At 40.5% G+C, this 72089-nt stretch overlaps 2 protein-coding genes, 2 long non-coding RNA genes and 1 pseudogene across 4 annotated transcripts; 1 reads left to right on the top strand and 4 right to left on the bottom strand.

Annotated features, from left to right (window-relative positions):
- Positions 1 to 14708: 14708 nt before the first annotated feature.
- LOC147487821 (uncharacterized) lies at positions 14709 to 15300 on the bottom strand. Its single transcript, XM_086574149.1, has 2 exons — positions 14807 to 15300; positions 14709 to 14712 (listed from the first exon to the last, which is right to left on the bottom strand). The coding sequence occupies exons 1-2, from the start codon at positions 15298 to 15300 to the stop codon at positions 14709 to 14711; spliced, it is 498 nt and encodes a 165-aa protein (XP_086430275.1).
- A 28835-nt stretch (positions 15301 to 44135) lies between these two features.
- NF-YC10 (nuclear factor Y, subunit C10) lies at positions 44136 to 49312 on the bottom strand. Its single transcript, XM_086572517.1, has 4 exons — positions 48828 to 49312; positions 48144 to 48228; positions 44667 to 44708; positions 44136 to 44570 (listed from the first exon to the last, which is right to left on the bottom strand). Exons 1-4 carry the CDS (start codon positions 49170 to 49172, stop codon positions 44509 to 44511), a joined length of 534 nt encoding a protein of 177 aa, XP_086428643.1. The 5' UTR covers positions 49173 to 49312; the 3' UTR covers positions 44136 to 44508.
- Positions 49313 to 50000: 688 nt separating this feature from the next.
- On the bottom strand, positions 50001 to 52056 carry LOC147487819 (uncharacterized). The gene is made up of 2 exons (XR_015202348.1): positions 51979 to 52056; positions 50001 to 50375 (listed from the first exon to the last, which is right to left on the bottom strand). It is a non-coding gene; the product is annotated as an uncharacterized LOC147487819 (long non-coding RNA).
- An 863-nt stretch (positions 52057 to 52919) lies between these two features.
- LOC147487818 (uncharacterized) lies at positions 52920 to 54133 on the bottom strand. Its single transcript, XR_015202443.1, has 3 exons — positions 53785 to 54133; positions 53096 to 53265; positions 52920 to 52997 (listed from the first exon to the last, which is right to left on the bottom strand). It is a non-coding gene; the product is annotated as an uncharacterized LOC147487818 (long non-coding RNA).
- Positions 54134 to 54557: 424 nt separating this feature from the next.
- LOC147487817 (bifunctional aspartate aminotransferase and glutamate/aspartate-prephenate aminotransferase pseudogene) lies at positions 54558 to 56328 on the top strand (annotated as a pseudogene).
- Positions 56329 to 72089: the final 15761 nt, after the last annotated feature.

The raw sequence follows: 72089 nt of genomic DNA, 5'->3' as shown, positions 1-72089 counted from the left end.
CGATGTGTTTGATCGACCGCTTCCTTTGTTGTCATTGAGATTGTAAGGTAAAGTGTGCCCACCGTATTAATCGGAGTAGCTTAAACTTGAGTGGAAAAATCAGAGTGTTGTTTCTTGACTATTATTGTGAGAACCTACTTAAGGACACTATTCCGAGTTCTCAGAAACAAACCTGCTAAACATTTTATAGTACTACTCATTGTGTATATGTTTATTGTAGATGATAGATTATTATGCATATATTAACTTAGGTTTCTGACTTGGTTATTCTTATTCAATTACTAGAGAGATGTATAGATAGTTGAGCATGAATAAGGAAACAATAGTTTTATTTTCTTAGTCGTTGTAGTATAGATGAAGTTTGTGAGTACCTTCACTGAAAAACTCTCACGAGGCTATAACTCGTCCACTAGGGAATTCCTAGTGGTTTAAGGCCTTGTTGCATATGGTCAATGCAATCGCACTCAGCGAAACGAGAGTAGTTAGAACTCCATTTTTGGTCACTTATTCTAATTTCTCATCTTTGCTTGAGGACAAGCAAAATGCTGTTTGGGGGTGGTTTGATAAGAGCCCAAAACTGTAGTTTTAACCCCTTAATAATCATACTGTTAGACCAATTATGTGAATAATAAGTAAGAGTTAATACTGATTACGTGTTTTTATGCATTTCAGGCTTCAAAGTCCATTATGTGCAGAAATGTGCCACTTTAGCGAGATAAAGGAGCAAAAGTCAGCAGAACTTCCGAATGCCATATCTTTGGACTCGGACCTTGGAATTGGGCCTACCTTATGTCAAAACGACCGGCTCGGAAAGAGCTTTCCAATGGTCCAAGCCTTGACCCAATCAGAGGAGCAGAAGTGGAAGAAAAGTCTGTTGAAGCCGAATCTAGCTGAAGAGGCCTTTTTGGACTGAAAGAATTGGGTTTTAGGCCTGATTCTCTGGCCCAAAACATGGCTCCAAGCCCATGCACGATTTTTGGATCTGGATGTATAAAAACAAAAGCTTAGCTCATTGTTAATGGTAGATTATTTAGTAGAGAATTAGGGTAGATAGCTTATATAGAAAGTAGCCATTAGAATAGCTTCTAGATCTAGATTTAATTGTTTTAATTAAGTTTAGTTCCATTTAAATTATTGTATTAGATTAAACCTTTGAATCTTGCTCTTCAATTTGATTGGATCAATAAAGTAGTATTCTTTATCAATTTCGATTTTGTCATTTCCAATTCTAGATCTAATTTCAATTCCTGTCTTTATTTCGTTTTAGTCATTAAATTAGATTTCATTATTGTTTAAATTAAGTAAATTTCAATGCTTTATATTATGTTTAGTTTTAATCTAAATGGAAATGATTGTGTAATGATTCAAGGCTAAACCTCCATTTGAGGGGGGTTGAGAAGCCTTGATGAAAGCTTGATTCCGTTTATCGTAGAGTCGTCATAATTTCTATTCTACGCCAGAAATAATTAGTTCACCATGAGAATGGGTTTAATTGTTCACATGCTAGTTATAAATTGGTAGAAATGCCATGTGTAATTAGGGATTAGGAATAACCAATTGTTCTGCGTGAGCGATTCAATTCGGATTACTTACGATTCCTCAGTAGTGGATTAAGTTGAGTTAAGGTGGAATCAATTCCCCCTCTAACTCCTTATCATAGAATCACGTAGTAATTTCATAGTCGTTTATTTAATTGACTAGTTGTATTTTGTGGGTCAGTTGCATCGTAGTCTACGTACCTATTTCGTAAAGCTCTCATAGACTTAGGACTGATTTCTTAGACTTAGAAAACAATCCATGCTAGGGAACTAGGAGTGGAACGAACTTCCTACTCCACTTAGTGCAATTCGCATCGAGAGTAGAAGCTTTGATAAAAGAGATAAAAGATCAGTTTTAGTTTACTTACGTTTTGAATTCATCGTTCATTTCATAGGTAAACTATTCATTTTACAGTTATCACCTAGTTTTGAAGAACTTGTCTAATTTATGAGTTTATGACTTTCAAGATTGTCTGATTCAATGTTTTGGCAAACACCAATGGTGTGGATGATTCAAATACTTTTGTAATGATTGATGTTAGTTAATGAAATATATTTTGTTATGATTTGTCAATTGATATGAGGTTGTTATTGTTATCTTCATAAATTGCATTGGGCATGATTTTATAAATTGAAAGTATTCAAAATATATATAATATAATACGTAAAATGTAGAAGTAGAGCATTTTGAGGTACAATAAAAACAGCCTATTTGCCGCGTTCTAGGTGTTGGTAATTGTTTAAGCTTTTTGTGATGGACTATATTGCTGCTAAAGGCTTTGGTTTTTGCAACGCCACAAAGTGCAATTACAGGTGACCCTTTTGCAACGCCATTAAGTGCCGCTACAAGGAGATTTTTTGCAATGCCATGCGTGGCAAATAGTTCAAAATTAGTTTAGTTTCAAAAATAGAAATAGCAACGAGGAAAAGTATTAACAACGACCTATGGCGTCGCAAAAGACTAGAAGCTTTTGCAACGCAATATATTGTGTCGCAATTTAGCTTTTGTGACCCACTTTTTTGCAGCGCCTTTACAACTCCCAGCTTGGCGTAGCAATTGGTCTTTTGCAACGATTTTTAGGACTTTTAGGGATGGTATATACCGCTGCAGATGAGCTTGTCTGTTGTAGTTGGGCCCATCTTCATCTCGTGGCTAGTGGTTTAGGAAATTTGTTGTTTTTATTGTTTTTAGTAGATTGGATGTTAAGTTGTTAAATTCAGTAGTTAAATTTGAATTATGTAGTTAATTGTTATTTGAATTTCTATTTTAATTTCAATTGGGTTTTGTCTAAGCATGCAATGATTTTTGCCTAAATCCCACCTTCCCAAATTGTTTGGGGGTGGTATTATTATTTTTCACATTATTTTTATCTTGTCCACCATTTTAGAAGTTAAATCTTGCAAATCGTGGAAATATGAGTTGTTGGGAATGTTGCCGATATGGGTGTGGCTAAGATTAGATATTGTCATAAAATGGATTTTCAATGAAAAGAATTAGAAAGATACTATTTTGAATTTAACCAAAAAGCTATTGGTTTATATTCGGAATATGCACCTAACTTGTTTCCATTTTGGTTTTATAATATTTTGTTTCCAGCAATTGCCTTAAAAAAATTTGGCAACTTGTTGATTCGTTTTAGAAACTAAAACCTTATATATACTTGATTCATTCTACACTCACAACCCACACAACTCACTTGCATCTCTCACCTTGACCTCTAAATTTTTCCTTTTGTTCTTCACTTTATCCTGCTCAGAGTACACAGAGCGCTCCCTGAGCCCAACACACACCATTCCAAAGCGCACCCTGCGCTGAAGACTCTGGAACTCGACCAAGACAAGAGCGCACCCCGCGCCCTGACCTCCGCAGCCACTTTAATTTTTTATATTTTGTAGTTTTTCCAGTGTTGTTTGCAGCACTTCTAGAGTGTATTTGTGATGATGACACCGCCTCGTATCATACTGGAGCAGTCTTTTGAAGATTTGTTCCAAAGCGACACCTATGGAGCTTGGTTTCGTGAGGTGATCATGCACGTAGGCTAGGAACCGCTAATGGTAAGACTTGATGAACGTTATTCTCCGGCACTTACATATTATTTTTATGATAATTGTAAGTTCTTTGATAAATCGGATGGAGAACAAGTGTTCTCGATCACCATTGAGGATGAACCAATGGAAATTGCCAGGTTCTTGCAAGCCTTTGTTCTTGGACTTGCTATGCCCGCTGAAATACAAGACTCACAGGCCTATTTGGTCAATAATATGCACCTCTATAACTATGAGGATTTTCAAGAGCATTACAGGGTAGGAATCTTTAGGATAGAGGACCAAGGGGAATATAACGTCGCCCTTGGTAGCATGTCCATGAACGTGGGCACTGTTATATTTTGGATCATGCTAAACATTAGAGGGGAATGGCGTTATTCTTCTGTGAATGACGAAACTTGTGATATTTTCCTTGCTTTAGCTAGGGGAAGTATACTCTATGATATTCCCCAAATTCTAATGTCTAGTTTAGCATGAGCCCATAGCATGAGGCGTAAGTACCTTCTTATGCCTATTTTAGTTGTCGTATTATGCTATGTTTCTTCCCTGTTTTTTGTGCCCACTTCACGGATTGGGTTGGGGTCGACATTGTGAGACCCACTAATTGTATTATTCGATCTTTCCGTGCAATGACTTGGCAAGGGTGGAGGATACAACCACATCAGGTTGCACCTTACACCCCATCCGACCAAGTGGCGCTTAACAGGTTAGCGATCATAGATGATAAATGGGGTGAAGCCTGGCAAATCATCATGGCATGGCAGGATGCGAAGGAACCTCATTTTTTTATAGAAGAGGTTGACAACGCCTAAATGCTGGAGGTAATGTAAGTTTTTAGTTTCAGTTAGTGTTTGCTTATGTCCTAAACAATTTACTTATTGTAACCCCATAACGGGTGGAACTCATATAGAGTTGCGTCTGTTTTTATTATCTATATTAGTATGTTTTAACCTTGTTCTGCAGATGTTAAAAAAATTTACGCGTTTCCATGGTATTTTTCTACCCTTTTTATTTCAATACTTTGAGAACCAAGCATGCTTCTTGTTTGGAGGGCATAGAAACACGTGTAATTTAAGGCATCTGTTAGAATATAGATAGTATAATATGCACTTGTTTAAAAAAAACAAAAAACAAAAAACAAAAAAATTTTAAAATTCAAAAATATAAATAAAAAGTTTATGTTATACACTTAGGAATATTGGTATTGTTTTCTTTCTATGCTCTTAATAATCTAGAAGTTTCACATTAGCTTTTGCTTTAAAATAGTTTTTAGAAACTTAGGTTAATATGTTGGTAATAATCTTTGCAACTTTCTATATAAATATATTGCATGAGTATCTATAATTGTTTGACAGTAAGTTTATGAAATCTAAGCTAGAGTACTTATTCTACAAATCCTGTGGGAATATAGCCTAAAGCCTTATATGAGTGAAATATTTGAGAAATGACATAAGGGAGAAGTAAATTCTGAATAGAGAAATCACACGTCCACTCGCTTGATCACTATACCATATCCTAAGCGATAATTTAGGCCCTCTTTGGATCGATATAGCAAGAAATTCAAACCTTATGAATTATTTTCTGCTAGTCGCCTCTCTGAGCCTTTCATTAGCCTTCCATAACCTACAAATCATTTATCCTTTTAGAAAACAAAATAAAAATACAAATGAGCCTACCTATTCTTTAAATAAGTCTGAGAATAGAGATAAAGAATAGAAAAGAAAAAAAAAAAAAAAAAAACTTTGAAATCAATAATTTGTTAGTTATTGCTTCAAATATGAAAAGGAAGTTCCATCCAAATAAAAATAAATAAATAAATAAAAGAAAATAAAGAGTTAGAACTCCAAAAACATAATCAAAGGAGTCAAAAGCCAAAGAAAAATAAAAAAAAATGGCGAAGGATGGAAACAAAGTGTAGAAGTAAAGTAAGAACAAGGTTTTCTTTAGTTACATAATATGAAGACTCTATTATCCCAGACTAATTCTTTTTGAATATCCATTTCCTTCATTCTTAAACCATCACCTAATCCCCGCAACACCTAATAAAGGCCTCTAGCTCAATTAGTAATAGGTTAGTGTGATAGTAAGTGGCAGATGTGTTTGATCGACTTCGGCTTCCTTGTGTGTCATTGAGATTGTAAGGTAAAGTGTGCCTACTTGCATTAATTGGAGTAAATAAACTCTTGAGAGGAAAAATCAGAGTGTTTTTGTCTTGACTTTTATGTGAGGACCTACTTAAGGACGTTATTCCAAAGTTTCAGAAACGGATCTGTTAGTGCATTTCATAGTATTGCTCATTGTATATATGTTTATTCATAGATTATTGATTATTATGCATATATTAGCCTAGGTTTCGACTTGATTATTCTATTCATTGCTAGTGAGATGGATAGATATTGAGAATAAATAAGGAAACAATAGTTTTATTTCTTAGTCATTATAGTATAGATGTTCTATGATTAAAGGCCAAGATTCAAGGAGAAAAAACCTTTTTAAAGCCCGGTCAAAGCTGAAAAGTCAAAGTCAACGCGGACATAAATAGTGCACAAAAGTCAGCTGAACTTCCGAAGGCCGTATCTTTGGACTCAGACCTCAGAATTGGGCCTACCTTACGTTAAAATGACCGGCTCGGAACGAGCTTTCTAATAGTCTAAGCCTGGGTCAACTAGAGGAGTAGAAGTGGACAAAAAGGCTGTTGAAGTCATTTCTAGCTGAAAAGCCCTTCGTGGACTGAAGTACTGAGATTTTGGGCTCGATTTTTCGGCCCAAAACATGGCTCCTCAGCCCATGCACGAATTTGTGGATCTAGTCTCCTCCATAGGAGAGACAAAGACTTAGCTCTTAAGCAATTTAGTTTTTACTTAGCAAGAATCCAATAACTTAGTTTTGATCTAGTTATTTTTCATAGAATTAGTTTTAGAACAAAGAAATGAGTTTTATTTAGAATCAGATTTAGTTTATAATAAAGAACTAGTTTTTTATTTCAACTTAGTTTTATGATTCAATTCTTATTTAGCTTTAGTTGTCTTAAATTCATAATTAGTTTGTCTTAATTTGATAATTAGTTATTCATAATCTTAGTTCTAAATTAGTTTTAAATTCAGTTTTAATCCATTTTGAATCTTAGACTATTGTTAAATTAGATCAATAAAGTTAATTACTTATTTAATAATGACTTGTTTTGATTGTTCTTGTTTTAGAAATGATAGTATAATGATTCAAGGCTAAAACCTCCATTAAAGGGGTTTGAAGAAGCCTTGATGAAACTTTATTGTTGTTAGCTTAGAATTTTTTGTAATAATCTATTTGTATGAACACCACTTACAACCTCTAATGTTCTATGTCCTAATACTCTCCTCTCTCCTCTTTTTCTTCTCTCTCTCCCTTTTTTTCCTTTTTTTTTCCCCCTTTCTCTTTTCTCCACTGTTCCTCTTTATACTACCCCCGTTCCTTCCTGGCCAATGATCCCCCTTTATCCTTTGGTCCATCTTGGCACACCTATATTTTTAGGTTTCCGCGGCCCCGCTCTCATTCCCCCCGTTCCTCTCTTGTTAAGCTGCCTCCCCTTTGACTCTGACCGCATTATTCTGTCACATGCTGTCGTACGGCTCTTTCACTTTTGCAGAACTGCAGCCCTGATACGGTGCTTCGCTCCCTCCGGTTCTTATGTTACCTCGGGCCGGCAGACATGTCATCTTCATAGGCCAACATGGGGTCGACACAAATGCCCCCTCTCGGTCCACGGATCTAATCAGATTCGTGGGCCGAGACTACCTCACTGTCAGACTATCACGTTGTCTTGTCACCCATCAAACACTCGAATCTTTCTGACCTCCACGCTGCCTGCTGCCCTGACCACCAGATCCTGGCGACGTGTCCCTAGGCACGTGTCCTGCGGCGCATGCCTATCTAGCCCTGCCTCCTCGTTTCTCACAATGCCACGCGTTTGTTCCTTAGTGGCCCTCCTTTTCACATGCGCCTCCCTCCTTTTACCATTTTGCCCCTGACTACTCGAATCCCGCCCAAAGCCTTTATTTTGCACTCCTTCCTCTTCTTGATTCCTCACTTCTCACTCTTCAAACTGTCCCTTCAACTCTTGTCTTCTCCAGTTTTCTCGCATTTTCTTGCGTCTCCAAATTATTCCTCACACTTGCCATTTCATCTCCGGTGAGGCTTCCTTCGCATATCTCATTCGCTACACGCGCGGAACGTCTCCTCGACTCAGGTTTGCACTCCTCCTTCTCTATTTCTTTTTCTTGGTAGTGTAAGTAGGTGGGTCGTCATTTTCTTTCTCTCTTTATTTTTCTTTGTTCTGGTTCTTGCCCACTTCGCGACCATCCCTTTCTTTCTGCTGCTCCACCATCTATCTTGCCTGCCGCACAGTTTATCTGGTTCACCCTACGCTGGTGTCATATCTGGCTCCGACCCTGGCGGATCCTCCGCCGCCGGATCTACTATATCTGTGTCCCCGACCTCCCGATCATCTGACTCTGTGGCGGAATTGGGATTTTCCGGTCCCTCCACGGATCACCCAGAATCTATTTCCACAGAGTCAACCATTGGGGCTGTTGTTCCATTAACCTCAGGTAGACCTTCTGCACTACCTCCTCCTCCATCCCACTGCCGCAGACCTAATCTGGCCGCGGTAAGGGCGGCCTATGACATCCCCGAGGATGTAGTCCTGGAACATGTGCCTGGGTCACCCATTTCCCTCATCTAGTGCCGCTGCGGCCAGGGTTCCTGGTAGCAACCGTGGGGCAAATAGCGGCTGGTCTCCGCTTCCCTTTATCCTTGCTAGATGTTGTAGTCTGCAACCATTTCAACATTCCGCCGTGTCAAGGCATTAGCAACTTCTGGCGAATCATGTACGCTGCCAACTACTACAATACCACGAACACCCCTCGCATTTCCCTTCAAGACGTCATTTCCCACTATTTTATCAAGAAGAGCACCAAGCTCAGGAGCGTGGGGTACCAATCCTTCTGCGTGCGTCCGCAGAAGAAGTCTTTTGTTATCCGCGTCACCTCCTCCGACAAGGTCTAGTATCACTATCCCCTCTATGTGTCTGGGAACTACCTCTCCGCCGCTCTTCCCCCTGAACTGTGTTTGAGGCACTCCCATTTTATCCGCCGCGGTGAGTCGAGTCGAATGCTTTGTTGGTTTCCTTTACTATCATCCCCTTGACATATCTCTATCTTCTCTTTCCAGGTTGGAACCCAGATTCCCACTCCCAGATCTACACTTGTGTCACCTCGGAGATTTTCACCAGACTCTGCAGCCTAGGGGACAGCCAGTGCGACGTCCTCGGCATCGACCCCGACAAAGGGAGTCCACTTCTCCGAGATCCATCCCTGAAAGACATTGGTAAATACCGTGGCCCTCTATACCTTTTGCCCCCGCCAAAAGAGAGGAAACCCAAACCGTCTCCCCCCAAGAAACGAAAGGCGAAATCCACCGCTCATCGGTCCTTTGGGTACACCACCAAGATCTCTCACAATCAAGCACTAGCCCGCAAGGCCGCAACCTCTCAGACCCGTAAGCCCTCCAGTGGTTCTTCCACAGTTCCCTCTGCTACTGCCCCCCGATCCTACTCTTCCATAGCTGACTGGGACAACGATTTTGCTCCCTCTATAGGCACTTCTGACAACATGGACGTCACCAAACTCAAGCTGTGGGACAGCGATTCCGATGGCGATGCGCCCGCCAATGCAGCCGTCGAGGGCCCTCCTGCTAAGAAGGCCAAGACTACAGCTCCTACTGCCCCCGCACCGTCCTCTAGGCCTTCATTACCGTGGCCATCCTTCCACCGCTCTGGTAAAAAAGCGATCCAGATTGGGCCTTTGCCTGACGTGCCCGCGGAGCTCTGGCATCCTCAATTCAAAGCCAGGGACCACGATGTCACCACACGTGACTCCGCTATGGATAACCCAGCAGTGGCTGCGTCCCTCTTCTTCAGCTCCCATCTCCCTAGGGACTAAGTGTATGGGAATTCTGGCTCCTTCGCTTCTCACCGAGCAGTGATCTATACAGGCTGGGAACTGGTACGCATCTCATCTATCTCTTTCCTTTCTTTCCTATTCCTTGATCTCTAACCTGACTTGTATCTTCAGCTGAGCCTGGATGTGGGCTATGTGATTCGTGGCCTAACCAATACCCTGGAGGCATTTGACTCTGTGAAAGCCGAGATTCACGGGCCTAATGGGTGGAAAGCAAAATGTGCCCAACTTGAGAAGGAGCGGGATGAGGCTCGTCTCGCTGCCCTCAAACACCACAAGGAGTTCCAGCACTCTGAGGAAGTCTAGAAGGATTACGTGGCAGGCGTCGCGTCTCAGCTGGAAAATCAGAGGAAGGCCGACAGGGCCGCCGCCTAAGCTGACTTGGAGCAGTCGCTGAGAGGAGTTGTTGAGCACTTCAAGGTCCTTGCTGCCAAAAAGATTGCTCGGGAACGGAAGCAGTAGCTGGAAGCTCTTACTGCCGCCGGGCATCTTCTCCCGGACCCACCTCCTGCTTTGATTTCAACTGATCCCGCTCCCGTATCCCCTGCTCCTGAGACGGAGGCCGCCGCCCCTCCTGGGGTGTCTTCTTCCCCTATCGATGTGGATGGATCTGGCGGCGGGGCGGAGAAGAAGGGCGGTTCTGCCATCGATGATCGGCCGCGAGCGCATGATGAAGTCGCCTAAGTTTCTTTTTGTTTGTTGGCCAAGCCATTTGCATTATCTGTATATGATATTTTGATACTTCAATTTTTTGGTTTCACCCCCTGGGTTTGGATTTCAGGGTACTCCTAACAGACCGCAGTGGGTCCCTGTTTCGGTGTTGCTTATGCCTTGTGCAAACTCTCAGTAATTTAAGTGTTCATCTTCCATATTGTGTTGCCACCCCTCCTCTCTTTTTTTTTCTTTTTTTTTTCTTTGTTTCTTTTCTTTTTGTTACTGCCTTGTTACACCGCGGCATTTATCTCCGCCCCCTTTGCTTGGGTGTCGTAGGAGGTCATTGAGTATGCAGGCCGTGGAGATGTTAGGGGTAGCTGAGCATGCCCGAGCCACTCAGCTTGCCCCCAAGTTGATTAAGGAGATGTTGAGGGCCGCCGAGTAAGCCCGGGCCACTCAGCGGGCTTTCAAGTTGGCCGTGGAGATGTTGGGGGTATTTGAGCACGCCCGGGCCACTCAGCTTGCCCCCAAGTTGATTAAGGAGATGTTGAGGGCCGCCGAGTAAGCCCGGGCCACTCAGCGGGCCCTCAAGTTGATCGTGGAGATGTTGGGGGTAGCTGAGCACGCCCGGGCCACTCAGCTTGCCCCCAAGTTGATTAAGGAGATGTTGAGGGCCGCCGAGTAAGCCTGGGCCACTCAACGGGCCCTCAAGTTGACCTTGGAGATGTTGGGGGTAGCTGAGCACGCCCGGGCCACTCAGCTTGCCCCCAAGTTGATTAAGGAGAGGTTGAGGGCCGCTGAATAGGCCCAGGCCACTCAGTGGGCCCTCAAGTTGGCCATGGAGATGTTGGGGGTAGCTAAGCACACTCGGGCCACTCAGCTTGCCCCCAAGTTGATTAAGGAGATGTTGAGGGCCGCCGAGTAAGCCCGGGCCACTCAGCGGGCCCTCAAGTTGACCGTGGAGATGTTGGGGGTAGTTGAGCATGCCCGAGCCACTCAGCTTGCCCCCAAGTTGATTAAGGAGATGTTGAGAGCCGCCGAGTAAGCCCGAGCCACTCAGCGTGCCCCCAAGTCCACTACACATTCCATCATTGATGTAAAACCCCTTATCCGCTGCTCCTGGCCTAACACACGTGAACGAATGCACATTCATCAGATGGGAAAAATTGATTATCGCTTTCATTACTACAATAGCAAATTCAAAATAGCATTACAAAGCTTGAATGAAGCAAATACAATTTTCTTTAATTGAAAGTACTCATAGTACAAGTTACTCATGAAATATTTTCAGCATCCGGATGTTCCATGGCCGCTTGATGCTCTCCCTTTGGGTTGTCTGTAGCCTGTAGGTTCCGAACGTCCCTGCCTCCACCATGGTGTAGGGTCCCTCCCACTTGGGTCCCAACTTTCCGTCTGTCTCCTTCTTGGTGGCCGGGGTCACTCTCCGAAGCACCCGATCCCCCACACGGAATGTCCGCGACTTTATCCGCTTTTTATACTATCTCTGCAACCTGCGGTGATACTCTTCCAAACGGATGCGCGCAGTGTCTCTCCTCTCCTCTGCGAGATTCAGTTCCTCGGCCAGAAGTCTTTTGTTAACTCCTGACTCTATAGCCTTGGTTCTGGTCGTCGGGGCCACCATCTATATTGGGATCACCGCCTCCACCCCGTAGGCCATTGAGAAGGGAGATTCCCCTGTAGAAGTCCGCGGTGTAGTGCGATACGCCCACAGTACATGATTCAACTCCTCTGCCCAACACCCCTTGCGCTCTTCAAGCTTTTTCTTTAAATTGTCCATGATCACCTTGTTGGAAGACTCTGCCTGACCATTCCCATCAGGATTGTACGGGGCTAAAAAACCTTGTTTCACTCGATAGGCCTCGAGGAAGGCCTTCACTTTTCCCCCTGTGAACTGAGTCCCGTTGTCCGCGATAATAGTGTGCGGCAGCCCAAACCGGCATATTATATTTTCCCACAAAAACTTTCTCACCTGTTCCTCCTTGACCTGCTGCAAAGCCACGCCCTCAACCCATTTTGTAAAATACTCAGTCGCGGCTAGTATAAACCTCCGCTTGCCACTCCCAACACCTCTTGCACCTGCTGCGGTCCCAGGCACTCAGGAGTGGTCCGCTGACGTTCATTCAATACAACTCCCCTCCTGTCAGAATGTACCTTCTTGACCTTTGTTCCATTCTCCTTTTCTCATCCTTGTCCCCGGTATCTATCCCCGACAAGTAACGCTTGATAGGTTCCATCCACCCTTGCTCTTGCTCGGTGGTCAGGCACACGTCTTCGTCTTCCGCGGTGCTTGGTATGCTTAGCACCCGGATTTCGATAGACCTCCCCTCTATCTCAGGAAGCACTGCGGCCACGTAAGCAAAAGCGTCAGCATGCCTATTCTCTCCCCTACCTAGATGGGCTAAGCTAATTTTCTCAAACTTTTCTGCCCTTCTCTACACCACCTCTAGATATTTGGCCATCCGAGGGCACCGTGCCGCAAATCCCCCATTGACTTGACATACTACCAAATTCAAATCTGAATATACTGTGAGCTCCCGCACACCCAAATCCCTGCCCAAATCCATCCCCGCTATTACTGCCTCGTACTCAGACTCGTTGTTCGACGCCGCGAATCCCAGTTTCATTGACAACTCCAAGCGAGTGTTCTCGGGCGTGACCAGCACCACCCAATTTCATTCCCAGTATCCATGGCTGATCCATCTGCAAATACCCTCCAACCATTTCGCATGTCCCACGGATCCAAGGGATCGTGATTTTGGTCTGTCTCTTGTTCCATCACCATCTCTTCCCCCCAGGTGGGGTCTTCGGCTGGGAATTCAGCCAGGAATTCTGCCATTGCCTGAGCCTTTTCTGCAATTCTGGATTGGTATTCGATCTCATAAGAGTTGAGCAGCACGGCCCACTTCAACATTCTTCCTAATTTCTCGGCCTTCAACGCCTGCTTGAGTGGCAAATTAGTCACCACCACCACCGAATGAGCGTCGAAGTATGTTTTCAACTTTAGTGCTGAGAAGACCAATGCCAGGGCATACTTTTCGATCCTACTGTACCTAGTTTCGGCATCTAGCATGGTTTTGCTTTGGAAGTACACCGGCCTTTCTACCTTCCCCACTATCCTTATCAGCACTGAACTAATTGCACACTCTGAAACCCTCAAATACAAGTACAGCTTTTCTCCCTGCCCTGGCCGCGACAAGATCGGAGCCTTGCCCAAATATCCTTTCAATTCTTGGAACGCCCTTTCACATGCCTCGGTCCACTGGAAGTCGCTCGTCCTCCTTAACAATAGATACAAGGGCCGACACTTGTCCAAAGACTTGGATATGAACCTATTGAGAGCCGTGACCCTACCAGCTAGCCTCTGAACTTCCTTCACATTCTGCGGTGATGGCATCTCTATCAACGCCCTAATCTGATCCGGGTTCGCTTCTATGCTGCGGTATGTGACTATATACCCCAGGAATTTCCCGAGCGTCACCCCAAACGTGCATTTCTCTGGGTTCAACATCAGCTTGTGTCTTCGCAATATGGCGAACGTCTCTTTCAACCCCTCCAAATGTTCCTCTTCGGTCATACTTTTCTCTACCATGTCATCTATATAAATTTCCATCTTCTTCCTGATTTTATCCTCGAACATCTTCTCTCCCACTCTCTGAAACATGGCCCCCGCATTCTTCAGACCAAAACGCATCCGGGTGTAGCAGTACGTCCCCCCTTCCACTATGAACGCTGTCTTTTCTTGGTCAGGGCCATACATCACCACCTGATTATAGCCCATTAACGCATCCATAAATGAAAAGAACTTATATTCCGCGGTTCGGTCCACCAGTTCGTCTATCCGTGGCATGGGGTAACAATCCTTTGGGCATTCCTTGTTAACATCTGTAAAATCCACGCACATCCTTACTTTCTTGTTCTTTTTAGGCATGGCTACCACATTGGACAACCATTCGGTGAACTTGCATTCGCGGATCATACCTGCATTTCTCAACTTCTGTACCTCCTCTCTAATTCCCTGTGCATACTGCGGTCTGACACTTCTTAGTTTCTGCTGGATCGGGCGGGCGCCATCCCGCATGTGCAATCTGTGGCATGCAAACTCTAGATCTAACCCTACCAACTCCTCAATCGACCATGCAAACACATCACTGTTCGCAGCCAGCAAGGCAATCAGTTTCTCTCTCCACTCCTCTGCCAAACTGGCTCCAATGTTCACGAACTTCTCCTCCTCCGCTATTCCAATGTTTACAACCTCAACCTCGTCCATCGTCTTGCCCCCGATGGGCGGCCTCTTCTCTTTGGCCGTGATCTGTAATTGCTATGTCGGACCGTCCCCTCCTCAGTAGCTCCCTTTCAGTCGCATACGGTTCTTTCGCGCACCACTGGTATAGGTTAGCGCCCAGCGACTGATCTCCCCTTATCTCATACATTCCTCCATTCGTTGGGAAACGGATCACCTGGTAATACGTAGAAGGAACTGCCCTCATCTCATGAATCCATTTTCTTCCCAGGATCGCGTTGTATTGTGAGTTAGTATCCACCACCATAAACCTGGTGAAAATGGTCACTGGCAGTACTACCTCCCCCACTGGCACGGTCATGCTGCCGTTGAACCCGAACAAATTAGTCCGTGGAGGCTTCATCTGCTCCTTTTCTATTCCCATCTCTTCCAGTGCACCCTGAAACAGCAAATCCACTAAACTTCCGCAGTCTATCAACACCCTCTTCACCATGTAATTTCCCATTGCTACGGTAACCACCAGGGCATCTTCGTGTGGCGAGCTCACTGACTCCAGATCCTTCTGTGTAAACTCTACCCGATCACTCCCTCTGCTACTTCCGGGAACTGGCCGTGGACCGCTCGCAACTTCGTTTATCTGCTGGAGGCTGGCGGTCCTTCTCACCTTATCCCGATGAGCGTTCCTCCCCAGCGTTTCTCCGCTGAATATTACATTTATCGTGCCCAGGATTCTTGCTGCGGCCGGGACCCTCTCGATCGGTTGAGCTTTTTTGACATGTTCTTTCAACTGTCCTCTCCCAATCATTTTTTCTACCAACTACTGTAAAGCAAAGCATTCGTTGGTAGCATGATTCATAACCTGATGGTATGCACAGAACGGCTTTCCTTCTATCTCCTTTGGCGAGCTCCGTGGCTCTTCGTAGTGCCGATGTCCCTTGATCAGAGGCAAGATCTCCTCCAACGACTTGTTCAGCGGAGTCAAATCTATCTCGCGATACGGTTTTCTTTCCCTGTACTCCCGTTGAGCCTGGTCTCTGCCCCTCTCTACTCTCGGTATCTCCCTCCTGTAATTTCCTCTGTCCCTGGCTGCGGCTCTATCCTTGTCTCTTCTATCCTCCGTGGCCACGGCATGTATTGACTTGTCAAGCTTTTTGTGTTCCTTACTGTTCCTCCACAGAATGTCCTCATACCTGATGTAACGTTCCACTTTCAAGTATAAAGCATGTAGGGTGGTAACTTCAATCTTGGACACTGATTCATGTACTCGTGTCCCCTGCTTTAACCCGTGCTGGAACGCTATGACCGCGGTGCGTTCATCTAAATTCTCCACCCTCAGCGTTTCTTCTTTGAACCTGCACAGGAAGTCCCTGAGTGTCTCGGCGGACTTCTACTTGACGTTAAAACGGTCCGCTACGTCGACCACTCTCTTCTTCTGATGGATGAAATGATTCACAAAGGCTTGTTCCAACTCCTCGAACCTCTTAATACTCTGCGATGCCAACCGATAATACCAATCAGATGCTCCTCCCTTCAGGCTGGCAGGGAACATCATGCACCGGAGACCGTCGTACTTCGCCTCTTGCCACAACGGCATCTGCTGCCTAAAATGATGCAAATGGTCAGCCGGGTCTCCTTTCCCATTGTACCTTTCAAACTGCGGCTGTGTGAATCTCTTGGGTACCTCCGCATTCCATACCGAGTCAGCCAGAGGATTCTGGTGCAGGCTATCCACCACCTTTTTGGCTGCACCGTGTTTTTCTTGCTCCATCGTGCGGTTGGTTTCTCGGTCTCTTTCAATCATTTCTTTCACCATTTCCATGGTAATACCTCCACCCCGGTTAGCCTCAACCGCCGTATGAGCCCCCTCACTTTGCACCTCCATTTCACTTCCTGCTGGAGCGGCTGTTTCCGCTCCCCCCTGGGTGTCTTCCCTTTCTCTCCTCAGCTCATCATTTTCTTCCCTAAGCCTGCCTATCTCCTCTTGAAGTAACCTGGTTGCCTCAGCCACTGAATCTTCGACTTCCTCTTCCCCTACCTCTATGTTTTCCACACTAAGTGTCTCGTTCTGTACGGCCTCCTCCCTCGTCAGCCTTCCTCTACCTCGTCTTCTACCTCTTCCTCTACCTCTTCCTCTCTTAGCTGGAGCCATGCTTTGCAACTTCCCAAATCGTGGACCTACCTCGTCCACACAGACGGCACCAAATGTATGAACACCACTTACAACCTCTAATGTTCTATGTCCTAATACTCTCCTTCCTCCTCTTTTTCTTCTCTCTCGCCCTTTTTTTCCCCCTTTCTCTTTTCTCCACTGTTCCTCTTTATACTACCCCCGTTCCTTCCTAGCCGTTGATCCCCCTTTATCCTTTGGTCCATCTTGGCACACCTGTATTTTTAGGTTTCCGCGGCCCCACTCTCATGCCCCCCGTTCCTCTCTTGTTAAGTGATAAGAGCCCAAAACTGTAGTTTTAACCCCTTAACAATCGTATTTTTAGACCAATTATGTGAATAATAAGTAAGAGTTAATATTGATTACGTGTTTTTTATGCATTTCAGGCTTCAAAGTCCATTATGTGCAGAAATATGCCACTTTAGCGAGATAAAGGAGCAAAGGTCGGTTGCTAAGGAATTCTGTGATTAAAGGCCAATTTTCAAGAAGACAAAGCCTTTGTAAAGCCTGGTCAAAAGCTGAAAAGTCAAAGTCCACGCGGGCAGAAACAGTGCACAAAGTCAGCAGAACTTTCGAAAACCATATCTTTGGACTCAGACCTCGGAATTGGGCATACCTTATGTCAAAACGACCGGCTCGAAAAGAGCTTTCCAATGGTCCAAGCCTTGGCCCAATCAGAGGAGCAGAAGTGGACGAAACATCTGTCGAAGCCAACTACAGCTGAAGAGCCCATTTTGGACTAAAGAAATTGGGTTTTGGGCCCGATTTTCCGGCCCAAAATATGGCTCCAAGCCCATGCACGATTTTTGGATCTGAAAGTATAAAAACAAAAGCTTGACTCTTTGTTAATGGTAGTTAGGTTAGGAAGTTAATGTTAATGGAGTTTTGGGTTAGAAAAAGATAGATCTAGATTAGTTTTTAGATCTAGATCTAGTTTTTTTACATTCATTCAATTAGTTAGTTTAGAATCATATTTTAGTTTTTAGAATAAAGTATTAGTTCTTCATTTCAATTTAGATTATTGCTTAAATTCTTATTTAGATTTAGTTGTCTTAAATTCATAATTAGTTATTCACAATCTTAGTTCTAAATTAGTTTTAATTTCAGTTTAATTTAATTATGTCTTATTGCTATTATTGTTCTTGTATTGGGAATGGTAGTATAGAAATTTCACATCAAATCATTACTCTCACCATTGTTCCTTTTTGGTTTGATTAGTTGAATTCGATTTAAGTCTAGAGAGTTAAGAGTGGACGAATCCTTACTCATTATATTGCATGATTATGTTTTGAGAGTAAGAAGAATTGATTTAAACGTAAGAACGGTAGGATTACGTATTAGTGTTGTTAACATTAATATTTAGGATTCTATTATTTTTATGGTTATCATTAAGCTGCCTCCCCTTTGACTCTGACCGCATTGTTTTGTCACATGCTGTCGTACGGCTCTTTCACTTTTGTAGAACCGCGGCCCCGATACGGTGCTTCGCTCCCTCCGGTTCTTATGTTACCTCGGGCCGGCAGACATGTCATCTTCATAGCCCAACAAGGGGTCGACACACTATTCCATTCTAGAAAGTAATTAGTTGACTATGAGAATGGATTTGATTGCTTCACATGCTAGTTGTTAGTAGAGATTACCATGAACAATTAGGGATTATAAGGACCCAATTGCTATGCGAAAGCATTGTAATTCGGATTACGACAATTCCTTGCTAGTTGATTAAGTCGAATTAAGGTGGAATCAAATCCCCCTAATTCCTCCTCATATTGTCAATTTAGTATTAAATTGATGTCATTTCATTTATCACATCTTGATTAGTTGAATTACCATCGTAGTTAATTTAGAATTCATTACTCTCACGACTTTGTTAGCTTACACGAACTAGGAAACGTTACACTTAAACAAACTAGGAGTGGAACGAATTCTCTACTCTAAACATATTGCACTGATAACGGGAGTAGATAACTTTGATATATAAGTAAGAAAATAGTTATAGTTTTACTTACATTTGAGTTTCATCACTTATTCGTAGGTAAAACTAGCGTTTTACATTTTATCAGTCAATTGCCTTAACAATTTGGGAAACTTATAGAATTCGTTTTAGAAACTAAACCTCTATAAATCCTTGATTCACTCTACACTTACAAACCACACCTCTCACTTTGCATCTCTCACATTGAACCTCTCAATTTTTTCTCTTTTGTTTTTTCACTTCAGAGCACTCAAAGTTTACGGAGCACGCCCCGCCTTGAAGTGCCTGGAAGTCGAGTTAGGCAAGAGCTTGACCCGCGCCCTTCACAGGCAAATTCTGAGCATGCCCCGCCCTCAAGTGCTTAGAAGTTGAGTAAGACAAGTGCACGCCCCGTGCCTTTCCACAGCCAACCTTGAGCGCGCCACGCGCCTTACACCTCCACAGCCACTTCTGATTTTTTCTGTTTGGTTGATTCTTCCGAGCTTGATTTCATAACTTCTAGAGTGCATTTGTTGTGATGACATCCCCTCAAATCATACCAGAGTAGTCTTTTGAAGATTTGTTCTTAAGTGACACCTATGGAGGATGGTTCCGTGATAGAATCGGGCAGAGGGTACAACCTCAATGGGTTGCACCTTACACCCGATCAGACCAAGTAACACTTAACAGGTTAACACGGGTTTGTTTGGGGGTGGCATAGAATTACGCGTAATTTAAGGCAACTGTTAGAATATAGATATGTACAATATGCACTTGTTTTCTAGTAAAAAAATCAAAAAAAAATTAAAAATATAAATAAAAAGTTTATGCTATGCACTTAGGAATATTGGTGTTGTTTCTTTCTCTATGCTATTAATAATCTAGAAGTTTCACGTTAGCTATTGCATTAGAATAGTTTTTAGAAACTTAGGTTAATATGTAGGTAATAATCTTTGCATCTTTCTATAAATATGTTATATGAGTATATATGATTGTTGGCAGTAAGTTTCTGAAATCTAGGCTAGAGTACTTATTCTACAAATCATGTGAGAATATAACCTAAAGCCTTATATGAGTGAAACATTTGAGAAATGATACAAGGGAGAAGTAAATTCCGAATAGAGAAATCACACTTCCACTTGCTTGATCACTATACCATATCCTAAGCGAGAATTTATACCTTTTTAGATCGATATAGCCAGAAATTCAACCCTTTATGAAATAATTTTCTGCTAGTCACCCCTCTGAGCCTTTCTTTAGCCTTTCATAAATCGCAAATTCTTTACCCTTTTATACAAAACAAATAAAAATAAAAAATTAACTAAAAAAAAAATCATCCTACCCATCTTTGAATGAGTCTGAGAATAGATATGAAGAATAGAAAAGAGAAAGACCTTTGAAATCAAGAATTTGTTAGTTGCTTCAAATAAGAAAATAAAGTTTTCATCCAAAGAAAAGAAATAAAGAGTTAGAACTCCAAAAAACAGAATCAAGAGAGTCAAAAGCCAAAAGAAAAAGAAAAAAAAAATGGTCAAGGATGGAAACAAAGTGTAGAAACAAAGTAAAGAACAAGGTGTTCTCTAGTTACATAATATGAAGACTCTATTATCTCAGACTAGTTCTTTCAGAATATCCATTTCCTTCATTCTTAAACCATCACCTAATCCCCACAACACCTAATAAATACCTCTAGCTCAATTAAGAATAGGTTAGTGTGATAGTAAGTGGCAGATGTGTTTGATCGACTTCAGCTTCCTTCTGTGTCATTGAGATTGTAAGGTAAGTGTGCCCACTGCACACTGGAGTAGCAAAACTTGAGAGGAAAAATCAGAGTGTTTTTGTTTTGACATTTATGTGAGGACCTACTTAAGAACGTTATTCCAAAGTTTCAAAAACGGACCTATTACTGCATTTCATAGTATAGTTCATTATATATATGTTTATCCGTAGATGATTGATTATTATGCATATATTAGCTTAGGTTTCAACTTGATTATTCTGTATTCATTGCTAGTGAGATGAATAGATATATGAGATTAAGTAAGGAAACAATAGTTTTCTTTCTTAGTCGTTATAGTATAGATAAAGTTTGTGAGTACCTTCACTGGAAAACTCTCACGAGGCTATAACTCGTCCATTAGAAAATTCCTAGTGGTTTAAGGCCTTGTTGCATATGGTCAATGCAATCGCACATGGCGAAACCAGATTAGTTAGAACTCCATTTTTGGTCACTTATTCTAATATCTCATATTTGCTTGAGGATAAGCAAAATGCTGTTTTGAGGTGGTTTGATAAGAGCCCAAAACTGTAGTTTTAACCCCTTAACAATATTACTTTTAAACAAATTATGCGATTAATAAGTAAGAGTTAATACTATTTACGTGTTTTTATGTATTTCAGGCATTGGAGTCAATTATGTGAAAAAATGTGTCACTTTTGCGAGATAAAGGAGCAAGGGTTGGTTGCTAAGAAGTTCTACGACTAAAGGCCAAGATTCAAAGAGAAAAAGCCTCTTTAAAGCCCGCACAAAGCTGAAAAGTCAAAGTCAACGTGGGCAGAAGTAGCGCATAAAAGTCAGCAGAACTTCCGAAAGTCGTATCTTTGGACTCATACCTCAGAATTTGGCCTACCATATGTCAAAATGACTGGCTCGGAAAGAGATTTTTAATGGTCCAAGACTTGGCCTAATCAAAGGAGAATAAGTGGATGAAAAGGCTGTTGAAGTCTTTTCCAGCTTAAAACCCTTTGTGGACTGAAGTAATGAGGTTTTGGGCTCGATTTTCCAGCCCAAAACATGGCTCCAAAGCCTATGTACAAAATTGTTAGACCTAGCCTCTCCTATATAAAGAGGACTAAGGCTTAGCTCTTAATCACTTAGTTTATAATTCAGTACTTAGTTTATAACTTAGATTTTATTCCATTAGTTAGTTAGTTATTCATAAACTTAGTTTTAAGTTAGTTTTAATTTAGTTGAATTATTAGACTCTTTCATTAGATAAATAAATTAATTTTACATTTCTTCAAGATGTATTCTTCTTATTCATTTACTAATGATAGTTTGATAAATCGAAGCTAAAACCTCAATTAGAGGGGTTTGAGGAAGCTTCGATGAAAACTTGATTGTATTAGTATAGAAATAATTGTCAAAATTTATTCCACTCTAGAAAGTAATTAGTTCACCATGAGAATGGGTTTAATTGCTTCACATGCTAATTATTAGTTGGTAGAGATTGTCATGAATAATTAGGGATTAGAAATACCCAACCCTTACGTGAAAACATAAAGATTAGGATTATAACAAAACTTATGCTAGTTTATTAAGTTGAATTCAAGGCGGAATCAAATCCCCCTAATTCCTTCCCATTTCACATCATAGTATTGAATTGCCATAGTTTGATTTATAACATCTTGATTAGTTAATTCACCATCTTAGTTAAATTTCAAACCCATTACTTTCATCGTTTTGTTAGAATTAATGAACTAGGAAATATTAAGTTTAAACGAACTAGGAGTGGAACGAATTCTCTAGTCCAAATATTACATTGATACAGAGAGTAAAACTTTGATACATTAAAGTAAAATTCATTTAGTTTTACTTATTCTTGTGTTTAATTAGTTAAGTCTCGGTAAAACAAGCAATTTTACGTTTATCACTTAGCTCAAGATTATTTCAACAACATGTTTCTTGAGAATCAGATGCACCAATTCCTTTCCTTTGGAAGTTTCGACTTCGACGATGACTCCCTGGATGTAGATGAAATCATGGAAGATTTCCTTCGACTCTTTTACAACTCTTCTTTTCCGCCTTGCGAGTCCCCCCCTATCAACATCCATTCACCCACCTCACATCCTAATGTCACTCATTCACCTTCCATCACCAATATTCTCGACCTTCCACCTTTTCAAAGAAACTTTGAGTTTGCACTTGACCCTCTTGCTTCTCCTGTGCTTTATGATTTTTTAAACCTATCTGGTAAGGAAATACTACCCAAAGATAATCCACCCGACCCTTTCATTTTCAAATGTGTGATTCTACCAACCCACACCACTAATGAGTTTTGTGCTAAACCCACATTCTCATTTTTTCCATTCCTTACTTCTAAAACTTATCCATATCCCACATATCATCCACAACCATCTATTTTTTCTCGATCATTCACTTGGCTACCCTTTCGTTAGAGAAAACAGAAGAAATTGCATGCTAGGTTAGGTTCTAGATCCATCAGAATTCACTCTCATTCCGCTATGCCACATCATAGGAAATCATGGTGTTTGATTCTGGTTGGGTCTACAGTCGGTGTTAATTATTTATGGAGAGACCCGCAACTCTTTAGATTGTTAATATATGGTAAAATGCATGTTAATACATGTTTTAGATAAAGTGTCGAGTATCTGACTATAAAATACTCATTTTATTCTTCGGTGTACTCTATTCCAATCTTATATTATTGGAGTGCACCATTAAGATAATCGGACCCTCTCTTTGGAGTGTGTGGTTGTAAGTACCAGATCCTAAGTCTAAACCTAATGTAATTCACGTTTCCACTTTTGCATGTTTTTTTGTTTTTTAGTCGTGTTTCTCTATGGAGTGAATTACGTCCTTATTGCTTTATTGTTTTATGTTATATTAAACCTTATTCATAAAAAGTAAAAAAAATATTTAAATACGATAAACATTAGTCTAGTAAGTCTCGGGAATCTGACTTAAAAAGACCCACGTTTTAAAACAAATTTTCTAAACCATGTTTTCAAAAATTTGTTTGGGGGGTGTTTGGTCTTTCCATTCTTGATCACTCAACTTCCTATTCTTATCCCTTCTTTATCTCGTGGCTAGTTCTTTTGTATTATTTTTAAGAATATTTCCCTATTTTTAGTAGATTTATTATTCCTAGTTGTTTGTTAAGTAGTTAATATTGGATTATGTAAGTTGGTTGTTATTTGAATTTTAAGTTGGTTTAATTTATGTCCAAGCATGCTATCTATTTTTTTCATGAATCCCACCCTTCCAACTTGTTTGGGGGTGGCATTAATTGCTTAGCATTGTATTTTACCATATCCACATGTTTTGGAATTAATGCTGCAATGTTTAAGGAATATAATTTACATAAGCATCCTGCTAATGTGGTGTAGCTAGAATTAGCTATTGTTGTTTGGTGCAACCTCAATGGTTAGAAGCATGGAGATTGCTATTTTGATTCCAGGTTTAAAACCATATAGATTGGGTGCTGAGTCTGCTCTTGGCTGTTTCTATTTTGGTTTTAGAAACCCTTTTCTTATTCCATCTTTTCCCTTATCAATTTGGGAACCTTTGTTTAAGCAACTAGTGCTCTATAAATACATGGCACGTTATGTACTTCACTCCATCAGAGCGCGAACGCCCTTATATTGCATTAACACAGAGCTCGCCCGCGCTATAATTTTAGTATCGCTGATTTTTCTTTTGTCAAAAGAGAGCGCCCGCCCTCTGACAGGCCATTCTGAGCGTGCCCGCACCCTTACTTCAACATAACTCCATTTCTTATTTCTGGGGTTTTCTGTGGTCACTTCTAGGAGTTCAGTAGTGTATTTGTTTGCTATGAAATCTCCTCAAATCATACCAGAGCAGTTTTTTGAAGAATTGCTCGAAAGTGACACTTATGGGTTCTGGTTCCGCAACTTGACTGTGCAGTCAGGATGGCAACTTCTAATGGTAAGTGTTAATGAAACTTATTCTCCTACACTTACTGCTTATTTCTATGATAATTGTAGGTTCTTTTATCGACCAGATAGGGAACAAGTGTTCTCCGTCACCATTGATGATAAAATAATGGATTTAAGCAAGTTTTTGTTGGCTTTTGCTATTAGACTTTCTATGCCTGCTGCCCAAAACTCATGGGGTTTTATGGCTGATAATATGTACATTTATAACTATGAGTATTTCCATGAGACCTATAGGGCAAGGATTTTTTGTGTAGAGGACCGAAGGCAATATAACGTAGCTCTTGGTAGCCTATCCCTTAATTTAGGCACTATTATGTTCTTTATTATGCTGAATATTTTAGGGAAATGACATTTTTCTTCTGTGAATAACGCCACTTGTGACGTCTTCCTTGTTCTAGCTGAAGGACATATGCTATATGACCTTCCCCATACCTTAGTGTCTAGTTTAGCACGAACCCATAGTATGAAGCATAAGTACCTTCTTATGCATGTCTTGGTTTGCCGCATAGTGCTATGTTTCTTTCCTGAGTTCTGTACCCATTTCACGGATTGGGTTGGGGTTAATATTATGCGACCCACCAATTGAATTATACGCTCTTTTTGTGTTATGATTTGGCTGAGGTGGCAGTTACAACCTAATTAGGTTGCCCCTTACACCCCATCCGACCAAGTGGCGCTTAACAGGATAGAAAAGGTAGATGATAAATGGCATGAGGCCTGGTAGATTATCATGGCTTGGCAGGATGCAAAGGAACCTCACTTCTTTATAGAAGGGGAGGACAACGCATAGTGCTGGAATAAAAGTAAGTTTTACTTTTAGTTAGTGTCTGCTTATATCCCAAGCAATTTAATTCTTGTTATTCTCATAACGGGGTGGAAGTCATATATGTGTTGCGTCTATTTTTCTTCACCTATATTAGTATGTTCTAAATTTGTTTTGTAGGTGCTCTAAAATTTTCACGCATTTCCATAGTATTTTCTATCCTTCTTATTTCTATACTTAGAGGACAAAGCATGTTTTTATTTGGGGGTGGCATAGAAACACGTGTAATTTAAGGCGCCTATTAGGATATATATATATAATATGCACTTTTCCTTCTAGTAAAAAAATTTAAAAATAATAAATATATAAGTAAAAAGTATTTATACTATGCACTTAAGAATATTGGTATTGTTTCTTTTTCTGTGATGATAGTAGTCAACAAGTTTCACTTTAGCTCTTAAATTAGAATAGTTTTTAGAAACTTAGGTTAATATGTAGGTAATAGTCATTACATCTTTCTATAAATATATTGCATGAGCAACTATGTTTGTATTGGCAGTAAGTTTCTGAAATCTAGGCTAGAATACTTATTCTACAAATCGTATGAGAATATAGCCTAAAAGCCTTATATGAGTGAAATATCTGTGTAATAACACAAGGGAGAAGTAAATTCCGAATAGAAAAATCACACGTCCACTTGCTTGATCACTATACCATATCCTAAGCGAGAATTTAGGCCCTTTTTGGATCGATATAGCCAAAAATTCAAACATATATGAAAGTATTTTCTGCTAGTCGCCCCTCTGAGCCTTTTTTTAGCCCTTTTCACAAACCACAAATCTTTTACCCTTTTATATAAACAAAATAAAAATAAAATTAGCCTACCCATTTTTTGAATGAGTCTGAGAAGTAGGATGAAATAGAATAAAGAAAAGAGAAAGACTTGTGGAAAACCAAGAATTTGTTAGTTACTTCAAATAAGAAAAGAAAAGAAAGTTTCCATCCAAAAAAAAAGAAAAAATAAATAAATAAAATAAAAAGTTAGAACTCCAAAAACATAATCAAAAGAGTCAAAAGCCAAAAGGAAAAGAAAAAAAAATGACTAAGGATGGAAACCAAGTGTAGAAGCAAAATAAGAACAAGGTTTTCTCTAGTTACATAATATGAAGACCCTATTTTCTCAGACTTGCCCTTTTGAATATCCATTTCCTTCCTTCTTAAACCACCACCTAATCCCTGCAACACCTAATAAAAACCTCTAACTCAATTAGGAATAGGTTGGTTTGATAGTAAGTGGCAAATGTGTTTGCTCGACCTTGGCTCCTTTGTACGTCATGATTGTGAGGAAAAGTGTGCCCACTGCACACTGGAGTGAGCAAAACTTGAGTGGAAAAATCAGAGTATTTTTGTCTTGACATATTTGTGAGGACCTACTTAAGGACGCTATTCTAAAGTTTCAAAAACAGATCTGTTATTGCATTTCATAGCATAGTTCATTATATATATGTTTATCTGCATATGATTGATTATTATGTACGTATTAGCGTAGATTTTGAATTGATTATTCTTTATTCATTGCTAGTGAGATGTATAGATATCTGAGAATAAATAAGGAAGCATTAATTTTATTTCTTAGTCGTTATAGTATAAATGAAGTTTGTAAGTATCTTCTCTGTAAAACTCCCACGAGGCTATAACTCATCCACTAGGGAAGTTCTAGTGGTTTAAGGCCTTATTGCATATAGTCAATGCAATCCCACTCAGTAAAACGAGATTAGTTAGAACTCCATTTTTGGTCACTTATTTTAATTTCTCATCTTTGCTTCAGGACAAGAAAAATGTTGTTTGGGGGTAGTTCGATAATAGCCCAAAACTGTAGTTTTAACCCCTTAATAATATTACATATAGACCAATTATGTTTATAATAAATAAGAGTTAGTACTATTTACGTACTTTTGTGTATTTTAGGTTTTGGAGTCAATTATGTGAAGAAAGATGTCACTTTTGTAATAGAAAGGAGCAAAGGTTAGTTGCTAAGAAGTTCTACGGTTAAAGCCCAAGTTTCAAGGAGAAAAAGCCCTTTTAAATCCCAGACAAAGCTGAAAAGTCAAAGTCAACGCGGGCAGAAATAGAGCATAAAAGTCAACATAACCTCTGTAGGGCGTATCTTTGGACTCAGACATCAAAATTGGACCTATTATATGTCAAAATGACTGACTCGGAATGAGCTTTCTAATGATCTAGGCCTTGATCTAATCAGAGGAGTAAAAGTGTTTGAAACGGCTGTTGTAGTAACTTCCAGCAGAGAAACCCATTTTCGACTTAAGTAATTAGGTTTGGGGCTTGATTGAGTGGCCCAAAACATAGCTCCAAAGTCAATGGACGAAATTGTAAACCTATCCCTCTCCTATATAAGGAGGACTAAGGTAAAACTCTAAAGACACTCCTATCTCTTTGCTTTTACTTTTTCTCTTTATTCTAAACCTAGTTTATGTTTTATTAGCATATCCACCATTAATACAATTCAAGTTATATTTAATCAAGTAGTATTTTAATTATGTCTTCTTCTTATTATTATTTATTCAATGATAGTCCAATGATCCATAGCTAAACCTCCATTAGAGGGGTTTGATTGAAGCTTTGATGAAGACTTGATGTGTTAGTATAAAATAGTTGTATTTAAGAGTTTCAATTCTTGAGGGTAGTTCATTTACCATGAGAATGAGTTTCAACTTCCTCTCATGCTGATTATTAGTTAGTTAGAGATGCCATGAATAATTAGGGATAAAAATACCTAACCTTTATGTTGAACCTTGTGTGAAAACATAAAGATTAGGGTTGCAACAAACTTTATACTAGCATGTTAGGGATTAATCAATGTGGATTTCAAATCTCCCTAATTCCTTCTTCATATTCACATCTTATTATTTAATTGTCATAGTTCAATTTAAAATACATTAAATCATAGTTTTCACCATATTAAGTGAATTAATTATTTTCTAAGCAACTAGGAGTGGAACGAATTCTGACTCTAGTTTTATTGCATGATAATTGAGAGTAGAAAGTTGATATAAAAGAGTGAAATTATCATTTACTTCTTCCTATCATATTTAGTTAAGTAGGAGTAAAAGTGAAGTTATCAATTATCAGGGGGGGGGAAGGGCTATGGAATCTATCATAACCGACTTAGGCAGGTTCATCTCCTTGAGGGTCTAGTTGAACAGGATGTCGCACGAACTGCCAGGGTCGATCAGGATGCACTTGACTATCCAGTCACTGATTTTGGTGTGGACAACCAGTGTGTCATTGTGTGGTAGGCAAACCTTGTTGAGGTCGGCCTCAGTAAAGGTTATGTCTCCTGAGCTTCGGCCAGTTGTGTGTGGGATGGGCGTCGCTTGTGAGGAGAACTAGTAGACTTCCTGGAGAGCGCCTACTCGTCTCCTTTTCTCCCTCGAGAACGTGACAGAATCATCCTGGAAGGTGATCATGTTGATGGTTCTATAGTTATCTTTGTCAGATGAGTGTTGGCAGCGACTTATAATGAGATCGTTCTCTAAAGCAACCTCTAATTTGAGAGCAAGCTCTATTGTTATTGCGAGGTGGAGTTCGGCTCTGTTCTCTACGAGTCATCAGTCTGTGGCGGAGGTCGCCATCGGCAATATTAGTATAGTGTTTGATATGCCCTGTTTCGACGAGGTCTTGCAGATAGTGTTTTAGCACTCGACATTCATTAGTCTCATGGCACTTTGTTTATGAAAAGTGCAATACGGCTTCCCTGGGGTGTCTTTTGGATGTCTGACCTTGGGTCGGTAATAGGAAGCTTTTTTAATTTTCTCCAAAATGTAACTCGGAGATCTAGTGAGCACAGCGAACTCTCTTCTGGTGTGAGTTCTGGTGCTCGACTTCTGACCCTGCTGCATGGGTTACTTGCTAGAAGATGGGGCGGCATCTGAGATCGCGGCGAGCTCCTTTTCTTTCAGGCCTTTGCATTCCAGGCATTCCTCCAGCTTAATATATTTGTCTACCCGGGCATACAGCTCAGCTAGTGTTTCAGGACGCTCATTCATTAGCTACCTGGAGAGACCTGTGTTTTTTCGTATCATATTGGTGAAGGCCAAAGTGGCGAACGACTCCTCGAAGCCGCTCTCCATAGACAATAGCTCTATCTTGAATCGTCCTAAGAAGGACCAGATTGACTCGTCACTTTTCTGGGACAGCTGGAAGAGTGAATCAAGGTTGGCTTTTTTACGTCTGTTGTGGACGTACTAGCTAGCGAACTGATCCATTAGCTTTTCAAATTAAAGTTGTCTATTGAGTTCAGCTCCAGTAAGTAGAACCAGTCGAGAGCTCTGTCCTTCAATCTTGCAGGGAACAAGCGGCATTGCAAGTGGTCGAACACTTGTGCACTGTAGAGTGCGAGGCTCTAAATATAGCGGGCTATGCGCTGACCAGGGCACGTTCTGCCGTCATACATTGTAAACCTTGGCTAAATGAAATCATGGGAGGAGGGTTTATTGAGTATCTCGGTTGTGAAAGGGGACGCCCGATATGTTTTCAGCATCTTCTGGATGACCTGAGTGGCGTCCTTCTTCACTGTGCTCTGCTTGATCCACTGGGAGAGGTTGTTTATCTATTAATTCACCTCGTTCATGCCGTCCTCAGCGGTGATTTAGTTCGGGTTTTGAGTTGCGACCTAACTCTTTAGTGCAACATTTTCCTACTGGAGTAGGGAGATGCTGTCGCTCATCGTGCCAATCTGGCTGACCAGATTCTGCACCTGTTCTTGGAGGCTTTCCATGCTTCGTGGGCCTGAGGTTTTTTGGTTTGAAGATTGACTGTAGTTTTCTCGAGAAATCGAGCCACAAACGGCGCCAATGTAAAGGCTCGATTTGGTGTGAATCTTTACAGGTCTTGATAGGATAAGGGAATGTGAATTGGGTGTGATTTGACTGAGTTCGGTTAGATGCGAACTGCCTACATATCAAGTTCTTTAGCTAAACTTGAATCAAGTCAGATGTAGTTCCTCTTCTTTTTATATAGGCTAGATGCCCACGCTTCCTCCTCTCACGCGTCATGTCAAGTTCAGGACTAAGAAGCGATCTAGATGCGCGTGGTGTAATGAAGCGACCTAAAGGAGTACTTAGTGCAACTCGGTTGGTGGCTTCGCTTATGCTGGACACGTGTATAATATCCATAGGATATGGGTATTAGTCCCTCATAGACGAACCTAGCTGGGTCGCATACATTTAGCCCAGACGACCAAGTGGTGTCGCCCCAAGGGCAATTTTCGAGCAAACTTGGACCGATTAGAGAGGATCGCATGACCTTAATCCTAGATGATTTCGGTGGGTCACATAACTTTATCCCAAAACGACTAGAGTAGCTTGCATGTAGGGCAGGGAATCGGGTTGGGTTGGACCCGAATAGAACCCGAATAAGCTTGATATGGGTTGATTTTCATATCCATTTTTCAATTCGGGTCGGGTTCAGATACAAGTTTTGGGGTTTTTTTTATTTTTTATTTTTATTTTATTTATTTATTTAGTGTTATCCGATCGAGTCTATTAGGTTTGGTTCGGGTTCGGGTTAAACATTTTGATTTGGTTCAGGTTCGGATATAGTAAAACTATTTGGGTTTTGCCATATCTGACCCGAACCCGACTTGTTCCTGCCCTAGTTGCATGCCCAAATGACTTAGGTGGATTGCATAACTGAATACTAGACTACTCGAGTGGGTCACAGACTTTATCCCAAACGACTCGGTGGTGTCGTGTCAGGGCCAATTTTCCAACAAACATGGGAATTTCATAGATTAAGATTATATCAATTTTGAGTTCCAAATTATAAATATTATTATTATTTTTTATTATTTCAATTGAAAAACACAATTACATCAATTAAAAGACACAGAGATTTCCAAATGATATCACTAGATGAGAATTCATTACATTGCTCCTCAATTTGTTTCGGCGAGATTTCATTACATTGCTAGTCAATTTGTGTCTATGATTGTCTTGGTCGTCGACGATTTGTGTAGGAGAAAATAGACTTGGGAGTTTTGAGGGGGGTAAACAAGTAAAGTCTTTTAGGGGGTAAACAAGCAGAGTCTATTTTAAAAGGAAGAGAGGGCTAAGGCAAGGCGATCCCATGTCTCCCTACCTTTTTGTTCTTATCATGGAAATTCTTAGTATCCTTGTTTGTTTTGTTGATGATTTGCTCCTATTCTCTTCTCTCCTCCTTTAATGTCTATTTGACTAGAACCTTCATTCTCCCCAAGACTGCTCTTGATGAAGTTTCTAGAATATGTAATAGATTTCTTTGGCTGGGCCCAGACAAGAAGAGGGGTATGCATCATGCAAGCAAAGCCAGAACAACTTTGAGAAAGCAAAAAGGGTTGGGCATTATCGATTTGAGACAATGGAATCGAGCTTCTTACTTTTGACTTGTTTTCAAACTAGTTTCAAAAGAGAATTCCTTATGGTCTGACTGGACTTGGCAGAACCACATCAAGGATAAGCACCTTTGGAAGTTAAAGATACCCAATGACTGCTCTTGGGTGTGGCATAATATTTTGAGTACTAGAGATGTTGCAGTGAAGTTTATTAAGTACTGCATTGCCAATGGAGAAAACACTTTGGTATGGTATGACCCTTGGTGTTCCGACTCTTTTCTCATAGACTTACCTGAAGCAAGGAATCACCTCCATGTACCTCTTGATGCGAAAGTAAATTCTCTTATTGTAGTTGGGATATGGAATGACATTGTTCTGAATCTTCATGACGAAATCCTTAAGAAGAGTGTGAGGGAGTAATATACACTTCCATTGAATATTAGCCACGTGTCTAGCACACCAGGGCGATCACACTCATCCACACGTCCAGGTCATTGATGACCAATTCATACAGATTAAGCGACCTCATCAGCACCCCGAACGTCCTTCTCCCAGAGTGCCCATGTCCAGAACGTCAAGCTTCCAGAATGCTAACTTTAGCCAGCACCCCAATGGCTAGTAATTAACGTATGTTGCAGCTGGCATCATCAAGACCAGAGCTTCAGCTACGCTTGCCATTACTCCACTGCAGGACGCCTTCATGGTTCATTAAATGTCATCAAGTCCAGAACTTGACCAGACGCGAGAAAGGAGGAGGAGCGGTCACCTTTGCCTATATAAAGAAGAGGAAGAACTAAGCCTGACCTAATTCAAGTCTCCCCCGCCCCCCAGCAGAGAGAACTTGATACGTAGCCAGTTCGTCAAACACCTTTCTCCCAAAAGATTGCCTACATCAGTAAGGTTAATGAAACTTAACCTTTACATTGGTGCCGTTTGTTGATCGAATTACTTGAAAATTCATGAACACAAATTTCGATTTCTTCCAATCATCTTCATAGAATCGTCAATTTTTAAGCCCACGAAGCATGGAAAACCTACAAGAACAAGTCAAGAACCTGGTCACCCAGCTGGGCATGATGAACGACAGCATCACCCAACTATGGCAGGAGAACGCAGCACTAAAAACCCAGGTTGAATCCCAGAACCCGAACGGGATCACCGCTGAGGACGGGATCAATGAGGTCAACCAACAAATCAATAGCCTCTCCCAGCGGATTGAACAGAGCACCGGCAAGAAGGATGCCACTCAGGTCGTCCAGAAGATGTTGAAGACGTACCGAGCATCCCCCATCACAATGGAGGTACTCAATAAACCCTCCTTCCAAGATTTTATCAAGACTAGATTCGCAATGTAAGACGGCAGCACATGCCCTGGTCAACACGTAGCTCACTATATTCAAAGCCTTACACTCTACAATGCACAGGAGTTCGACCACCTACAATGCCGCTTGTTCCTAGCAAGCTTGAAGGATGGGGTTCTTGATTTGTTCTACTCCTTGGGACCGAACTCAATCAATAGTTTTGAAAAGCTAACGGACTAGCTCGCTAGCCAATACGTCCATAATAAGCGTAAGAAAGCCGACCTCAACTCACCCTTCCAGCTATCTCAGAAGAGTGACGAACCAATTTGCACCTTCTTAGGGCACTTCAAGACCGAACTACTGTCCATGGAGAGCGGCCTCAAGGAGTTGTTCGCCACAGTGACCTTCACCAACGCGATCAGGAAGAACAGTGATCTGTCCAGGTCGCTCATGAAGGAACACCCTGAAACACTAGCCGAACTATACGTATGCGTGTAGAAGTACATCAATCTTGCAGAAGGCTGAAAAAGAAAGACTGAAAGAAGTAGGTGAAGTCACTGCGATCTCAGATATCGCCCCATCTTCTAAGAAGCGACCTAGGCAACAGGGTCAGTAGACCAGCACCCGAACCCAAACCAAATAAGAGTTCGTTGTGCTTACAAGAACTCCAGCTTACATACCGGAGAAAATAAAAAATGAGACTTATTACTGACCTGAGGTAAAACGGCAAGAAGACACACCAGGGAAGCCGTACTGCGCTTTCCATAAAGCAAAGTGCCATGAGACCAACGAATGTCGGGGGCTCAAGAACTACCTACAATACCTCGTCAAAGTGGGGCATATCAAACATTACATTGATATTGCCGATGGCAACCTGCGCCACAAACTCATGGCTTATAAAGAGCGCAGCCGAACTCCACCCCGCAACAACAACAGAGCTCGCTCTCATGCTAGAGGATGCTCCAGTGAGCGATCTCACCATGGGCATCGCCAACACTCCTCTAACAGAGACAACAATAGAACCATCAACATGATTATCTTCTAGGACAACTCTGTCACGTCCTCTAGGGAGAAAAGGAGACGAGCAGGTGCCCTCTAGGAAGTCTACCAGTTCTCCTCGCAAGTGGCCCCCATCCCACACACAAGTGGCTACAACTCAGGAGACATCAACTTCATTGAGGCCGACCACAACAAGGTGTGTCTCCCACACAATGATGCCTCGGTGGTCCACGTCAAAATCAACGACTAGACTGTCAAGCGCGCCTTGATCGACCCAGGCAGTTCTTGAGACATGCCCCCCTCTATGGCTTCAACGGATAACGAGCCGACCCAATAAGAGACATCATTCTACCTGTCTCAATTGGGTGGCACAAAGACAAGGTTAACATCAACACGCAATTCAGCGTTCTAGATGTCAACTCATCCTATACTGCTATTTTAGGACACCGTTGGATCCACAAGATGCAAGCAGTTCCATCAACACTCCATCAAGTTTTACGCTTCCCTGGCCCAGAGGCATGATGGAGCTCAGAAGCAACCAGCTCGATGCCCACAATTGCAACCAGATCCTCTCAGTTAACAAGCCTGCTGGGGCTTCACTCAAAAACAAAGGAGAGATCGCCAAAACCAAGCTTGTAGAAGACTTCATCTTTGATGTCAAAACCCTGGCCAAGACCCCTCGGAGCAATCTGCCAAAGGAGAAAGCCGAGGGCTCGGTCAAAAAAGTCGCTTCGGAAGCTATGACCCCAGAGGTCGCCCCACCTTCTCAGGTCAAAGAGACACCTCAAGAGACCAAGACCCCAGAGGCCAGTCAGCCCATTGAGGCGGCTGCTCAGCCCAAACTGAAGGTAAAGGTCAACCTAGGAACTGAGGATGACCCCAAGTTCGTTTATATAGGAGCTAACCTTGATCCTACTCTCAAGGCACAATTTGTAAGCTTTTTATCATTAAAGAAAGATGTTTTTGGTTGGTCGTATATCGATGTGTCTCGAATTGATCCCAATATCGCATGCCATAAGTTAAATGTTCTTTTTTTTTTTGAAATAGTTATGAGGTTAGGCAGATCGACCTCTACCTGCATTGATTTAAAATCTATCATAGATACAACCATTAGCATCCTCCTCCACAATACAAGATAGTTTTGCATCTAATGGAGGCATGAAATACATTACTACATCATCTAACATAGATAAATTCCTAGCTAATAGGTCGACTGCCCTATTTGTCTCTCGGAAGCCATGTTGAACCGACCATGTTTGACAAGCTTGTAGTTTTTCCCATATTTTATTGACCATATTTAGGCAGTACCATAAGTTAAATGTTAACCCCAATGCTAAACCAGTTCGCCAACGACCTCTAAAGTTATCCCTTAGATTCCAAAAACCAATCAATGAAGAGGTCAAAAATCTCAAAAAAGTTGGTTCCATTAGGAAAGTCAATTACCCTGAATGGGTCGCTAACATAGTAGCAGTCCCAAAGAAGAACGTCATAGTTCGCCTTTGCATGTACTTTACCAACCTAAATCAGGAACTCCTAAGGATAGCTTCCCCTTACCAAGAATCAATCGACTTGTGGACCAGACCTGTGGCCACAAGCTCTTGTCATTCATGGATGCCTACAGTGGCTACAACCAAATCCAACTAGTAGAAGAAGACCAAGAGAAAACTTCATTCGTAATAGAGCAAGGGATTTACTGTTACAACGTCCTACCGTTCGGCCTCAAGAACGCTGGAACGACCTACCAGCGACTCGTCCCCAATATGTTCTAAGACATGTTAGGTGACACCATGGAAGTCTACATAGATGACATGGTCGTCAAAAGCAAGAAAGCTAGAGATCACTTAGATCATCTCACACAAGCGTTCTCCAGACTTCGGTGAACTCAAATGAAACTTAACCCTGAGAAGTGCCTCTTTGGAGCATCCTTTGTGAAATTTTTGGGCTATCACGTCTCACAACGCGGGATAAAAGCAAACCCAGATCAGATTCGAGCATTCTTGGACATGCCCGACCCAAAAACAAAGAAGCAAATACATAAACTGTCAGGAATGGTGGCAGCTCTAAACCGATTCATATCGAAAGCATCAAACAAATGCTGACCTTTCCTACAAATCCTTAAGAAAGGCGAACAGTTTTCATGGAATGAGCAATGTCATCAAGCGTTCTCTACTTTCAAGGATTACTTGTCAACATCAACTGTGCTGGCAAAACCAAATGATGGTGAAACACCGAGGCTTTACTTAGCTGTGTCTAACTTTGCTATCAGTTCAATTCTCTTCAAAGAGGGACAAAATGCAAAGAAACCAATCCACTTCACAAGAAAGACATTGTTTTCAGCTGAGAAGAACTACTCCCACATTGAAAAGGCAGTACTGGCATTACTTTACTCAGCGAGAAAGTTCAGACCATACTTCCAAACACATCCAATCAAAGTGCTCACCGACCTCCCACTACAGAAGATCCTTCTTAAGGCCAACAAAACAACTCGCATGGCAGTATAGGCAGAAGAACTTGGTGAACACCATATTGAGTTCACCCCAAGAGTCTCTTAGAAGGGCCAGGTCGTGGCAGATTTCTTAGCAGATTTGCTAGTCGACGACCTGAACTAGGAACCAGAGGTCGACTCAATGACCTCCAAACAACACGATGCGTCGATATGGTCACTCTTCGTAGGCGGAGCTAGCAATCTCGGTGGCAGCGGAGTCGGTGTAGTCCTAGTATCACCATATGGCACGATTGTGGAGAAATCACTTCATATAGATTTCACATTCTCCAACAAGGAATCTGAATACAAAGCCCTGATCATGGGCTTTGCATGGCATTAGAACTCAATGTTCAGGAGCTCAAGGCCTTTAGCGATTCACAACTGGTCGTTCGCCAAGTCGCCAACGAGTGTACCACCAATGAAGGAAACCTTTCTAAATACCTTCAAGTTGTAAATCAATTACTGCCTTCTTTCAAGAAAGTTACCATACATCATTTCCTACGAAAAGAAAATTGTCACGCTGACAGCTTGGTGTACCTCGTGACCCAAACACTGAACTGCGACCCTAGTAAACTACTCATCGAAGTCATTGATAGACCTGCTTACCAAAATGAGCATGTCCTAGAAATTACCGATCTATGCCCACTCTCTGACACTCAGATGAGTTAAACATGGATGCAACCTATCATAGAGTATATCCAGCTAGGCAAGACACCACCAGATCGAATCAAGGCTAGACAGGTTCAATACCAGTCAGGTCGCTACTGCCTAGTAAATGGCAAACTTTTCAAAAAGTTCGCCGGAGGACCCCATCTGAGGTACATAAGCCCATAACAGGGTCAGATGATTTTCGCAGAGATCCACGAGGGAGAATGCGAACACCACGGAGGAGGTCGCTCTTTGGCTCACAAAGCTATCTCAGAAGGGTACTTCTGGCCAAGAATGCATATCGATGCCAGGAAGTATGTACTCAAATGCATTAAGTGCCAAACATTTGGCCACAACATCATCCAGCCAGCTCGAGAACTTATCAACATTGCCAGTCCTTGGCCATTTCACATGTGGGACCTGGACATCATGGGTCCATTCATTCCACAGAAAAGCACAGGCTTCCGGTTAGTTCTAGCTGCAACAGATTATTTCACCAAATGGGTAGAAGCCCCCTTGGCTCATGTCAAGGAATCTAATGTCAAAAACTTCATCTGGAGCAACATCATTACCAGATTTGGCCTCCCCACACATTGGTGATGGATAACGGCTCTTAGTTCAAGGGAAAATTAGTTAAAGAATTCTTGGCTAAGTGGAAGATCGTTCACGCGTTCTCCACTCCCCAGTACGGTAGAGCAATGGTCAAGTAGAAGCTAGTAACAAAGCAATTCTGGAGAACTTGAAAAAGAAGATCGAAAAGAACAAAAGCAAGTGGCCAATGCAGCTAGAAAACATTCTATGGGCTCATAGAACGATAGCTCGTTCTAGTACAGGCGAGTCACAGTTCTCACTATGCTACGGCACTGAGGCCGTCATTCCTATTGAGTTGACTATTACAACGACTCGATCTGATATTGTCGAATCTGGTCAGAATGATTCCATTCTTGCACGAGAGGTCAACTTACTTGAAGAATGGCGCGACCTAGCAGCCATTCGTGTGGGCATCCTACCACCAAACTTTGAGGAAAACATACAACAAGCGAGTTAACCCTCGAAGTTTCCAACCTGACGACCTAGTCTTGAAAATGACTAAGGATGACTCGAAACTGACACCAACATGGGAAGGCCCTTATATAGTGGAATGAGTTGTTGGCAATGGAGCATATTGGATCAAAACCCAAAATGGACAGGCACTTCCACATCCTTGGAATACTTTCTTGTTAAATAAATTTTATCAATAAAAAATTCCATTTCCATAAGTTCTTACTCTTAGCATTTATACACATAGTTTTTATTTTGCATCAATGCACTGCAATCTCTCAATGTTATCAAGTTGACGCACAACTCCCTCTCTAAGAGCAGAACGCTCACTCGAATTAAAACGCTCTACAAGGCTTAAATGTTTTCCACATTAAAACGCTCACTCGAGCTCAGGGCTACATAGCTCACAGGCTACTTAGCCTTAACACTTCTCGCTAGTTGGAGACCGATACTTCTAGGGTCAACTAAGTGCAGAACGCTCTCTAAGAGCAAAACATTCAAACGAACGTAAACACTCTCCAGAGCTCAAACGTTCTCTACGAACAAACGCTCACTCGAGCTCAAGGCTACATAGCTCACACAATTCTCACTAGTTGGAGACCTATACTCCTAGGGTCAACTTAGTGTAGAACGCTCTCTAAAAGCAACACGCTTACTTAAGTTAAAATGTTCAATCGAGCTCAAAGGCTACTAAGCTACAACACTTCTCACTCGTTGAAGACCTACAATTCTAGGATCAACGTACTGCAGAGCGTTTTCTATAACAGTCAAAACGCTCTCCTAAGCAATACGCTCAGTCGAGTTCAAGTGCTTCATGGCATCCTAAGTCTTCCTAGACAGTAGGACTTATATCTCTAGGTCAAATTCCTACTGGGATGTCAAAACAACACGCACCAAGCATTCAGACAAAAGAAAGCTAATACTTCAAAGCAAACATGCATTTCATAAGTGCAAAATACGAACTGCCTGAACATACTCAGGAAACTAGTTCTTTAAAACTACCGAACTGCCACTTATGTGGAAAACAAGCTGGACCAAATACCAAAATTACAGCAAAAAGTAAAGGCGAACTGCCTACGTCGCCCCAGGTTAACAGCTCTTATTGTATATGATCAAAGCCATAGCGAACATAAAAGACGAACTGCCCAGGCAAGCCCAGTAAACCAACTCTATTATATCAAGACAACCCTTTTAAAGACAAAACAAAGACGAACAGACTTTCAAGAGAACACTCACTCAAAGCTGACAAGATTCAAGAAACATTCGGCAAATACTCAGTGGCTAGGGGCTCTAGTGCATCCTCCAAAGCGATTGCATCCAAGGCTAGATCTGAGATAGAGTCATTCACAAGAACAATACCTTCAGATACAAGAAGAACGGTACTATCATCTCCAAGTGCGTCTATCACTGTTGCACCTCGAGCCCCATGTTCTGGTTCCTCCTGTAAAGCAAGATATTTTTGCTCCAGCTCGTTGTAATCTTTGGCCAACTCAGTTGCCTCTCCAAACAGAGTCTCATAGGCATCCTTCGCCACCTTGGCTTCAGTTGTTGCTTTCTCTAAGTACCCAATGTACAATGCCACCTTGTCATTCGCTTCCTCCAGCGCCCCTACCAGGACCATTTTCTCCAAAGCGACATGATCGTGCTGCTTCTTCAGTTCATCAAAACTAGCTTAATTAGAGAGAGACTTGAATGGTACGAACATTCTCTAGTTCTTCTTTCATCTTTTCTCGTTCACTCTTTTCAGCATCAGCAATCATGGCCAGCTCTTTCAGTTTCTGGTATCCAGATAGTACCTACAAAATAACAGTACACTCACACATCAATACATCATTCTACCTACACACCGCAAAAAGCCAAATCACACAAACACTTACCAAACAATACCCAAGGTCCATCGCCCTCACATTCGCGACAAGGTCTCCCATGGCTTCTAGGTTTTGTCGATCTCTATCGAGAGCAATGTTATCCAGTAAGCAGCTTGCTATAGGAGCCGACTGGAAGCTACAGTCAGAGCTCAGCACATACCGAGTCTCGCCAGTGTCAGGATTGACATAGGAGACCCCCTTCTCAAGGGCACAACCTTTTTCCTTGCCAGAACCAGTCTTGGCACCTCCTTTACTCGAAGCTTTTTCTTTGCCTCTACCAGCAGGGGGAAGAACAACAATAGCAGAACTATTTTTCTCCTTTTCGAGGGAGTTTAGATCCATATCTCTCAAATCAACCCTCTAGAACGACCTCCCCTGGGAACTCGAACCACCCTCAGTTCGCCTAGTCAGTCTATCAACAAAGCAATGACTCGAATCCCCCTCATTATGCCCTCCAGATGAGCCGCCTTGGCTGCCCTATCATCCTCAACACTAGCTTTTCTCTTTAACAAGCTCCCAAGTTCACGAACTAGAACACTAAGCTTATCTACATCCACTAGAACGGGCACACGCCTCCTAGGTTGTTCCCTAGGAGTAGGATCAGAACCAGCGTGGTGACCCTTCCCACCAGAACACTTGGTCACACCACCATCACCCCCAGAGGTCCCACCACAACCTACAAGCCTCAACGGCCCACTTCGGCTCCTGTTCCTAGCCTCCCTATTTACAATGCCACTCTCTTCCCTCTCCATGACAAGTTCGTTAGAAGACTCACTATCAACCTGACCATGAGCTCTTTTCTTCTGACTCCTCTTCAGCCTTATATGATGACCTCCCCTTTCTACAAAGTAGGTCGCTACCTCGGGCAGCTTAGCGAACTTCTCAATCACACCACGGTTCGTTCGCCTTGTAATAACAACCTCTGCAAAATAAACAACCCTGACTTCAATTTAGTAAAACAAATATTGCTCAATATATAATGAATGACACCAAAACATACCAGAAAAATTGCAAACCCTAGTTTGCACTCCAAACCCACTAGCACAAAAATTTCCAATTAACAGCAACGACCTTCTCTCCTAAGGCTCGTTACTCACACCATCCAGAATGCTCGACTCCCTTGTCCACGTCTGCAAACTGAAATTATTGGCACAAGATCGCTTCACAGTGAAGTGCTCAAGAATATCAGCAACCTCAATACGGTACTCCCCGCTATCGTTTAACAGATCGAAAACTCTAAGCAACTGCCTGGTGTTGCTAACGAACTAGCATGGCGCTTTCTTACAAAAGTTAAAAAAACTGCAAGTAAGTTTTGAGAACGATATCCTTATACCAACTCGTAACTTCCCCTCACAGACAACTACCCCAAAACCTAGCGGTATGTAACCATTGCTAAACACGTCTGCATCCTCCCCAAGTTCGTGTATCTCCAGGTCGCTTACGTGTATATCATAAGCTTCCCTTAACTCTACAAAAGCTTTAGCAGCACGCTTATCTAATACACTAGGTGGTAAACCACTAGAGGATGACGAAAACCTATTACCAGAATTGCTCGCCACAGCAACCACAGAATCAGAACCAACATCTTCAACTTCCTCACTTAATTAAACCTCTTGAATCTCATCAGATCGAGTATCGTCTGAATCAGACATACTTCCTCTTCTAATACAAGTTCACGACAACAAGTAACTACAACTAAACCTAGCGAACCCAATGGAAAACAAGAATCAAAAGAAAGAAAAGCGCAAAGGAAAATGGCATAAACTAACCTTAGCCTCTTGAACTTAGAGGATGCAATGAGAAACTCCTCAGTTCTCCAGGCGTATATTGCAAGCCACCCGATCCGTTTCCCAAAGAAACACAATCATGTTATTCAACTCTAACATGCCATGGTGCTCCACAAAACGAGGCGGTTAACTTTTGACCTTTCAAATCAACCATCCCACGTGCCAACTTAAATCTCTCACCAGATCGCTATCCAGTACTTAACGACCTGCTGAGAGGGGGTTGTGTAAGGGAGTAATATACACTTCCATTGAATATTAGCCACGTATCCAGCACACCAGGACGATCACACTCATCCACACGTCCAAGTCATTGATGACCAGTTCATACATATTAAACGACCTCATTAGCACCCCGAACGTCCTTCTCCCAAGAGTGCACACGTCCAGAACATCAAGCTTCCAGAACGCTAACTCTAGCCAGCACCCCAACGGCTAGTAACGTATGTTGCAATTGGCATCATCAAGACCAGAGCTTCAGCTATGCTTGCCATTACTCCACTGTAGGACACCTTCATGGTTCATTAAAAGTCATCAAGTCCAGAACTTGACCTAACGCGAGAGAGGAGGAGGCGCAGTCACCTTTGCCTATATAAAGAAGAGGAGGAACTACGTCTGACCAGATTCAAGTCTCCCCAACAAAGAGAACTTAATATGTAGGCAATTCGTCCATACGAACTCGGTCAATTCAATCCCTCAAACACCTTTCTCCCCAAAGATTGCCTACATCAGTAAGGTTAACGAAACTTAACCTTTACAAAGAGTATTATGGACATTGATATCAATAACTTTATGCTCGAAGATAAGGTGGTTTGAACTCTTAGCTCTAATGGTCTCTTTTCCTCTAAATCAGCATACGAAGCGCTAAGAATCACAAGAGAAAGAGTTATCTGGTATAACTTGGTATGGGGTAATTATGTTATGCCTAAACATTCATTAACCTCTTGGCAGTTATTTGCAAATAGCCTACCAACACAGGATAGGCTTATCAAGAAAAAGGTACTACATTCTTCATGTTGTTGTATATGCAATAGTTCTCAAGAGAACTCAAAGCATCTCTACTTTGAGTGTCCTTATTCAAAAACATTATGGGGACGAGTTAAATCTATGTTGGGCTTAAATCACACTATTCTTAACTCAAACAGTGAATGACATATGATTATGAGGACTTGCAGCTCGAACACATCCCTAGCTGAGATCTATAAAGTATTTGTTTGTGCAACAGTGAGCTTTCTGTGGATGGAAAGAAATTAAAGGAGATTCGAACACAAGTCTTAACCTTGGAAAGTTGTGTGTTCTACTTTGATGAGCACTATGAAGGTATAGTTATAGGGCTTGCTTGCCAATGTAAAAGTGAACCAAGATGCTCAGGTGCTCCTTGATAATTTAGGTATTGTTACTACCTTCATAAACAGTCCCCTGCAAGAGTGTATATAGACTAAACCATTAGGTGAGGTTGTGAAGCTCAACACTGATGGCTCGCAGTCTGATTCGAGAACTAGAAGTGGAGGGACAATTCGTGATTGCTATGGTGAGGTTCTTCTAGCTTTCACTGGCTCAGGTGGTATGAGGTCAGTAATTTTTCAAGAGATGAAGGCTATCTATGAAGGTCTAAAAGGTTGTGAGATGCTACAGAAGAGTAAAATTACTAGGAAATATTTTACTAGGACTCTGACTCTATGAGGGATATTCATAGAACTTGAACCTTCGTACTGTACCAACTTGAAAGCAGCTATTATGGATATAGCATCTAGGATGATCCTTGTTGAGTTTGTCCATGTTTTTGGAGAATATAATAAAGTTGTTGATTATTTAGCATCTCTAGAGGTATTACAGGGTTGTAACTACTTTGTACCCCCTAGAAGCTCAACTTCTAACCATTGTGAGTGAGGACAAAGAAGGACATATTTATATGAGAAGAAATCAATAAAACAAGAAAAACCAAACCTTATTAAAAAAAAAGGTTAATTAGACTTACCCCCCATTACTAGTTGCAATTAGTGTTACCCTCCGTTTTCAAAAATATTAGTGATACCCCCCTTTGAGTGATCCAACAGTCAGATTTCTTCATCTGAAAAATAAAATTAATCTCGTAACCGTTGGATCTTGCAATTGGGGGTGTATCACTAATATTTTTGAAAACGGGGGGATAACACTAATTGCAACTAGTAATGGGAGGGTAAGTCTAACTAACCCTTAAAAAAAGTTTTAGGGTGAAAGGCAATTGATGTAGTCAGAAAGTGCCTTTCACAAAATATGTTTTTTAGGACAATGACAAATTTGTAATAATTTCACAAAACATGTCTTTTAGGTCAATGACAATTTGTAATATATATATTTTTTTTGGGTCTGCCCAACGGGAGGTGCATGTAGAAAAAAACCATTGGAATCACCTTTATCTGTCCCGTGGAGAGGATTTCCATGTATGTCCACAAATTCGCAACCTTCGGAAATGGCATTACCATTTTCCAATTTTAATTTGCAGGAAGCTCTACGGCAAATTATTCAGCAGTCTGAAAAAGCAGAAACCAAAGCACTGTGGCATAAAGTGTTCAGTTCTTAGCTTGTCAAGGTCGTGTCGAAGCAGTCTCTCGAAACAATTGTGTTTCCCGTGGCTCTGTTTTACATGGTGTTCACGCACAAGGATAAAACAAAGCACTGTTAGGTCCACAGGTCCATTACTCGCAACTTATCCAACAAAAACAACAGACGGACAGTGCTGGTGCATAACCTAAAAAATAATATACATATATAAAGTACTGGTAAATGAATTTTTCCCTGAAACGACTGTAGAAAAGAAAATCTGCAGGCTTGCCCCTTGGGCATGATTTTGCACAAGACTTTGGCGTCAACAGAAATATAGATCACCCACTTTGGAGTACAACTGTATAGGCTTCTCAAGGTTCTCATGATCATGTTTGGGTCAACCTTTCTAACAAAGCATCCTCTGCTCTAATCTTGTCAGGCACAAAATCTGGGAAATTTTTAAAAATAATGATATCCAGCAAATATTAATATAGGAATGCTGAACACGTTCTAAAAGTAGAAGAAGGAACTGATAAGAACGTACCTGAAAGAAAGTCATATTTCTTCCCCTTAGAAACAGCAAATGCTGAAAAGACAGATTCAATCAAATCATTATTCATTCTCACATGAAGGCCAATTATAATTAGAATTGGTTTCCACAACAAAAGAAAGAAAATCATAATATGAACTTACGAAGTGCTTCCATGCCCAAAAGATTGAAGTGTAATGCTTCAAGCATGGTGTGAGCCTAGATATAGAGTCATGGAATTAAAATTCTAAAAAAATTACTAAAATTTTCGTGAAAATTTCCTTTTCGCTGGCCAGTGAAAGATTGAAGTGTAATGCTTCAATCATGATGTGAACCTAGATGCTACATATTTTGTGTGTATTTCCCATTGTCACATGGACAAACCGTATTTTAAAAATCGTCCGTGTTGTGGACGTCACGGACACATATTGTATGTGATATACCTCAAATTTTGTAATAATTTGCCATGTCAGACACTTCGTATCCGTGTCGGATACAGACGCACATATCCATGTCAGTGTAACTTAGGTATTTCCCCGGTCATTTGTCAAGGCCCAGGAATCCGGAAATGGAATTAAACATCAAAATAAAACTCTCCAAGCTTAGTATCTTAAAATTTATTATTTAGGAAAAGTTGTTACTAAAAACAATAGCTAATCCTAATTAAACTTGGAAGCAATCTCATATAATACTACTTCTCATGCTATTGCAATCCAATTAGGAATACACCCAAGTCCTATTCCTTCATTAAACCAATAACAGAAACTACCAAGTGATCTAACTAACGTAATAAGATTACTAATTTAAATACACGTTGTTGATGAGGAAATTTCATACATGCTCTTGCATCCCTATATAAGGGCTAAAAAAATCAACCAAGAACATCTACAATTTCGTAACAATTCCGCATGAAAATATACATCTCCCCTAGTTGCAGAAAAAAAAATTACCTTAAATCTCGCCTTCAAATTTGCACTATGGATATTAACCACCAAAATCTTGTTAATGAACTTATTTGAAAATGCATTTGCATGATCGTACTGATAAAGATCCATACAATCACTAAGAAAAAACAGTCCAAGGCAAAACAAAATTCTCTATAAACTAGTCAAAAATTGATCTTACACATTAGTTAGAAATGTATCAAACACTGGTGAAAAATCCAAGCACCATCTTTAATAATTATATTGCCCACCAAATCAAAAGACCAGATTGAGAAACGAGGATCGAAAGTTAAATTACCTTTGAGAGGGATGAAAGCCAAGATGTGATCCAACACCACAAATTATAACAAAAAAACAAACAATAACATTGTATAATTGTCACAAATAGGGTGATGATTATCTCCAGAAAGATAAAATTTTGGGATCAAATTGATTGTTTTTGCTCAGTAAAAGTTGAATTTATTAATTAATTAAAGTAGGCTGAGAAAGACTACAAAATCAAAACAACCAGCTAAATAATATAAAAACAAGAGGTGTTCCCATCTTGCCATAAAATACTGAAAATGGAATGCTTCTAAAGTCCTTGAAGAACTTAGACAACCGGAAAAAGGAGGGCCTTTATAGATAAGTTGGCCTCCTCCTTATGCTGAAACTTGATCATAATGTCGTCTTTTACAATCAATCCATATACCCCTCAAGATAGCAAAAGGTCACAAATTGCAAAGTGGATTACCCCATGAGGTGAAAAGGCCAGGACCCAACTATGAAACAAATGAAACACCCAAGTAGGACATACCCAAGAAATATTTACAATAAATGAAAAGCCGACGCCAATGCTCCAAGAAAAAGGATACCACAACAAGACATGATTCACAAATTATGCAGTCAAAAGCGTAAGGCAGGGCGGGGAGGTAGACCAGTTTCAACCTGCCTTGGCCGCCTAAGCGCCACCTAGGTGGCGCCTTTGACCAGTCAACATACAAAAACCTTTTTTTAAAAGCATTCAAAAAATACACTTCTTGCAGTTTGTTTATTCTAATAAATAATTCTTGTAGTAATAGATCATATTTTATAAACATATAAACACCAAAAGTGTAGGAGTGCCATACAAATTACATAGTGATAAATCATGTTTAGAATAGAATTGAAGGCTAAGGGTTTTTATTAAACTGTGAGTATCTTTTTCGGGAGAAAGGATTTCGGGCATTTTTGAAAGTTTTATGTTGGGCTTTTATTGTTTAAAGTTGCTTATAGTTTGAACCGCCTTATAAACCGCCCTGCCTAGGCGGCACCACTGCTGTTGGGGTAGGTCATGGGCGGACTTTGAAGCAGGTGAGGGGTTGGTGTGAAAAACCTGCTCAAGTGTGGAACCAGTGCCTTTGACAGCATAGTTCACAAATTCCATATACTTCCTAGACAGTTGACAATAGTAAACAGTAATGCTTTCTCAGAATGTCAATGGTAATAACATGGTCAAAGAGGCAGACCAAACACAAACACACACACACACATAAAAGAAAAAAAAAACACTTGGAGGGGGACTTTGGTTCCCCAAATGGACAAGAGGATGAAAGAAAGGAAATGACACGACAAAGAAATCTCATGCCTTCTATTTTAAAAGAAGTTTTTGTGTACGTAATGGAACTTTGTGTCTAGGAAGCATGGATACGGATACGCGACACGGATACGACACGACATGGATACGCGGACACGACATTTTTCAAAAATATAAGATACGGATACGTCATGGATTTTGAATAATATATATATATATATATATATATATATATATATATATATATATATATATATATATATATATATATATATATATATATTTCACCAAATTCAAATTAAAATGGCAATTCTACTTCATAAAATGACCAATTCAAACACATTAAGCAGCAACTTTGTATAAGTGTATAACACTGCAAGCAAATGCCAACAAAAAAGTTCAAATTAATACAATGGATTTGTCAATCAAGTTGTCCAACTTCAACTAAGTCATTTTCTACATCTTAATTCACTTCATCTTTATTCTCTTGCATCTCTTCTTATCTTGGATTTTATTTCACTTTTTTTTTTTTTTGTTGAAGTTCCAAAAAAATTTGTGAGATTACTATTCCCGCGTATCCGCCACGTATCCCCCGCGTATCCCCCACGTATCGGAAAATAAAAAATTAATTAAAAAATCGGATACTCCAAATTGCGTATCCGACACGTATCCGAGGCGTATCCGGGCGTATCCGTGTCGGATACGTATCGGACACGGATACTTCACCCATATAGAAGTATCCGTGCTTCATAGCTTTGTGTTAGGGGAAATATTTTGTTCAAGAAATCTTAGACAATTTTAAGAAGCAAAGTTTCATTTCGTTAATTGTTGTAGTCGATTTTGCTCTACAAAATTTTCTGAGACCGCCTATCACCCTCGAGTTTCTTTAATTTATTACTATTACTCCTTACTCAGTGTACTTATGAGATGAATAAATGATCAGCCATTTGTGATTGACGGGAGAAGGAGAATCTCAAAGAGAGAGAAACTTACAAATGAGCTTATAATCAACAACTTTTCGACGATCTTGCGCAATTTTTGCATATACATCTTCACATAATACTTCAAGAAATTGCTCCTGCACGTATAAATCCAAACAATAAGATAACTGCTGCGTGTATGTTGGGGGGAATCTGTCTAACTGAAGAAGGAATTTTCAAATGTATGCTATACTTAACCTTTCCTTCTTTCTATTTCTATTCAGTACTTTGTTACATAAATATATGCTTTACGCCTATACATAACACGTTAAGACTAAAATACACTTGTAATTAATAATGTTACCCTTATACTTGCAAGGGGCAACATTAGCTTGATGACAGTGAACTGAATTTTTCTCAGACAATTGATTATCTAATAAAGAATGAATTGTTAGCTATTCAAGTCTTTTCTTCTTTCCTTTCCAATCAGTAATCTAGCATAAATAGTTTTTTGAAAAAGAGGAAAAATGGGAAAGATAAAAAGCAGGGCAAGTTGGCGTACTGAGGTACAACAATGTACAGGCCATCAAGCTATCAAAGCATCTATACAATCACTCCCCTTTCTTGTTGAAAGTCGTAATAAGAAATTTAAAATAGGCCTACTTCCCAACTTAAATATTTTAAAAAAGTATATCCAAGCAAAAATAAATAAATATAATTAACAGAAAGCCAAGAAATTATAAATTGAAAAATGTACCGTTGCTTTGTTGATGAGAAAAATAGATTCTTGAGTAATACGGAAATCAGCCCCTTCACTACGAATAATACGATTTATTCGATTTGCTGGAAAACAACAAGACCCAACTCCAGTATCACTAGAAGAGACCACCTCTTTATTCTTCCTGCTATTCTTACTCTTCTCCTTTTTCTTCTCATCTTCGTTAACGTTTTGATTGGAATTATTGCTGCTCTTCACCTCTTCTTCTTCTTCTTCTTCAGAACCCGAAGAAGATGAAATTTTAGATGGCACTTCATTCTTCTTCTTCTTCTTATTATTATTATTATTATTATTATTTTGTTTCGTTCTGCCACTGCTGCTCATTTTTTTAAAAGTCTTTCTTCTCCAAAATTTTAGGGCTTTAATGTTTTAGGGCATTAGAAATGTAAGTTTATCAGTTTATTAGGTACCCCGCCAAAAAAACCAAAACAAGAACCAAAGGCAGAAGGAGAGTTCGGCGCATGGGCCGAGCTATTTTCTTTCAGAGTTCGGATTCGCAAAATTAGGCCCATGACTACAACTACGAATTGGAATTGAGTTACGGCGGAATTTCGGCTTTCCGGATATTTAATTACTTAGGCACAGCAAGTCCTTGTGTTACAGTGGCGAAGTGGGGCGTCACCGCGTCACATGAAACATTGTAAAAGTCAAAACGCCTTAATAACACTAGTATACTGCATTGCAATGGGGGTGAGCGGAGTATAGTCTTTCGTTAATTATAAATTATATTTTTTAATTTAATTAATTATAAAAATCTCACCCGTTAAATTAATTATTATTTAATTATAAATTTTCTTCTAAAAAAAATTTATAACCATCCTGAGTTATTAGAACCTGACTTTATAACGGTTTTGAAACAATCGCTTTGAAGTTCATTTCAGTTCAGCTCTAACTATTTTTTTTTATTTTCGCTAATCACTTTAAGCCAACTCAACTCAATTTGGTCAATAGTTCAAGGATATTTACTAGTTATTATGAACAAATAAGAAGGATAATTAGGAGATAAATCACTTGTTCGATTTACAGGACCCTCCTGGAAAACACTTCAACCTAGTATGATCTGAATTATATATGAGGGCTACCATAATCATTCGTTGCATTGCTCATTACAATTAATCAAAAAAAGAGAAAAAAAAATGTGGTCATCAGAAAGAATACGTAAAAGCATATTGGTTATTGTACCATCTCATTTCAATGAACAAAATGTTTGCTATGGAATCCCATGTCCTGCATGGTTCTATCAAATCTTATTTTGCACAATTTTTCTTCAGAACTTGAGAGGTCGGGCAAAGAGTTTCATGCCTACTAACTTCCATGTCAGAAGATCAAGGACCTAGCTCTCTAGTAGTTCCTATATGCTAACTCTTTGACCACATCTGCAAGAGACTTCTCCTCTTGAACGCTTTTAATACACTTTGCATTTATGTGGACGCGTTTAAGGCTCTGCTTTAAAGTCCTTGTTATCGCAAGGTGGTTGCGGCTAGCAAAGAACTCCTCAACCTCAAGTGCCTTCTCAGATGTAGAGAACTGAAGCAAAGGAAATGAGGGTCATCTATGTGAATGTTATCCAAGTGTTTTCAAATTAAAAACGACCAGCATTAATGATATGGGTAAAATGAATAATTCTACTAATGAATAAAGCGATGAAACTCTAAACGAAAGTAAAACTAAAACTGCTTTGTTACTAGATTTATCAAAGATATTTTTACTCTCAATCCTATTGAGATATAGGGGAGTAAATTATTAGCTCTACTCCTAGTTCTTTAGCATCGCGATGGTTTAAGTGTCAACTAATCAGTCAAAAGTCTAATGAGAGATTTCTGAGGGGAATTCTATACTACGAGGTGAATTCAATTTAACAAGTTACGAATAATGAAATGATAGAATGCTAAGGGTTTGAATCTAGATAAAGAATTAAAGGGAATTGAATCCATCTTAACTCGACTTAATCAACTAACAAAGACTCGTCGTGATCCAAATTGAATGCTTCGCATATCAAAATAGTAATTCTAATCCCTAATTATACATGGCATCTCTACCAATCAATAACTAGCATGTGAGGTCGTCCACCCATTCTCATGGCGAATCAACGACCTTCTAGAGTGGACTAAACTCTCACGACGGATTTCTAAGTTAACAAGGATCAAGCTTCATCAATGCTTCTTCAACCCCCTCTAATGGAGGTTTAGCCTTGAGTCATACTACTATCATTTCCCATTGAATTAAAACTAGACATCATATAAAACTTCTATCTTATGCAATTTTACTAAACAATAATTGAAATCTCAGCTAATAAATAGGAAATGAATAACAAGTAATAAATGAATTTAGATCTAAACAATTGTAAATGACAAAAATCAAAATGAACAAGAATCTACTATTTTATTTATCTAATCAAGCAATAGCAATATTTTCAAGGTTTAATCTAAAACAAGGAATGAAATGAAACTAAACTTAATTAAAAACAATTAAAACTAGATCTAAAATTATCTATATTTTAGGTCTAATTAGCTACCATTTACAAAGAGCTAAACTTTTGTTTTTATATGCTTCAGATCCAAAAATCGTGTATGGGCTTAGAGCCATGTTTTGGGCCGGAAAATCAGGCCCAAAACCCAATTCTTTCAGTTCGAAAAGGGCTCTTCAGCTGGATTTGGCTTCAACAGACTTTTCATCCACTTCTGCTCTTCTGATTTGGCCAAGTCTTGGACCATTGGAAAGCTCTTTCCGAGCCGGTCGTTTTGGCATAAGGTATGCCCAATTCTGAGGTCTGAGTCCAAAGATATGGTCTTCAGAAGTTCTGCCGACTTGTGCACTATTTCTGCCCGTGTTGACTTTTCAGCTTTTAACCTGGCTTTACGAAGGCTTTGTCTCCTTGAATCTTGGCCTTTATCACAGAACTTCTTAGCAACCAATCCTTGCTCCTTTATCTCGCCAAAGTAGTACATTTCTGCACATAATTGACTTTACTGCCTGAAATACATAAAAACAAGTAATTAATGTTAACTCTTTTTTATTACTCACATAATTGGTCTAAAAGTATGATTGTTAAGGGGGTTAAAACTACAGTTTTGGGCTCTTATCAATTAACAAGCACAAAAATAGAGAACTTCAGGTGGGGGTGACAGACCTTTGAGACAACAGCGCTGATAAAACAAGTTATTAGAAACCCAAAACCATATGTCTTCAGAAGGTGATCCCAATTGTCTGCGCATCGTAATCAAGAAGCAAAAGATTGGTATTAATATATTATTGTTCCCATACCTAAGGCAGGTTATTATCATAGGTGATGAGTTTATTATACATTCAAGATCCGTTAACTTCTGAAATGCAATCGTACTATACTTTGATCCGTAAAATGGTTTTCTTTTAAAATTATGTTTGCTGTGAAAAATTTACTCATGGGCGTCCGACACATTAAAATTTCAAATTTGGCTGATTTCTTGTGAAGAAGATCCCATAACGCACAAAAAGCCAGTGCAAATTGAAAATCCTATACCCATCAATATAATGTTGACAAATTTATAAGTTGTAAAAGGTCCAATCAAACCGTACAATAACTTCTACGCATCGTTACTATCATGCATATAAGTGTGCCTGAGTGCAAACTTGAGTGCACGCATGCATAGGTTTCCACATTACATACAAATATACAATCTTGAGAAAAGGTACCTTGACCATCTCGAGGCGGTTTCACGGCCTTCCCCGCTTACTCCAAGTTCATAAATGGCATCTTGACTTCGCACCTATGTAAGAATAAAAAACAAGTTAGGACTAATATAAAAAAATAAAAAATAAAAAATAAAATGCTTAGAGATGTACCAAAAAAGAAAATGTACATCGAAGACAACAAAAAGTTCAAAGCTTTACGAAACAATGTCGAAATCTGGACAAGAAGTCGATTGGGACAAAACATGTAAAAACAAAATTTAAAGGAAAGGTTTTTCTATAGTATTACAATAAAACATATACTTCTAATGCATACAATTACCAAGCAAACAAAAATGAAACTTTTCGTCTATGAACTAGCGATTACCTAGAATACCGGGTTTTCTCGGCTTAGATCGGTCTCCTATAGATTTTTAGTAGAGATTCATAACCCCATCTGTTGGATTTGTTGATAGTCTGCATCACAGCAACATATGTAGCCTGCAAATATTTTGATTTCAGAAGAGATCAATGGACTGCTAGATTGAATTGAACAAAAATCAACAATATAGACCTATCAGATAACTGAATACACTGACCCTTCTCGTGTCAGGAGGTAGAAGTGGAGTATTTCTATCATTCAGGAAAGCACGAAATCGTTCTATTGCTTCTTTTTGTGTTATATCATGCCCAAAAACAGCAAGAGTAGTTAAAATCTCGCCTTTCAACATTGCATCCAAGTGGCTCTCACTTTCCTTTGGCTCCTAGCCTAATTTTATGAAGAGAGTCTCCAACATAAGATAATTTAGTGAAGGAAATTGTAACACAACCATTTCCGTTTCAAGCAAGTTCTAAAACAATCAAGTTACTAGAAATGAAGTTTACAACTTATTATAACAAGCTAGTTGGAATGACATTTATCCTTCAATCTTCGTTCTAGTCTTTCTTTACTGTACTTTGGCCGATTATTAGAAAACAGAAAACAATTCACTTAGCCAAAACGAAGGAAATGTATAAAGTTAGTTGAGGAAGAGAAATCCCCATCTTTGGACCCCATCTTGTCCCAGTTGTGGAGACACTTAAGTAGGATGAGCAAGCAGGCCATTGTTTCAGCATCTTGGAAAGTTTGAGGCAGAGAGAGGTTCATGTATAGAACACATAGTAAAGAATATTCAATAGATGTACATTCTTTTTGGGGAAAGGTTTAGTTTAGACTTATATCAGTTTTTCAGGAAAAAAAACATATAATATCATTTAGCTACTAATGGGACAAGAATATTAGACTTACTCTGCATAATTCTGAAAAAGATTGATCAAGAACAGTTTGATGTACTCTGACCAAACTCCAGCTTATTGCCTTTGACACTGACACTGACTACTGGATATCCTTTTTGTTTTGTCCATGAATTCATCAGCTTATTTACAGGTTCACCAGATTCCTTTTCCAGAACAGCCCATAAATATTCAGTATTTGCATTTGAGCAAGCATATTGTTTTATATATGAAGCCAACGACCTCTGAATGCATCATAAAACTCACATTCAGTTTCAAAGAAGTACACTAACAACATATTTTCAAAATGAATTCAATGCAAAAAATGAATGGTAAACACTTGCTAAAAGCTTGGTCAAATAGACTTTAATCTGTACCTTTAGTTCACCAAACACGTTTTCGTCTACAAAGAGTGGAAGATGGTAAGCTGTCTTTGAGCTCAATGGGTATTAGAGAAATTTGAGATGGGGTTCAAGAATCAGTCATGATTTTGTTCTTCTCCAACTTCTTCTTTCCACACACCCATGTGGTGTTCAGTTTATTTGGTCGGAATTATGGAGAGACGTCATTAGGGAGAATTATCGCGATTGATTGAGTGGGGGAGGAAGAATAGAGAGGAGTGTTATGTCGTAGAAATGCGAAATGAGAGAGAAGTTGAGGACAGACAGAAACCAACCAAGCAACGTTTTGGGCCACCTATTCCCACCCGGCCCAAGATCGTTCGCTCCGCTCACTTGATAAAACAAACTAAAAGGCCTAATGGATCGAAACTTGTTCGGCTTCAGGTCTATGGAAGTAATCCTGCGGAAAGGTAAGAGGTGCAAGGAGGCCAAGGGCGGATCTACAGGTTGGCTGACTGGGGCTACAGCCCCCCCCCCAAATAGTATGAACACCATTTATAGTCGATACTACATTGAGTCCTAGAGTGAATTCTATGAAACCGTCGAGAACCGTAGTGATAACTGATCAAGCTACTGCACTAGTTCAAGCTGGTGTACCTGTTATCCGTTTAGCAACTGGAGAACCCGATTTCGATACCCCATCAGTGATTGCTAAAGCGGGGATTAATACGATACGTGAAGGGCATACAAGGTCGGTATACTCCTAATGCTGGTACTTTTGAGTTACGTAAAGCGATATGTCATAAACTTGAAAAAGAGAATGGTATTAGTTATACACCTTATCAGATTTTAGTTAGTAATGGTGCTAAACAAAGTGTACTTCAAGGATTGCTTGATGTTTGTTCACCGGGTGATGAGGTTATAATTCCTGGTCCGTTTTATGTTAGTTATCCTGAAATGGCTAGAATGGCTGATGCAAATCTAGTGATTGTAGAAACATCTTTGAATAATAACTTTTTGTTGGATCCTAAAGTTTTAGAATCAAAACTTAATGAGAAGTCGAGGGTACTTATTCTATGTTCGCCTTCGAATCCAACTGGATCTGTTTATCCTAGAAAGCTTATGGAGGAGATTGCTAAAATAGTCGTGAAACATCCTAGGCTATTAGTGTTATCGGATGAAATTTATGAACATATCGTTTATGCACCAGCTACTCATATTAGTTTTTTGCTTCTTTGCTTGGAATGTGGGAGAGAACATTGACTGTTAATGGGTTTTCGAAGGCGTTTGCAATGACTGGTTGGAGACATGGGTACCTTGCTGGTCCAACACATTTTGTTCAAGTTAAGCTTGTGGGAAGATTCAAAGTCAAGCTACTTCAGGTGCTAGTAGTATTTCACAAAAAAGCTGGAGTTCTTTGCTTTAGGACTTGGATATGCTGGAGATGAAACTGTTGGTTTTGGCAGGGTATGCAATATATTAAACCACACTTTTCTTAATAATTGTATCTGGCAGGTAGGCATAGGCAGGGGTGGATCTAGCCGTCGAAAAAAAAATACTAGTTATAATAGTGTATAATTCATCCCAAAAAAAAAATTTGTAGTGTATATTAATTGTAGCAGCCCCCCTTGAGTGGCAATCCTGGATCCGCCCCTAAAGGAGGCACAAGTTGACATATAAGCAAGGAAGGAAAATGAAATTATTGGCAATCACCAAAGCAGTAAGTTTGCATACATGGATTGTGATATCTTACGACCGGCCTTATTTGATATCATAGAAAACTGGTTAACAACCAAAAAATTAGGCTTTCTGCAGAAAACAAAATAATCATAAATCCATTTTTGCAATACTAAAGCAATGCCAAAGTGCAAACACAATAGCTCATGTTCTAACTGGACTCATCAAGGCACTTAACTGGTGCAAATAGCTCCAGTTACCCACCAAGCTTCTAATCGAGATGGATAATAAAGCCGCAGTCGGTTTTTTGGAGGAAAAGGAGACAAGTGTCTCATGGACATCAAAAAATATCCTCATTGATGCTGCTAGGCTTATGAAAACAATGAATTGTGTAAATATTAAGTATGTACCCAGAAGTGCAAACACAGTAGCTCATGTTCTAGCTTCTTTTGCTTATACCTTATCTCCAGCTAGCAAGAAGGTTATCAATTCCTGCACCATGGCTTTCAAAATCAGTGGAGGAAGACAAGTCATCTATGTAACCCTCTCTCTCTCTCTCTCTCTCTCTCTCTCTCTCTCTCTCTCTATATATATATATATATATATATATATATATATAATGATTACCAAAAAAAAAAAGCATTGCCAAACTTCAACACTGTCTAGAGAAGGTCTGATGAAACATATTGTGACCATGAACCACACTTTATCCCAAGTTAATCCTTCAGAGTTGATTCTTGATCATGGTTCCCTAGTACAGCTGCCCATGGTACACTAGACTCAACCGCAGGGGCAAATGCAAAATTTAGAAATTTCTTTACGTCTGAGGTGTCCAACCCAAATATGTTATCCCCTACAAATTAATTAAAACTTAATTCGCTAAAGTCAACTCAGGAAAAGAAAAGGAGAAAAAGAAAATAGTTGTAGCACATTTTGCGTGTAGCCTGAATATTGTGTGCCTCGTTATGGAGTCACTCGTTTTGTGTTTAAATTTTGTTGTACCCTCATGTTGTGGGAGGTAGATCATGATGTGTAGCCATAAATGTTGAAGACTTCAACTATCCATTAATTTTGTGTGTGTACCCTCATTTTTGCATGCTCTTATTAGGGTCCAATTATTTAACTTAGGGCCTGTTTGTTCTGGAGAAAATGCTAGGGAAAGGAAAGTAAAAGAGGTGTGGTCCACCTTTTCCATAGTTTTTTTGTTGTTTGTTTGCCAATAGAAAGGAAAGACTGCTTTTTATGCAGAAACAAAACTAGGGAAATGGAAATGGTTTTGAGTCCATGGTCGAGACCTAAAAATTTTAGAGAAAGGAAAGGAAAAAAAAAAAACAGGCACAATTTACTTTCTTTTTCACAGTTTATCAAACAGACACAATTTTAAAATTGTTTCCATTCCATTCCTTTCCTTTCCATAGTGGACCACTTATTTCCTTTCCTTTTTATTAGTTAAAATTTCCTTTCCATTAGTTAAAATTTAAGCTGCCATGGACGCCGGGCATGGCCACGCCTAGCTATGCATACAAGGCATGGTTCAGGCACGCACTAGGACTGTTATTGTACGCAAGGCATAGAACAAAGAAATTTCCTCAATGAAAACTCGATTAAATATAATGTAAAATACGGCTTGTTAACTTACCAGTGAAGACAATGAGATCTGGGTTTTCCGCAAGACTTAAGCGATGAATGAAGGCAGTGGTGTTGAGATAAGAGCAACTAGGAAATTGATCGATCATGTAGTACATCTTCACATAGAGTTGTCTTGCCATTGGCGTAGTGCATATCTGCCACCTGTAAGATCTTAAACTCTCCATTTTTACCAAAATTAAGTGGTGGGGGGGCTACTGACTTTGATGTTGCATTGGCAGCAAAGCTAACTAGAACTGCATGCATAGAGCAAAAACAAGAAAGAGAAGTGAAGCGAAAGTTTTGTTATTGAGTCCATCTCTCGAATGGAAGGTGAAGTTTTCTAATCTTGAACTTATGCTAAGGTGAACTACTATGCGTTTAGTGATTTATGAAACACACAGTTTGTAGTTCCTGTGGTAGTTAAGTGTGATTCTCCGAAGATCTAACTACTGATTGAAGTTTGAACTATAATTCAAGATAAATTGAATTGAGTTTTACTGATTGATAATGTTTCTTACAAACTTTCTCTCTTTCTCTCTCGTTTTACAATTTCGTAGTGGGAAAAGATAATAATCTCTCTCACTCTCCTCCTTTGGTGTTTATATAGTCCTCCAAGTTAGCTTTACTCCAATCATATGATGACGCGTATAAAGGTTAAGTTTGGTCTAACCTTACAGATGTATAGATTTGGGGGAAATTGGGGGAAGATTGTGGATATGACTGAATTCGTTCCAGACGAACTGCCTACATATTAGGTTCTCCCTGAGAAACCTGAATCAAGTCAGACGTAGTTCATGATTTGGTGTGATTAGATCTGGTGTGGTAAATAGAAAGGTCTCTTCTGGAGAGCCTAGGGTGAAGATGGAGTAGATTTGCTGATCTCTCGGAGGGAGTCGATCTAGCCCCTGCGGATAGAGTTGATTTGGGGTAAGCGGATGGAATGGATCCAGCCTCCATGGATGGAGTTCCTCCCCTCCTGTTTGAAGGAGAATGGAGTCTGCTTTTATAGTCTTCTTGGTGATCCTTTGTCTTCTCTTCTGTTAGGTCAGGTCGTATTAATGTGAGACTTTATGGAGCATTGATGAGCATGGATTAAGTTCTGGACTTTATGGAGACAGTTGGCTCATCCGTTACTGACTGTTACGATGGCGCATCGTGATGGCAATTTGTGAATGAGTATTTGTACAACCTGCTCGGCGATCTCATAGAGAGACTGTCAGTTCGATATGAGTTCGTAATGAGGTCGTCGGGAGAAGTGTTCTTTGATAAGTTGTGCTGGACACATGTATAATATACATTGGTTGTGTATATTAGTCCCTCACACAACCCCTTCTTATTAGGTTATCCTATTCAGAGGGGCGGCCTTATGAGAGAGTAGTTCCATACGTGGGAAGCACACAGGGGGAGCCAGAATCAAGTTAGACGTAGTCCATGTTTCGGCGCTTCAGTAGAATGAGTGGTTGTTAGATTGTTGAGTCACTCCAAGACGAGGTCGTCTACTCGACTTGAGTCACTTTGGAGTGAGCTCGTAGGGCAGGTACATGTTGAGTTGCTCCTAGCTTTAGATCGTCCTGCATATGAGTGACCAATCTGTAGGTTGGGTGGCACTTCAGTAGATTGAGTGGCCATTCCAACGTTGAGTTTATCCTGGACGAGGTCATCCACCCGGCTTGAGTCACTTTGGAGTGAGCTCGTGAGGTGAGTACGTGTGGAGTTGATCCTGGATGAGGACGTCCACTCAGCTTGAGTCACTTTGGAGTGAGATTGTGAGGCGAGTTCATGTGGAGTGCCTGATTCACTTTTCCCCTACACCCACTGTTAAGAGAGTGCTTGATTCACTTCAATCTTGCTCTTGGTCAAGCAGCACCTTTGTTCTAAAAAAACTGTTATGTACTCTGCCATGTTGGCCAAGAGACATGGATTCGCTCTGAATCGCTGGGTTTTTGGGTACTTTTACGAGGTCCGGTGTATTCGAGACCAATCTTACTACTATCTCATAACCAGAGACAAGAACTTTCCGATTGTCTTTTTTGAGGGGAAGCAAAGTGACGAAGGCTGGGCTGATCACCATCTCTGTGTGTTGGGTGATGTGTGGGACGTTCGTCCTTCTGATGCTGATGGTCAGCCTGTGGGAATTCTTGTTCCCAAAAAACACACCCATGCTCCAACCAGTAAGTCTCTTTTCTTACGAATTTTGCAATCACTATAAGAGTCTTTCGACTAAGTTTCTTTGCTATTTTTTCTTAGATGACTCTTCCCCCTGGAATCAACTAACTGCAACTGATGCTGCTACGGTGGACTTCATCAAGAAGATCCCCAAGGAACAGAGGATGCCTTGGGTGATAGTTCCTTATCCCACCCATCTTTTCGAATATTTCAACATGTTTGCTGAAGATTTGTTCTAACTTGCCCCCGACTTTTCCCCCTTTAGGATAAACACTATGAATTCTGGGCGCACAACTCTCCCTCCTCCTATGGATCAGGATGCTGGACTTCTTCAGGATGAATCCTCTTTGATTACTAGAAGAAGAGGAGACCATAAAGAGAAGAGTTATGTGGCCGTCTCTAGTGATCTTTGCGACATCGAACTTCGATTCGAGGAGCACAACATGGCTGATGATTGTGTGATCACCGGGCGAGAGAATACCAATTGGCTCATGAACTGCTGGCAGCTAGTAATTTTAAAAGGGAAGTACGGGCGTCCAACCATTCAAGAATGAAGAGAACTGATCCTGCTTCTGCTTCTGATGTTGCCCCATCTGACAAGAAAATGAAGTTTCGCCCTCTCTTTGTTAGTGAAGAAACACTTTTTAAGGTTCCTGTGACTATTCCCCGTTCTGGTTTTGAGAAAGTAGATGTACCCTTTACCAATTCCAGATCCTCCCACAGGTTCTGAACAAACTAGTGACAATGTCCCTATGACTGTTGACAATGTCAAACAGTTAGTGTGGTCTGATTCTCTAAAGGTTTAACCCATTGAGGATAATCGCAGTTTGAAAGAACTAGCATACAGTTCCAGCTGCATGGAAATGAGAAAGGATCTGACATACAGTTCAGCTTTTCCATACTCAGTAACACTGGTTCTAAAGCAAATTGGCATACAACATTCTTGAATAGATAGTGAGAAGGTAATTGCCTAAAGGCTTAGTCCATTGTGGATCATAAATAAAGAACTGATGCAAGGAATAAATTTGATGGCAATGGGAGAACTTTATTGATGACTTGGAGAGGAGTGAACAATGTATAAAGAAGCATAGAATAACAATTTATTGATAGTATTTGCTAAGGTGTTGTGTGTTCCATGGTTTGACAAGAACGTCCCCTTCAACAATGTGTAGGTAGTAAAAACCAGTTCGACCAACCTTGTCGACGATGTATGGTCCTTCCCAGTTAGGCCCAAGCTTACCGTTGGGCTCTAGGATCTTGCGTAGAACCAGATCTCCAGATTTCAAAGATCGAATCCGTACTCTCTTGTCGTATGATCTTTTCAAAATCTACTGGTTAGCGGCTAAGCGAAATGCAACACCTTCTCGCTTTTCATTTAGGAGGTCCATTTCTTTACATAACAACTCCTTGTTGTCCAGAGTGTGCACAACGTCTGACTTCTGAGTGGAAGCTACCAGTTCAGGAGGTATGACAGCCTCAGCTCCGTATGTCAGTGAGAATGGGGACTCACCAGTTGATCTTCTGGGTGTAGTTCGGTATGCCCATAAGACCTTAGGTAGTTCCTCGACCCATAATCCTTTTGTGTCATCTAAGTTACACTTCATGTTATCCAAAATGACCCTATTAGAGGCTTCAGCCTAGCCATTACATTGGGTAATGTGAAACTCCTCACAGAGTTCAGCGACCATTCCTCCAGCAAACTGTTGCCTATTATCTGAGATGATAACATTGGGTAATATGAAACTCCTCACAGAGTTCAGCGACCATTTCTCCAGCGAACTGTTGCCTATTATTTGAGATGATAACATTGGGTATGCCAAACCTGTAGACAATATTGTTCCAAATGAACTTTCTGTCGTTCAGTTCTCAAATGAAGACAAGGGAAACTACTTCTATCTACTTGGTGAAGTAATCTATTGCAACCAGTAAGAATCTGACATTGCTGGGAGCGGGTGGTAAAGGTTCTACAATATCGGTTCCCCACTGTGCAAATGGCCATGGGCTGGCCAATGGGTGCAGCTCTGTTGCCAGAGCATAGATAAGTGGCGCATATCTTTGACACTTTTCACATTTGTGGGAAAAAACTTGTGCATTTTTTGCATGTAAGGCCAAAAGTATCCTTGCCTTAGGATCTTGAGAGCTAGTGTTTTGCCCCCAGCGTGGTTACCACAAATTCCTTCATAAATCTCTCGCATAACCGGTTCAGTGAGGTCTGGGGAGAGACATCTGAGATAAGGTCCCAAAAAGGACTTCTTGTACAGATCATCTTCAAGGAGGGTGAATTTGTGTATCTTTGCAAGCAGACGCCTGGCTATATTCTAATCCTAAGGAAGTGTCCCGTCTTTGAGGTTGGACTTGTATGGATCCATCCAATTTGGAGTGGTGGTTGGAATAACACAAACTGTTGTAACTGTGAGTGCTTGGATGCTGGATTTATCTTGGAACTCTATAAGGATGGAGTGAGACACATTGTTGCCCAACATCGAGGTAACATACGCCAAAGCGTCTGCGTGCCAATTTTCAGATCGAGGCAGCTGATAAAACTGAATGTTCTCAAACTTGCCTTCAAGACCCCTCACCAATTCTAGATATTTGGTCATTCGCTCGTCCCTAGCCTCATATCCTCCATCAACTTGGAACACAACCAGCTGTGAGTCACTAAAAACTATGAGGTATGTTAGGCCTAAGTCGAGAGCCATTGTGAGGCCATCAAGTGTCGCCTCATACTCTGCCTCATTGTTAGAGGCGTTCCAACCTAATCGGATGGACTTCTCCAGTCACATGTTGTCAGGAGTAACTAACACAGGTCCCACTCCGGTGCCTCTGTCATTTGAAGATCCAACGAAAAACAGTCGCTACCCGGGGCTCGACTCCCATTGGTCTGGACTGATATTTGGAGATTCAGGTAGGACGCCATCATCTAAATTAGGGGTGGTTGAGTCGTACCTAAACTGGGGGTGGTTGAGCGCCCAGATTTGATCTGGGTTTGCCTCGATTCCTCACTTAGTAACCAGATACCCTAAAAACTTCCCTGATGAGACAGCGAAAGCACATTTTGCAGGGTTGAGTTTCATGCGATACTCTCGGAGAACGTCAAATGGGAAAGATGATCCCCCCATTTCAGGCTTTTGATCAAGAGATCGTCTACATACACCTCCACAATGTCACCTATCAATCTTTCAAACATTTTGTTCACCAAACGCTAGTATGTGGCCCCCGCATTTTTCAGTCCGAACAGCATGACTTGATAATAGTACAGGCCATCCTCGGTTGTGAAGCTTGCATGCTTGTGGTCTTCCTCATGCAATGGGATCTAGTTGTAGCGAGATGACCCATCTGTGAAAGATAACAATTCATGTCCAGCTGTCGTATCTACCAATTTGTCAATCCGCGGTAGAGGGTAACTGTCTTTTAGACATTGGTTTAGATTTGTGAAGTCGATGCATATTCTCCATGACCCATTCTTCTTACGTACTGGGACAATATTAGAAATCTAGGTGGGGAAATTGATCTCCCTGACAAAATTAGCTACCTTTAGTTTTTCAACTTTGGCTTTTACCGCTTTGGATCTGTCGGCACCTATCCTTCTCGGTTTCTTCTGGACCACTACTGTATCACTACGGACATTGAGCCGGTGGCATGCCACATAGGGGTCAATTCCTGGCATATCTTCAAATGACCAAGCAAACACATCTTTGTGTTCTTGAAGGAAATGTATTAGAGCTTGACGCTCTTCATAACTCAACAAGGTGCCGATGAAAGTGGTTTTTGGCAAGCTACCTCCCACAATTTCCAAGTCCTCTAACGGCTCCAGTGAGGGGGGTTCCTCCATCTCCCTTGGGACCAGGTCCGGAAGAGGTGGATCCAACTGTAATTGTTATTTGGTGGGTTGCCCCACCTCTATTTGTTCAAAAGGGAGTGGGGACTGTTTCGTCGCCAGTGCGTAGCATGCTTTGGCAGCCACCTGAACCCCTCTAATTACCTCAATTGTCCCGTTATTTGGGAACTTCAGACATTGGTGATAGGTGCTGGGAACAGCTCGGAGCCTGTGTAGTCCTACCCAAGATCATGTGATAGGGTGTGTTAGCTTTTACCACAACAAAATTTATGGTGAGAGTTACCGCATCAGTAGCAACGGGTAGTTGGATCTCCCCAACTGTTAGATCTTTGTCCCTGCTGAATCCATATAGGTTGCAGTTGGTGGTGATCATCTCAGAATCAGGAATCTGTAGCTTTTTGAATGCGTCGTAGTATAACACATCAACCAATATGCGATGAAAATCATAATCTCCAAAAGGAAGTGTCAAGACCAGTGCATCCTCATGTAGGCTCTGGATGCTATGCCACTCAGCCTCAGCGAAGAGGATAAGTGGATCTTTGTGGGGTACTGCATTAACCTGTGCGCCCATAGTCAGTTTGTTGTCTATGATCCTTATTTGCTTGGCGATACGCATCTGAAGCGACTAACAAATTCTTGATTTCAAAGGTTCTTCCTTTTTCTATTCTTCATCTCTATTCTCAGACTTATTCAAAGAATTGGGTAGGTTGATTTTTTGTTTTGTTTTGTTTTGTAACAGGATAAAGGATTTGCGGTTTATGAAAGGCTCAAGAAAGGCTCAGAGGGGAGACTAGCGGAAAATAATTCATAGGTTTGAATTTCTGGCTATATCGATCCAAAGAGGGCCTAAATTCTCGCTTAGGATATGGTATAATTATCAAGCAAGTGGACGTGTGATTTTTCTATCCGGATTTTACTTTTCCCTTGTGTCATTTCTCAAATGTTTCACTCATATAAGGCTTTAGGCTATATTCTCACATGATTTGTAGAATAAATACTCTAGCCTAGATTTCAGAAACTTACTGCCAACAATCATAGATACTCATATAACATATTTATAGATAGATGCAAGGATTATTACCTACATATTAGCCTAAGTTTCTAAAAACTATTCTAATGCAAAAGCTACGTGAGACTTCTAGATTATTGAGAACATAGAGAAGGAAAACAATACCAATATTCCTAAGTGTATAGCATACTTTTTATTTATATTTTTAAATTTTTTGAATTTTTTTAACTAGAAAATAAGTTCATATTATACATATCTATATCCTAACAGATGCCTTAATTACACGTGTTTTTATGCCCCCTCAAACAAGAAGCATGCTTTGTCCTCAAAGTATTTAAATAAATAGGTTAGAGAAATACCATTGAAACGCATGAAATTCTGGAACATTTGCAAAACAAAGTTAAACATACTAATATAGAAAAGAAAAACTAACGCAACTCTATAAGAGTTCCACCCGTAATGGGGTTAATGAGAAACAAATTGCTTGGGACATAAGCAGGCACTAACTGAAACTAAAAACTAACCTGAACGCCTGTTTAAGCATTTTCCTCCTCATCCTTAATAAAGAAATGAGATTCCTTCGCATCCTGCCACGCCATGGTAATTTGCCAGGCTTCACGCCACTTATCATCTACTATGGCTAACCTGTCAAGCGCCACTTGGTCGGATGGGGTGTAAGGCACAACCTGATGAGGTTGTATCCTCCACCTTTGCCAAGTCATTACACGGAACAATCAAATAATACAATTGGTGGGTCTCACAATGTCGACCCCAACCCAATCCGTGAAACGGGCACAAAAAATAGGGAAGAAACATAGCATTATACGGCAAATTAGAACAGGCATAAGAAGGTACTCATGCCTCTTGTTATAGGCTCGGGCTAAACTAGACATTAGGGTCTGGGGAATATCATAGAGTGTACATCCCCCAGCTAAAGCAAGGAAAATATCATAAGTTTCGTCATTCACAGAAGAATAACGTCATTCCCTTCTAATGTTTAGCATTATCCAAAACATAACAGTGCCCACGTTCATAGACAGGCTACCGAGGGCGACGTTATAATCCCCTTGGTCCTCTATCCTAAAGATTCCTGCCCCGTAATGCTCATGCAAATCATCATAGTTATACATGTACATATTATCTACCAAATAGGCCCATGAGTCTTGTATTTCAGCTGGCATAGCAAGTCCAAGCATAAAGGCTAGCAAGAACCTGGAAATTTCCATTGGTTCATCCCCGATGGTGATGGAGAACAAGTGTGTTCTCCATCAGGTCTATCAAAGAACTTACAATAATCATAAAAATAAGATGTAAGTGCGGGAGAATAAAGTTCATCAGGACTTACCAATAGTGGCTCCCAGCCTGCTAGAATGATCACTTCGCGAAACCACGCACCATAGGTGTCACTTTGGAACAAGTCTTCAAAAGACTGTTCCGGTATGATACGAGGGAATGTCATCCCCAATAAACTCGCTGGAATAGTTGCAAAGGATCCTAGAACAACCCACAAAAAATCGGATTTATTTTGTTCCCACGGGGTCAGGGCGCAGGGTGCGCTCAACCTATGCCTGTGTAGGGCGCGAGGTGCGCCTTGGTGATTTTTGAGTTCCAGGCACTTGGGCGTAGGGTACGCTCACTTTTGCCTGGGATGGGCACGGGTCGCGCTCAGGATGAAAAACTGGAATTTCAGTGTTGTGGGCGCAGGTCGCTCAGCTCTGGGCTTGGTAGGGCGCGGGTCGCGCTCTGATGAAATTCTGTCAGATAGTGCTTAGGGGCAGGTAGCGCTCTACTGGGGGGCAGGAGCGCTCGAGCTGCTGATAATGCTAAAATGGAGAAGAAAAATGGAAAATGTGGGAGTGAAAGGTGAGAGGTGAATGTTAGGTGTAGTGTGGGTTGTGAGTGTAGAATGAATAAAGTTTTTATAGGTTTTAAGTTGCTAAAACGAATCGGGAAGTTGCCAAAAAGCTTTAAGGCAATTGCCGGAAACAAAAAATTTTCAAACCCGAAAACGGAAACAACTCATATTTTTGATTCTAAAACAGCCCTAATATCTTTTAGATTGAATTTAGGATAGAAACTGCCTAACTCATCGAGATTTGATCCTACCATAATATCTATTCATAGTGATGCCCATATCGGCAATATTCTCAACCCTCACTCCAAAACAACTTATAAAATAGAGTATCATATAACAAATCATGCTAGAGTAAATAATACCACTCCCAAACAATTCGGGAGGGTGGGATTAACAATAAAAACAATGCACAATTTGAAAAGAACTATATTATATTAAAAATGAAATTCAAATACAATTAACTAGCGAATTTAAATTTAACTACGAAATTTAAAAAACTTAATATCCGAACTAAGAAAAACAATAAAAACAACTAAATAACATCGAAACCACATTACTTTAGAAAACCTAGCCACGTGATGAAGATGGACCCTGAGATGGAGATTAAGTCTGGGATGAAGATGGGGCCTGAGATGAAGAAGGGCCCGAGCCATTCGTCCTTTGACGACAAAACTCATGCCTCTCAGACTCATCTGAAATAGAAACCTCCAGTGGTGGCATGTGTTGTAGAATTTCTACTCAGAACAGGCCTTGTGCTTCCATCTCTGCCTTAATCTCTGTATAATGCGCAACTTGACATTGTAGGACTGTCTCCATGTTCTAATGGAGATCTGATTGGCTCTTGCCGAGCATTTTAACATTCGTCTGAAGGGTATTTTGTTTCGTTCGAATTTTAATCTGCCTATCTCATATATCTTCACAAATAGCATAAATGCAACACACGCCAGTATGCAACACTGACATACGTTCTGAAACAGACGTACACCTCTCTAAGGCATCTTCATCCAAATATGTCATGTCCTCCCTTTCCTCATCCGAATCAACCATCCTGTCACTCTGTATAAATAATTTCGTTTGAATGCAATTTCAACATAGTCCGCTCAGTTCTTGGTTCCCCCCCCCAAGACAACATTATCTTCGTAATTAAAGTAGGGAATGGTGCAATACTCTTCCCAACTCCTCTAATCATATTTATCAAAAACTCGAGGATACAGAATTCATACCTCTTCTCTTGCAATATCCAGATAACATGCATACATGTCAAACCAATGTCACTCACTTTCTCCTTCCCAATGACATTCTTACCAATCCACTGAGCTACAACCAGTTGGTTGGTTCGTAGAGATGACTGTCGAGCACAATGATAATTCGGATTGTATTGACCTTCCATGAGAGTGTCGTTCATCAATGTTGGAACTCCAGTATACTGGGATTCCAGCACGGTGGCGTCAAGGTGGTGTTCAGGCGTAATGCCTAGAATCTTAGCCAACTTATCTCTCGATAATTCTCTCCTAACCCCAGCCACCTTCATGAAAACTTTCCGACCATCCAACTCTCTCTTCTTATAGAATTGTTCGACCAAATTGGAGTGGTAGAAATTATTTGTCGAGTACCACAACCTATTCCAATTCTTCCTAATCATCTCGTCACGAAAAAGCGGCGTGAAGCGGTCGGCCGTAAAAGCTTGTTCCGGAAGAATTCTTCATCTTAGAGCCATTGAAAGTTTTGAACTGATTTGGGTGTTTGTATGTGGTGTAGGAAACGATGTGAAACAACCCTACTTAATAATAAAAAAAAATGATGGTGGTGGGACAGCTGTTGCGCGGCAGTTCAAATATTTTATGGTTTTTCCCTAATTTTTGGTGTTGGGGATGGTGGTGGGAGTGTTTTGGGTAAGGTTTTGAATTTGGGCATGGTTGTATTTATGCGAACGAATGAAATCTAAATTCATAGATAATGTCAACCCAAATCGAAATACAATTAAACGGCCTAAGCACCACAAATGGAAAGTTGAACAATCCAGTACGGAAAAACAAACATCCCACTCCCAAACAAATTTTAGACAACAGAGTTTGAGAATTTGTTTTTAAAAGTGGGTCTTTTAAAGTCAGATTCCCGAGACTTTCTAACTTACTATTTTTATGATTTTAACAATTTTTATTTTTTATGAATAAGATTTAATATAAGAAAAAAAAAACAAGAAAGCAATAATATAATTCACACCATAGAGGAACATGATTCAAAAATCGAGAAAACATGTAAGAGTGGAAAACGTGAATTATGTTAAACGTGGACTTATGATCCGGTACTTACATCCACACACTCCTTAGGGAGGGCCCGGTTACCTGAATGATGCACTTACCAATATATGGAAATGAAAGAAAGTACACCAAACAACAAAATGAGCCGTTTATATATATATATATATATCCTTCAGTTTTCTATATATCAACAACCTAAAGAGTTGAGGGTCTTTCCATAAATAAATAACATGGAATGCACCCCCAAATAGAATCAAGCACCAAGATTCTTTACGACGCAACTTATTGAAATGAAAGCGAAGTTTGATGGATCTAGAATGTAACCGCGTATGCACCTTCTTTTTCGCCTTTGAACGAGAGGGTGTCCAAGTGAATGATCGTGAGAAAATGGATGTTTGTGGAAGATATGGATGAATATTAGACGTAAGGAATGGAAGAAATGAGAATGTAGGTTTGGCACAAAACTCATTCATGGTGTAGGTGGGAACAGTCTCAATTCTGAAAATGAAGATGTCAAGTCCCTTTCCCTTGAGAATTATTTCTGTATTAAGAGGATTTAGAAAATCATTAAGTACAGAAGAAACAAAAGGGTCAAGCGCAAACTCCAGGTTCCTTTGAAAGGGTGGAAGGTGGGGAATATTGGTGAGGGAAGATGAATGAGTGTCAACTAGAGCTCTCAGGTCTAGATTATTAGAAGCCTTGAGATATGCCAGACATTCTTCAATAGGTGGGTCAAAAGAATCACTAGGATAGAGGGTGAAAAATTCATCTTCCGTTGTAGTGTCAAGGGATAAATGAATGTTGGCAGGGTGGGACTCGCGAGGTGGCAGGGAAGAGTTGCAAAAGAGTTGAAGGAAATCTTTCTTAATTTCCTCTATGTCCAAGGAGTATTTGTTGAAGTTGGAACTTCTGAAGGAAAGGAATTTGTGCATCTGGTCATTCGGAAACGTGGTTTTGAAATAATCATGAGCTAAGCTATCGATCATGCTAACCTCTCCATTGATATTCATATAAGGCAACTATTTGATCGTTTTAAAAACGTTAACCGCAATGGAAAGATGGCCAAAAGACAAGGACATTGAACCATCGCGGCAATTTATAAGCGCGTTGACAGTTGCCAAGAAAGGGCCCCTAAAATGACCGGAATAGAATCGTTAGCGACTTCTACATCGAGGATAACAAAATCCGCAGGATAGTAGAAATCCTAAACCTTAACCAAAACATTTTCCACTACACCCTTAGGATACTTGATAGACCTATCAGCTAATTGCAACGTCATTGTTGTAGGTTGCATTTCATGTAGACCTATTTGTTTATATAAATAATAAGGGAGTAAGTTAACACTCCCCCCGAGGTCTAATAAAGCAGTGGTCGTGTGAGTATCCCCTAAGGTGCATTGTACAGTAGGACGACCAGGGTCCTTGTACTTAACGATTCCATTATGTTCCGTTAAAGTTGGAAACTGTTTAGTTAAAAAGGCGTCTTTAGGAATCTTTGTCTTACGCCTAGTAGTGCACAACTCTTTAAGAAACTTAGCATGGTGAGGTAACTTTTTAATCGCTTTAAGAAAAGGTAAGTTTATCATTAGATTTTTAAAAACTTTCCTAATCTCGTCAAAATTTGTATCCTTGTTTAACATAGCTAATTTCTGAGGAAACAATGGTTTCTCTCTATATTTAACATATGGATCAACAGGATGGTTAACCTTGCTTTTATGTTTCTTAGGCTGTGGTTTAACTGGTACCTCTACAGGGATAGGATCTTCAGTTTCTATTTCAGTATCTAGTGTAATATCTAGTGTAGGGACTACTGGTGGGGTAACTATAGACATAGTTACTTTGTCATCCACCACTCTGCCTGAACGGAGAGTGGTGATGGAATTTATCTCACCTACGTTTTCATTTTTGTTACTAGTATTACCGTTTACCTCAAAGGCTGTGTTTGGTGTTTTAGGATTAGGTATAACATTGTCCCGAAACACACATTTGGGTTGTACTTTCTCTTGTGCTAACTGCTGTAAGGAAAGTTGGATGGCTTGTAAAATCTGTTGTTGAGATTGTATAAAGGTATCAAAATGATCCGGTTGTGGAGTAGTATTTGCTACTGGTTGTGTGACAGGAACTATGTCACGTTGATTATTAATGGGTGGATTTTGGTAGTTATTATTTATCGGAACGATACCTCTATTAGTATTATAATTATTATTGTTATAATTATTATAATTACCCTGACCTTGTCCTTATCGTGGTTGAGCTTGGTTGTTATAATTATAATTACCCTGACCTTGTCCTTACCTTGGTGGACCTTGGTTGTAATTGTTTGTTGGCCTAACATTTGGGTTAGACAACCTTGGAGGTTGTTGATTATTTCGCCAACCGAAGTTGGGGTTTTGTCGCCAAGCTACGTTAGGCTCGCTATTAATGGAACAAACATTATCTTGTTGTGATTGTTGTTGTTCATAGGCGAAAGGACAATAGAAGTCGGTATGCTCTAGACTCAAATAGAAATTACATGGATTGGAGTTGACATTCATGACGGGGATAGGCATTTGTTGAACAGAAATAGCCTCTACCTTTTTAGTTAGAGATTCGATTAAATTTTTAAGTTTCGGATCAGGTTTCATCTCAAACATACCGGCGGCCTTTATTGTTGTAGAAGAACTAGCGTTGCAGGAGATATCGTCACTACCCCCAGTTATTATTACACTTAGTTTGATCTTCTAAAAATTTATAATCCTCTGAGGCTCCCTTACTTAGGAAACTACCCCCATTCATTATGTCAAGCACCTCCTTGTGGTGGTGTAATATTCCCTTGAAAAAGGCACGAACTAGCGTGTCTTTCACGAGATTATGGTGTGGACACTCTATAAGTAGATCGGTGAAACTATTCCAAGCCTCTAAAAATGATTCATGAGGATTCTATCGAAAGAAATGAATCTTGGAAAGCATTTCATCGGTCTTCAGTGGTGAGTAAAAATGTTCCATAAACAGTTGAAAAAGTTTAGCCCACGAGTCCACAGAATTTGGCGCTTGGCCAGTTAACCAAGACGCCGCCTTATCGGCTAAAGTAAAGGGAAATACCTTCAGTTTAATTTGTTCAACACCAACTATAGGATGGTGGAATATAGTAAGGACTTAGTAAATCCTACGCATGTGGTGATAAGGTTTTTCATGGTGTAACCCATGAAAAATGGGTAACAAATTAAATATATTTGGGGGGATTCGTAAATCTCCCACTGGGTCTGATAGAACAATGCAAGATTTAGGGCTATCGTTCAAGGCTTTGTAAACGTCAGAGAGAGGAGACTCTCTTTCTTCAGCCATTACTTCAGGTGGTGTGTGTGGTATATTAGCTAGAGGTGTAGTGAGTGTATACTAGAAAGGCATGTTTGTTGACGTTGCCGGTTGATTACGTTAGGCATTTTTCTTCAGCCTGACCATAATCTCATGCAAGGCTAAGCCAATCTTAACGAAACACAACAACACTCCAAACAATCCTGATATGCTAGTATGAACATCTAACAGGAGATGCGAGGTGTGGAAGAA

Source organism: Coptis chinensis, chromosome 7 (genome assembly GCF_015680905.1).
Source record: "Coptis chinensis isolate HL-2020 chromosome 7, ASM1568090v1, whole genome shotgun sequence".
NCBI classification, from domain to species: Eukaryota; Viridiplantae; Streptophyta; class Magnoliopsida; order Ranunculales; family Ranunculaceae; genus Coptis; species Coptis chinensis.
The sequence above is the reverse complement of the archived record's forward strand: the minus strand, read 5'-3'. Positions and strand labels throughout refer to the sequence as shown.

Bases quoted from the DNA above. Each gene is read 5' to 3' on its own strand.
- LOC147487821 (XM_086574149.1), bottom strand. From the start codon at position 15,300: ATGATTGGGAGAGGACAGTTGAAAGAACATGTCAAAAAAGCTCAACCG.
- NF-YC10 (XM_086572517.1), bottom strand. From the start codon at position 49,172: ATGAGCAGCAGTGGCAGAACGAAACAAAATAATAATAATAATAATAAT. The intron at 48,229-48,827 runs GTACATTTTTCA...TTATACGTGCAG, and splicing joins TTCTCATCAACAAAGCAACG to GAGCAATTTCTTGAAGTATT. The intron at 44,709-48,143 runs GTAAGTTTCTCT...CTGTCTTTTCAG, and splicing joins TGTTGATTATAAGCTCATTT to CATTTGCTGTTTCTAAGGGG.